This window comes from Miscanthus floridulus, chromosome 3 (assembly GCF_019320115.1).
Source record: "Miscanthus floridulus cultivar M001 chromosome 3, ASM1932011v1, whole genome shotgun sequence".
Classification (NCBI taxonomy): Eukaryota; Viridiplantae; Streptophyta; class Magnoliopsida; order Poales; family Poaceae; genus Miscanthus; species Miscanthus floridulus.
This window is the reverse complement of record NC_089582.1, coordinates 77,908,216-77,980,304: the sequence shown is the minus strand read 5'-3', so window position 1 is coordinate 77,980,304 and position 72,089 is coordinate 77,908,216. Positions and strand designations below refer to the sequence as shown.

Here is a 72,089-nt window from a genome sequence, read left to right as displayed (position 1 = left end):
CATACTTTTCTAAAAAAAAAACAAATTCCAGTTCGGACCATACGATACGCGTGTTCCCTTCAATCAAATACGTATTGGCCTCCACTCAAAGAAAAAAAAAACGTATTGGAGCGTCCTGCCCGCACCGCACGCGCCAGGCGCCCTGTGCGGCTGTGCAGGTGCAGCCAGCTGAGCCAGCCACCACGCTCAGCCTCGGCCGATTCCCTCCGTGCCGTACGGCCGTGAAAGCCGCCGCCAGCACTCGCACCACGGCACCACGTAGGCGCACACGGCCAACGACGACGAGGACAAAGGTGGCCTCATCCCTATCGCTCGCTGCTCCTCTTTCATGCGGTGACGACGGCTTCCTCTTCGATGTGCGCGGGGCCATGCGACTGGCTAGTGGTACGATGTTAATCTGGTCAGTTGCGGATGCAAGCTTATGCTCTTTTTTAGTGTTAATATCGTTGAATTTTTTTTCCTGCCATATTAACTGTTTTTTTGTTTGAAAGAGCTGGAGGGGCTGAGGCCCCTACATGAAGGCTTTATTAAAAAAGAAAGCAACACATAGATTGCAAAGTTTACAGCGAAATCAGAAAACTAATCACAGAAAACAAAGCTTGCAGAGCTCAGGGAAGAAGCTCAGGAGATAAAGAAGGAGAAAAACAAAATAAACAGAGATAGGACATCGGCTATCAGAGCAGAGTTGCAGTCCATTGTTCAAACAGAAGATTTAAACTGGGCTTTACTCTATGGCTAGCCATAAGCAGCTCTTTGTTGAGAAAAAATTCTGCAGTCTTGCATACTCCATTGCAGCCCTTCAAAAATCAGCTTATTCCTAGCTGTCCAGATAGTCCAGCTTAGAAGTATCATTGCTACCATGAACAACTCTGAATAATTGTTCTTTAAGAATAGACACCACTGATGGGAAGCTTGAATTATCAGGGATATCTAGTCCAATAATCCCCAGCACTGTCTGGCAAATGGGGAATCAAGAAATAAATGGTCTGAGCTTTCTTCAACTGCCAGGCTACAAAGTTCACAATTGTAAGATTCAAGTTCCATATTTCTTCTTTCCAGCAAATTCCTGGTGCTTAGTCTATCCTTGATTAGAAGCTAGAAAAACACTTTCTATTAACTTTTCCGAAGCCACAAGAAAGCAGGATCTATCTCAAAGTGGCCAGCCGAGAATTTGTAGACTTTAGATGAGGAGAAATGAGATCCCCACCTGTAATTCCAAATATTGTCCTCAGTGACAAGAGGGTTCTGCAAACATTTGTTCTAAGGTCTGCAATTGCTGGGAGGCTTGCTGAGAGAGTGGGAGACTGAAAAGTGGAGGTAGATCAATCTGAGTAAGCCTTCTCAACTGAAATTAGCTTGTTTGTAGCAAAAGAAACACAGTTCTGGCATATCTTGGCTTAGGGGCTGATCATGCCATTTGTCCAACCAGAGAAAACAGCTTTTCCCATTCCTGACTTGGACCCGTCCTATTTCCTTAAATATTGGCAAAAGCTTTAACAAGCCTCTCCACCAAAAGGACCCTTTCTTAGTAAGGCAAAGCAGCTTTCCATTCTTATAACGCTTCTCCCAAATCAATTGAACCCAAAGGATGTCCATTCTGTTTAAAAACTTGTGTAGCGTAGAGGCTTGCTTGTTAGTGGTTGTAGTTAGTTCAGTCTTGAAAAAAAATCATGAAATTGTTGTAGACCAAAGTCTAAAAAGAGGTATGATCCGACTTTGAAATGTTGGCCACAATCTATTGAGAGAAAGGAGAAAGTCAAGCATTTCACACACTGTAGCTAGGGTTTTTACCCAGCCTCCTTTGCTATATAGGAGGTCCTTTTCTCAACTATAACTCAATGAGATGAAAGTGAAATACAGAAAGTGGCTCCCTCTTCCTCCCAACTCTGTGTGTCTCTCCTGTGCTTGTGTGCAATCCAACGAACGTGATTTCTAACACGTTATCAACACGAGTTCTACCAAGCTAAGGGTAAGAAACGTTTACAAAAATCAGTTCAACTGATGCACACACACAAGAACATGAGCACACTTTTATTTGTTGTGTCGTTGGCACATCCTGCTGACATGAAGGCGGCTCAGCCGTCGTTGCCGTCCATCGCCGAAGACGAACATGTGTACCTCGCCGCCGTCCTGAAGACGTGCTGAAGACGGGTGAGGGCCTCAGATTGAGGCTGCCCCAGCAGGGACAGCCATTGCCCATTGGCACGCTGGCACGAGCACTGGCCACCATCGCATGGTGCGGGCTCGGCCACCGCCAGCCGCCCCCGGCTGCCGTGGGCGCAGACGAGCAGGCCTGACCTTCCTAGCAGCAGCAGTTGCCAGATCTGAGTTGCCGCATGGGCACCGGCTGCCAGAGCGAGTAGGCTGGCCGCCACCGCGTGGGACGGCCAGCCGGCCGCTACGAGCGAGGGTGCAGGCCTAGCAGGCCTCGGGCGCTGCAAGTGTGGGCGCAGGGCACGAGCACGGCGCCGTCGACCGCGAGCCAGACGCGGGCGCGACCTTGGCCGCGCAGCGAGCGCGTGAGGAGTGGCGCTGGGTGGGGGCGGGGGGCGTGGTTCGTGGAGGGACGAGAAAGAAGACGGGAAAGAAAAGATCGAACCGTTTTTCTCTATATAATCAGTGGCGCACGAAACTTGAGTGAGGTGCTCTACCAATTTGATAGATGTTGGGGGCAGATCTATGGTTTTGGTGTAGTAGATCGACGGCGGAGCTGCTAGAGCTAAAAATGTTCTCTGAAACGTGGAAAGGACAAAAGGGCCTTTTGCGTTTAATCCAAGAACGATAGACATTCTTAGGCCATGTTTAGATCGCAAAAAATATCAACATGATGAATAGTAGCACTTTCGTCTTATTTGGTAAATATTGTTCAATCGTGGATCAACTAAGCTTAAAAGATTCATCTCGTGATTTCCAACTAAACTGTGTAATTAGTTATTTTTTTTACCTACATTTAATACTCCATACAAGCGGCTAAACATTGATGTGATAAAGAGAGAGTGAAAAAACTTGGAATTTGTAGGTGATCTAAACAAGGCCTTAGGCCCTGACCGAGGACACACAGGGCCCAACAGCATGCTTTGTGAACACCAGCAGCTTCTTTCCGTGCTAAAAAAACCCAGCAGCTTCTTTTCAAAAAAAAGGGCCACGTTAACGCGCGACTGCCGCGCTTAGCGGGGAGAGCGCGAACCCCTCCGCTCCACTCCACTGGTCTGCCAGGCGCCCAGACCAATTCCATTGTCGGCAGGTGTGACGTCAGCTGACACAGACAAAAAAAAAAAAGCACACCATTTTCTTTGAACAGCTATAATTTTTGAAATCCCTTTTCAATTCCGTCTACACCGCTACGTTCTACGTAATGAGACGAACAAGACTCCACTTGCCTATATTTCAAAGAATTTTATTTCAGCAGCAATTTATGTGTAAAATATGTTAGGAGATTTATAAAAGAAGTTGCTACCATGAAATAGTAAATTTGCTACTCCAAAAATATACTAAATTTTTTACATGGTATGCACAAGCTTGGGGGGCAAAAAATCAAAAGAAGTTACTACCATGTAAAACTAAAGTTGTTGATCCAAAAATATACTAAATAAAGTTATTACATAGTATGCATAAGCTGGGGGGAGACAAAAAAATATCAAAAGGAGTTATTACCATATAATACCATAGTAGTACAACTTGGGGGGCAAATTATTGCAACAAACCTAAAAGTAAAAGCTGTTGCATAAGGTATTAAGGTGGGGGTAATTTTTTCTGTGGCAACTTATGTATGCAATGACTATCTTTTTGTGACAACTTATACATGGTAGGTGATGCAATTAATATGCAGAATTTAGAAAAGGCATTCAAACCTAAAAGGGTAACTAAAAATGAAACTAAAAAAATAAAAAAACTTGACTGAAAACCGAAACTAAAAAACACTAAAAAAAACTTGAAAATAGAAACTGAAAAAACGGCATTCAAAATAAAAAACTGAAATTGAGAAGAGAAAAAAAGGAGATTAAAGACTAAAATTATATAATGAACAACACGGAAACAGTGTTTAATGTGACGTCCATCAATTTCTGGAAATCTCGTGACATACATCTCAGCTTTATTGGACCGACACATGCAGGAAAGAAAAAAACTAGTGCTGGCGAGCTCCTGCTGCTCTACGTGACGAGCGGAAATTGGGTGCTGGGTCGCGCGTGGCTGCGTGAGCTGGCACGCGTCGCGCGCAACGCACAGCGAGCGACCGGCCGTGCGTTAGAATTTGAGAAAAAAAGAAGAAGAAGAGTACACCAGCAGCTCAGCCTGGGCGTTCGGGTTACCCGATTTTTTCGCGTCGGATAATTTGGATAATTCAAAATTCGGGTAATAAAAATTGCTACCCGATATTACTTCTAAAAAAACACTACCCGCAAATTCGGGTACCCGATAATTCGGGTTCGGGTTCGGGTATTACCCGATATACCCAAATTTACAGAAAACAACAAACTAGACTAAATTTCAGTAGCGATCTATACATAATTTCAGCAGCAATTTGTATAGAATTTCAATAGCAATTTGTAGAGAATAATATATTACAGTCACTCATTCAAATAGAGAGAATTATATTCTAATAAAGTGATAAGTTAAATGGTTCAGCTAACAACACATGATGAATACAAAGACAAAACAAATCTTTGGGTAGTTCGGGTAGTTTGGGTACCGGGGGATATTACCCGAATTATCCAAACTAATTTCGGGTAATGAAAATCGCTATCCGAATTTGGGATCGGGTACCTCGGGTTTGGATAATTCGGGTCTAGGTTCGAATAATTTAGGTACGGGTAATGGGTATCGGGTATTTTGCCCAGACTTACCAGCAGCTTCCTTCCCCGTCCGCCGTCCGGCCGGGTGGACGAGGAAAGCAGGAGGCGCTGCCGCGGGTCGCGAGTGGCCTGGGCTGGGGTAGGCTGAGCTGTGTCGGAGAGAGCGGCAGGGGCCCAACGGATCCTGAGGTCGGTTTGGAGTTTGGACTCCGTACCCGTAGACCGTAGCCGCCCTCCGCCCAAAGTCAAGTCATCTCCGTTCCGTTTGGGCGCCAAGAAAAGCTCGCCGCATCCGCCGCGCGCCTCGTCTCGTCCGCCTCGTCGGCGCCGCCAGCCCCGTCGGGATGGTAAGCGCCGCCCCGTAACCCTACCTCATCCACCCCAGCAGGCAGATCCACGGCTCCTGTGTCTTTTTTTTTAAAAGGCCTCTGTTTGGTTGTAGGGCTTATATTTGTTTTTTTTTCTGGCTTCGATTGATCTCGCCTCGAGGGGCACGTGTAGGGAATGGTGCATTTTTGGGTCGTTTAGGGTTGGGTTTGTGTTCTTTCCCACCGTTTGCTTGCAATAGACTTCCACTGAATCGCCAGTGAGAAACTGCCACCAGGTTAGTGATAATAGGTTAGAGGCATCGTGTCAACCTTGGGTCTCTAGTGTTACGGGTCTTTCAGCAATAATTCCTACGGGTATATAAGAAATTTCAGGTGTGGATCAGATGATTAGCAGTTAAGAGAGTCCGTGTCAACTTTGGCTGTCTGGTGTTACGGGTCTTTCAGCAATAATTCCTACGGGTATACAAAATTTCAGGTGTGGATCAGATGATTAGCAGTTAAGAGAGTCCGTGTCAACTTTGGGCCTCTGGTGGTACGGGTCTTTCAGCAATAATTCCTACAGGTATACGAAATTTCAGGTGTGGATCAGATGATTAGCAGTTAAGAGAGTCTGTATGGCGAGAACCGAGCGAGCGCTCGGGTGGCTTGTGGGGCCGGTGTGCACGCAGCAGGCATGAGTGCGATTCTCACCGGGGTTTGTCCCCAATAATTTCTTCTAGCCTCTCACGTGTGGTGCCACAAAAATAATGCGACACATCCATCGCCTGCGGAGCCATGGATGGTCCCAGTGATCTCTTCAAGGACGTGGTTTTCAGATCTAAGTGTAGTTGTACTCTTGTTTGTGTACATGTGGTGTGAGTGAGGTGTGCGCGTGTGTTGGGGACTAGATGAACATGCACAGATACTACAGCTGTACCTAGATGAGAGCCGTAAAAAAAAAGAGAGTCTGTATGACTAGATGAACTTGCTCAGTGACATACATGGCTGCAAGTGAGACCATGTATTAGTCGGGATCCGTTGCACTCCAGTCTAAGTTATTTGTTTTGGACTTTTGTTATGTATGTATATATGTATCTACTGTAAGTGTTGGAGTGATGATACTTGTTGTCGGTTGCTACCTTTACAAATAATCTGAAGATGTGCATTCACTCCGTTGCTGTATATATGTACATATAGTACCATAAAGTTGTTTTCAGATCCACTGTTTACAGCATCTCTTGTTTCATGTTTTAACAAGGACCTACGTATTGTGAAAAAAAATAGATAATGGATAGACTGATCCTCCTTTCCCATTGTGATGCTTAGTCTAAGAAGAGGGGGCTTTCGTTGGAGGAGAAACGGGAGCAAATGCTTCAAATATTTTATGAGAGCCAGGACTTCTTTCTGGTAAATTCTTCAGACAACAATTTGTTATGTTCATTTCAGTGTTACTGTATTAACTGTGTCCAAGGAACTTATGATTTCTGTTCCAAATGTGAAAATGTCTCTGTTTGTTACTGTGGCAGTAGTTGCATTTCTCCCTTTCTGCCTATTTGTTGTATTAAATATTTTGGAGGGTTGAAATAAAGAATACCAATTGGCTTGCCCTGTATCAATCAAATTACTGCAGTTTACTAATAGTTTCTATTTGATTCTAAGTTGACACGATCATGCTTCCTAATTTATTTCCTGGAAGGATCACTGATCTGTCTCATTTGATAATAGCAGTAGCTTCTCTTTTCAATCCACAACCATTTATATTAATGCAATCATTTTTCCATAGGATTGTTCAAATGCTGATGCCACTTTTTTTCTTAAAATTGGAAATTCATGTGCATATTAGTTAACTTTCCTGTGGATTTTGCTACTTGGCTTCTATTCTGTTAGGTTTTGTTGTGTACAATGTGTTTTTCCTATGCCATAAAATATAATTCTTCCCATATGCCATTATTAGCTTAAGGAGCTAGAGAAAATGGGTCCTAAAAAGGGAGTGATTAGTCAGTCTGTGAAGGATGTGGTGCAAAGCCTGGTGGATGATGATCTTGTCTTGAAAGACAAAATTGGGACTTCTGTAAGTTCTTTTTTTCAGTCTCTATTATTGTAGCATGGAGCAACAGTAGTTCGACTGCTAACACAATGGTGTAACCATTTGCATTAAGAGTTTGGCATTGAGTTAAGTTATCAGTGATTCAGAAATAGTTTCCTGTATTATCCAACTGCTTGCTCTTGCATATAACTGCAGCTTTACATATTGTGTGTGCTGCAAACAAATATATTTTGTTATTCATAAAACCTTCTTTCTCTAGCTCCCAGCCTAAAATAGTTTTCTTGCAGGTGTACTTTTGGAGTCTTCCAAGTTGTGCTGGGAACCAGGTCTTGTAGACTTATTCCTCTCAAATCTTCTTTCTCTGCATACTATGATGAATTGGTGGTACATAAGTTGCTGATCTTAATTAATAACTGACAATAAGATCCGGTATCAATATACAATATCTTTGTTCTATGATTTTCTGATGACGAGTAGTAAGACATGTCTAAAGTAAGCAGGCCAGAAGTCAGAAGAGGTTCTTGTTTTTGGATAATGTTTCTACATTTACTGTGTGCGTGATAAGGTGCGAAACCTCTTAACATATAGTCTGATGCTGTTAAAAATGTGATACAAGCTAACTTCATAGAAGCTTTGCAAGAAGAAAGCTGCATTTGCGATTGCCTACACCATTTGGTTGGAGGGCGACTGTACTTTTTCTAGGGTTACAAACAAAATCCAACAAATCATGATAAGAAGAATATAGGGGTCCTACGTTTTTCTCTATTGCGCATTGTTTTGCACTTTTTACTCCTCCCTTATTACCCTTGTTTTTCTCTATCACGATAAGAAGACTTATCTCCCTTATTCTCTAACTTCATAGCTGATGATGATTGAGCTAATGTATCCTTTGTAGCTGAGGAATACTTACAACAAGCTGGAATCTGATCTTTCAAACTCTAGAAAGCGTTACATGGAGCTTGTTGAACATAGAGACAACTTGAAAAGAGGCCGGGAAGACTCTGTATGTTATTATGCATATTGTCAAGATGTGCAGTAATCATTTCGACACAAGAACTAATTGTGTTGTTATAGGAAGAGAGGGAAGCTGCTTTGGAGGAGCTGAAGACTGTAGAGCTACACCATAAGAAACTCAAGGTGCCATTATATTCGTTGGTCTATCCTATGGTTGTTTTAGTCCTATCTACAGCTCAACAATGTTATAAAAATTTCAGGAGGAACTGGATGCATATGCAGATAGTGATCCAGCTTCAGTAGAAGCAATGAGTATGAGATGGCCTCTTTATACAACTCTTGTATTGATATATTGCTGTCTTTGATACATACATCTGTTTTAATTTTCTTCACATGGCATCTTTTCATCTTAGTTCTAGCAATATCATTACCTGATCTGAATCTGTGATGCACATCTTCCCCTCATTTTAACTATTACTATATGCTGGTAATTGCAGAGGATGCTATTGACGTTGCTTATTCAGCAGCTAACAGGTGGACAGGTCATATTTTTGCTAATGAACTCCCCTAGATATATGTCCAATTGCTGTCATTCTAAGGCTACACTAACATTTTCAATAATATTCCAGACAACATTTTCACTTTGCAACAATGGTGTTCAACCACATTCCCAGAAGCAAAAGAGCAACTTGAACATATGTACAGGGAGGTATGTTTCTGTCTTCTTGTTCTGTTTTGACCTTTTCGTGTTTGCAGTATGTTGCCTGACTTCCAGTTGATTAAATATGTTCCATTATGCAATGGGATTTACCCACAAGGCCACAAGTGTCAAGGACATTGGTGCCTCTGCGTCTTTAGTATCCAGACATTCAATAGTATTGTGATTTTGGGGGCCTGGACCTTATGGAATCATAGGAACAAGTGTGTTTTGATGGTGTCTTGCACATCAATTCTTCATGGAGTTGAGACTATGAGGTCTTGCTAGAGCCAAAATGCTCCAAGAACTGGGCCTAGGTCGTGATTAGGACTAGTTGTGTAGTCTTTATCTGGTTGTTTGTAAAGAGTCCATTAAGTGACCATTTTCTTCTGTCTTTAATATAAGATACATAGCTCTGTTGCGTGTTCGAAAAAAAAATAGATAGAGGCTTATTGAATTAGCAGAGTTCTCTGCCATGCCATCAGAGTACTGAGTACTTCTATGCCATCTGCTGCTGATGACACCAATAATGAAACTGTCCCACGCACACTGGTGCATTAAAAGAGGGGGTGGAGGATATAGAAGAGAGGGCACTTTGTATGACTTGTAGATGCACTGGTGCTTATGTCACTAAAACTGATCAATAAGCATGTACTGATGCCTGAGTGAATCAAATGTTATAAGTTCAGCTGAGCATGCTACACAAGCATATCCCTTTTTTTGGTCTGGCCCACATAAACTGCTTTATTTGAAATCCTTTTGTTCTGTAGAGACCTATAACCTAAGTGCATGTTTGGCTTGAGCATGATGGATATGTTGCAGATGGCGCCCAACCTAAGCACTTCCTTTTCATAGTTCAGAAGCATTGGTTAATCACTATTTAGTAGTTTGTAATTGGGAGATAATTTTTTTAATTGTTTGCTGGCAGTGAGGTTTGCCTCCATCTACATTGCAAAGAACAACTAAAATTAGGGACAGTTCTTTTCAACACTGCTTAATGTTTCTATATTCCAAGTATTAAGTTAAACTGTAAAGTATCCTCGTGTCCTTTTGCAAGAGATTTTTCCTTGTGTGCACTCTATCCTGGTTCTGACTAAGTTCTTGTAAAAATTCAGGTTGGGATCACTGAAGATTTTGAGTACCTGCAGTGATGTCCAACAGCCTATTACATCATTGAATGTGCCACGGAATGTTGGATCTACCACAGATACAAGTTTATCATGTTGCTGTAATGTGAGCAGTTGTCTGCAGTAACTGGTTTTAGTATCATTCAGATGTTTGGCAACGATGACCCAACAATATGGCCACATTCATGTTAGGGACTATACTATTTCTAGATGGTACCAAGTAGTCTTTCTCCTGCAATGCTTCAAAACTTATCGAAGCCTCGATTTTATTGAATGTATATTTCTTTGCTGAGGATGGGAAGGACAACAACTTGCCAGCTGGAAATAAAAATACTGCCCTAAAAATAGCTGGAAATAATAATACTAGAACCAATAGAAACTAAGGATTTTGAAGACCATGTCAGAAGGGCATATCTGAAAATTTAGTGACGTGAATTTTTTCATCAGGAACATTCTTTGTTCAGACTGAATCACTGAAAATAATACCTGGATTGCTAAAGCATTAGACCTTTTCAGTGGAGGGAACTTTATTCTTGGGGGTACTTGAAGCTACTAAAAGGGTCCTTGGTCAACTAGTAAAGGTATCAAAATTTAGTGGACGGATTTGACCAGTCGGTACTACTTCCTCTATTTTAAATTGTAAATTATTCTGAATTTTTTTGGTACATAGGTTTTTGTTACACATCTAAATACATATTGTCTAATTATATAGTAAAAGCTATGTATTTTTTTTTAAAAAAACAGAACGGCTTATGATTTGGAACGGAGGCAAGTTGCTAATTTGCTATTCTATGGTTACCATACCTCTTGATCTATTGCTTTAGTTTCCACGGAGGGTCCACTCACAACCGAGAACGGGCCATTATGTTTAATTAAAATTACTCGTTCCAATGTCTGCCAGTCATGGTGGAGTGGGGAAGCACTAGCAGTATCATATTGTAGTAGTAGTAGTAGAAACTAAACAACCAACAGGAGCTGTTTGGACAATATCGACACCAAACCTTACACTTACAGTAATTCACAACACCGCACCATAATTTGGCTTAGCTGGATTTGTTGATGTAGGGAATTCATTGAATGACTTGGCTTTGCTGACCATGCTAGGCTCATATGAGTATGACCACTCCTAGTGCATGTGCCCATGCCATCAGATCCACTAGTCACACTATACTAGCCCCACTAGGACAGTCAATCATTTGTGTAAGCTCTTCTAGATATTTCCATCGTAAGTGGAAGTCATCTACTCATCTGCTACAGTGTTGGGGCCTTACATTCCGTTTTTCTTTTCTTTTCTTTTCTTTTTGGCTAAGTTTTGTCCTTGCTCCGACTTACCCAAAACTACTGTAGGCATGCTCTCTGATTGTCTATCACCATCACAGTGACACATTTATTTTGGTGCTTTTATATTGTACTCTCTCTATCCCTCAGTAAATAGATTCTTAAGTCAAAATTTTTAAACTTTGACTGAATTTCTTGAAAAAATTCATCAAGCTTTATGACATTAATTAGTATCTTTAGATATACCATAGAATATATTTTCATAATGTGCTCATTTTATGTCATAGATGTTGTTACTCTTTCCTATAAAGTTAGTCAAACTTAAGATAATTTGACTTGTACAAATTCTAGGAATTGATTTATTTGGGAGACTGAGAGAGTATTGTGGTGTATACTAGCAGTCTGTGGTCATTCCATTTTCCTTTCTATCAATATAATGGGAATAATATTATCATTGAATAACTCCAGTTTCGGCTGCACGGTTCATTTCAAAAGATGTGTACAACAGGGTTTACTATCAGAAAGATACAGCACATAGGACAATTGCCTTTCAATCAATCCAAAGAAAATATTATCTTTCGATCAACACATTCTTCCAGATTTGTTCATACTCTACCTTCTAACAATAAATCTCCTTTGTAACCTTGCACCAGAAATAACCATAAAGTATGCATGGCAGGTGCAGAGACAAAATTGTTTTTTGAGAAAATGTGTAGTGCCATTAACAGGAACCGGAATTTCCCTGACAGACCAGCAAACACGTTAGAGGTAAAGGAAAAACCTATCAGCCAAATTACATTAGGACTAGCATGTTAGGAAATATAATTTTCAATGAATGATCAACGCGAAGCCAGGGAAAAACATCAAACATGCTCGTGGGTTGAGGCAAGGAGACCCACTCTCGCCGCTCTATTCATTCTAGCAATCGATCCTCTCCAACGCATCATTGACATGGCTGCTGATAAAGGCTTTCTCCAGCCGGTTCTACCAAAAACAGCAAAACTGAGATGTTCCCTGTACGCTGATGATGCGGCGATATTTACTGCACCAACAGCTGATGATCTATCAAGATTGAGTAGAATCTTCCATACCTTTGGAGAATGCTCGGGTTTGTCGATAAACATGGCCAAAACGGAAATTTTCCCAATTAGAATGGACCCCTCCACAGTGCAAAATCTTTCAAAATTTTCCGGGAAAGATCTGCAACTTCCCGGGGAACTAGGGCTACCACTTCACGCCAGAAAACTAAGAAAAGTTGAGATCCAGCCTCTCATTGACAAGATCGGCTCAAGATTACCCGGATGGCAAGGAAAATTGCTATCAATGGCCGGACGAGAAACACTGGTAAAAACCGTGTTATCCTCACAGCCTATCTATCACCTTACGGCCTTCCTGGCGCAAAAATGGTTGATTAAGAGAATAGATAAAATCAGAAGGAGTTTCTTATGGCGTGGAGAATCACCAGAAATGTCAAGGGTGGACATTCCCTAATCAACTGGCCAACCACATGCCGTCCAAAAGAAAAGGGGGGCCTAGGAATTTTGGACCTTGAGAGATTTGCAAGGGCATTAAGGTTGAGATGGCTTTGGTTCAGATGGAAACAAAAAGATCGAGCATGGAACAATCTTGACACACCGTGTGACAAAACAGATGTCGAACTTTTTAATGCATTCACTGTGGTACAAGTCGGCAATGGAAAATCGGCATTCTTCTGGACATCAAGCTGGATCAGTGGTAAAGCAGCAAAAAGTATATCGCCAAGACTATTTGCAAAGTGCAAAATAAAAAAAGATCAAAGTGGACAAGGCGTTGAATAACAACAAATGGATAGAACACTTGCTCCCGATTAATGACGCTGATGAACTCAGAGAATATGTTGAACTATGGGAGGCGATACAACAAATACCAAGAAATAGTGAGGTTGAAGATGGTATTCGGTGGCGGTGGACAGCAAGTGAAGAGTACACGACTAGCAGTGCCTATAATATGCAGTTCACGGGATCCTTCAGCAAACTCAGATTTACTCCAATTTGGAAAGCACCAACAGAACCTAAGTGTAGGTTCTTCGCTTGGACATTGCTACATCGGAAAATCCTAACTGCGAATAATTTAATCAAGAGGAACTGGCCAAATGATCCGTTATGTAAGCTGTGTGGAACGGAGCCTGAAACGCCTCAGCACCTGTGCAAGGATTGCAGTTTCACAAAGGAGACTTGGACAATTCTTCAAAGTTGGTGCGACATGACACACCTCAGGAATATAAACCAAGCTGGCTCTCTCTACAATTACTAGAGAAAGTGTGGAGCCACCTTTGACAAAACAAAAAAGAAAGTGTTTGATGGAACCATTATATATTTTTGGTGGCATATTTGGAAGGAGCGTAATAGAAGAACATTCCAACAGAAGACAAGGAAGAGAAGTAGCTAACCAATACAACATGGCAATACTTCCTAGAACGGCCACGAGTTAGTCGTTTTGGTTTTCAGTTTCGGCTGCTCCCTTGGTGGTTTTTGTCCTTCATAAGCGTTATAGTGGGTTGCGCTTCAGTTGGTTTTTATTTCTGTTGGGAGTGGTTGCAGGCTTTTTATCATGTTTTGGTGTTTCCTTTGATCCCGGCTGAAGCGCTTAGTCGAGTAGCCGTGTTGTACTAAAACCTCTTTTTTTCCCGTCTAACAAAAATCACGGCAAAATTTTTGCTGTCATTTAAAAAAAATGAAGGGTACATGTCAGAAAATATAATTTCTGCAGTATGGAGAACACAACACAACACGTGAGGCATCCAATAATCTCGCTGAGTCGATGAATCTCAACCGCTACTATTTTGCCATAAAGCAATAGAGTGACCATTGACTTCTAATCATTTCGTTCTTCTTCAGGTAGTAATTAACTTTTAGATTTCAGTGTAAACATCACGGTTAACCTGATCATTTCACTCATCTAAAAAAATATACGATGGATGTGTTTTTTGTTCAAACACCATGCCTGTCCATAGAGATGAGGTAGATAAATTCTGATGAAGACTCCAAGGAAAAATGACAAATGAAACTGTGTCACCATCAATGAAGAATTGTATGACATAATTTTTTCCATACTGAATCTTCTAGTTTCTTGTGATGGGAAAGAAACGGAGTGTAGGGTCGGAGAGCGACAGAAGTAGCTAATTAAAAAGGATGAAGAGGAAACTAAGGCCAGTCTCAGTGGGGGTTTCATCTCCCAATTTCCAACACACCCATATTTTGGAAACAGTACAGAAGAGTTTCATCCCCATGAAACTCTCTCTACTCCCATGAAACTTTTATCTTTTCTCTCTTCATCAAGACAGTGCCATGTCAGCATATTTAATGCTCATGAAACTCTATGAAATCTCCATTGAGACTGGCCTAAGGAGCCCAGAACGCCGCCATAGCATATTTGGGAAAATTAAATTGGAGGGGACCTGGAGGAGGGAGTATATATATAGGGACCTATGGGAAGGGAGAGAGAAGCTTGTACCCGAAAATATATATTTGAGATGAGGGAAAACAAGGAAGCTTAAACATGGAGTGCCTAATATTTACCCGGTGCGAGAACATCGATCCAACTATTTGACCTTCTCAGGTGCTTGGCTCATAGTGTCAAAAAAAGGTGCTTGGCTTGGCTCACAGTTCCATGCATGTAAGTTGTATGACTACTGGCACTAGGTGGTCGTATGCATATAGGGCGTATTTGTTTTGCCGTCCTAAGGATCTGCCAGACACAGACAAACAACCCTAGGGGCACGATTTCGTCAGCTTAGGATCATGATCGTTGCTTGGACGAGAAGCTGCACTACCGGAGGCAGCTTCTTTGCCGAATGCCTAAGGCACTCGGCAAAGGCCGATATATAATCGGGAAAGCCTTTGCTGAGTGTTACACTCGGCAAAGGGCGTTCGGTAAATAGTTTATCGGCAAAGACCTCTTTGCCGAGTGCCAATCTGACACTCGACAAAGAAAAGTGGCCGTGACGGCGAGCGCCACCGTGACGGTGGCTTTGCCGAGTGTCAAGGTCAAGCACTCGGCAAAGGTACCCGCTTTGCCGAGCGCCGTTGACTTAGACACTCGGCAAAGGTGGCCACTGTGCCGAATGCCTCCGACAAGACACTCGACAAACAGGCGACCTTTGCCGAGTGCCTGGCCCGTGGCACTCGGCAAATCTGTGATGTTTGCCTCCCAGGTAGTTCCTAGGTAGTCACTTTGTCGAGTGTCATGGCCATTGCACTCGCAAAGTGACTGAAAATAGCCTTTTTTATTTGTTTTTTACATCCCATCCAAACAAACAGAAGATATATATAACAAACATCACCAACATCATATATATATCATCAACAACACATATATATCACAAACGTCACATATATATCACAAACGTCACATGTCTCACAATATATCACAAATAAGTTCACAAGTAATCCAAGTGCTCCATCATCTTCAACCACAATTGCAAATAGAAGTACCATTAACAACCACAAGTATCATCACTGATTTGATGAAGGATTCGCTGAAGCATGAGGATCGTTCGATGCCGCCGATTGATTCTACACAAAGAAGAAGAGATTGCATGTGTGAGACAAGATAAATATATACCATACATGAATAAAACTTTCATACTCCACTAGGTTTGACCGTAAGCATGAACATACAAACTAAAACATTTATACTCACAGGAGTAGAATATTGAGGAGGTGGAGCGAATAGCGAAGGTGACGGAACTACACCCGTAGCGGCGCCAAGGCTTTGCATGTACTGAAGAATCTCCGCCATCCTCCGCTGCTCGGCCTCCTGCTCAGCCTCCACCCTCTCCATCTTTGCCTGCATCTGCTCCCGTATCCTCCTCTCTTGTTCCAACTAGGCCTACAATATATTCACCCCAATGTTACAATAATGCAAAGGAAAGATATGAAAAAACCAATGAACGACGAATAAATCAGGAATAACCTCGGGTGCCTCGACCCGGTGGTGTGAAGTGTCCTGCCGAGGTCGTATGGCTGGGCTCCTGCTCGTGCTGCTTGCTCGAATCTGGGAGAGACTGGGAGTAGTGGCCGAGTCGATTGCGCCATCGTCAATCCAGTACCTCCCATGCTTCTTGCCTCCTCCCACCCTCATGACGACTTCTCCATCAAGGTCCTCGGTGGTCGGATCGTACTGTGGCCCATGGACCTCCCTTGCCATCGATGTGTACTCACTGAGGCGGTTGTGGACGGACGCATTGCTGTACGCCTCGGGCCCGTCCTCCGGGTTGTAGTCGACGTCGGACGTCGCCTTGCCCTTGTGGGCCATAGCAAATGCCTTGAAGATGGAGCAAGGCTGGCCACCATGTGACGCCGACTGCGAGAAAAACAGCAAGATAATTAGAAATCATGCAGAATTGAGTGTTAGAATAAATAAATAAATTCGCGTACCATGTTTCTGCGTATCCGCTAAGGCTGCGGCTGCCTTGATGGTGTGCTACACCTGGCATCATCAAACGCCACTCTCGGCACAAGTTGTGCGTCTCCTCCCACTAGCGTGAGCACCACTTGTCCACCATATGTTCCCAGCACTAGGGATGCGCGGCACACCAATAAGGAATCATCTAGAGGCCATCAAGTACATGATATATCAGAAGATGAAATTAAGCCTACTTAATCTCAAAAGGAATCAATATTAATGTTCTGTATTTACCTGTTGGTACTGGTCCTGGGTCAGCGTCATGCTTCTTGCGTCCCTTTTGGTGACCTTCGTTCCAAGGACGGTCTCGTGGTAAGTTACGACGGCCTGGATGCGCGCCTCGTAATGCATGTCCACGATGAGTTTTTTGTAGCATTTGGTAGCCACCGCATCCGCCCTGGCCTTATGTCCGTCCTAGCATCTAAAGAAATCATGCATACAAAAACGATGTATCCATTCATTATTTCAAGAATATCCAATGAATGCGATGTATTGAGCAATGTAGTGCGAGGAAGACTTACCCACAACTCTTGCTTTACTCGCTCCGCCTTGTTGTTGAATACCCTGCGGGTCCGATCTGCAGCATCGGGGGCAGTGGCGTAATGGTCAAACGAGTAGGCCGGCCCCGTCACTCCGGCGTACTCAACCAGGCCAGGGAAGTGCCCCTTGCACAGAAGACCGAGGATGCCATTGACTTGGCGTGTGTGACCACCTCCACTCGCCATAATCGTCCAGTTCCTGCCCAAGTGATTAAGAAAAATTATTAGTTTTTATTTTGATTTTTAACATATCATATATTAGTTTCTAAAGTTACATACTTTTCCTCCTCGGGTCGAATCAGCGGGCATCTCTCACGAGGTATCGGTCGCTAAGGGAGGCTCGCGGGACCTCGCAAGTAGACGCTCGACGAACTAGAGGAAGCGGAACCCCTGCTGTCGCCTCCTCCTCGTCGTCCTCCTGCGCCTCCTCGGCGTCCTCCTGGGGCACCTGCTCCTCCTCCTCCTCATGCGACGGGGCGGCAGGCGATGGCTCCCTCCTGCGGCTGCTCCTCCTCCTACTCTCACCGCCCACCATCTTGTAGTGTGCAAATGCTGAGATTCATGGGAATAATTCCTGAGTTGATCCACAGTATTTCTATAGATAGCAGTTTTGACTAGAACTTATATATGTAGCATTCGTATCACTCCATAGATCGAAATCTAACTACTTGGTACACACATACACAAGATCAAAGACCAGCAAGCTGCATTAATCTTGGATTCTTGGTATAACTCTGTCATTTGCCATTCAGCATACACACATACATGCATGATTTTTTAAAAAATTGTATTCCTCCTTCAATTGCATTAAACGTAAGGCTTTCTTTGACAAACCGCAAACATATTGAGAACAAGGGTACTGTGGTGTATTGCCTCTGATTGTAGATGAGGATTTGGCCTCCACCACTAGCATTCTAACAATGTTAGGCAGGGGTGGGCGAGGAAAAACATAACATTCTGGAATTTCTGATGACAGATTTGTGCTCAGATTACATACAAATTTGAATATAGGGAAATGAATGGGATCTCATATTTATGTAAATGTACTGGCAACTGTACTCGAATTTGTTTGCATATCAGTATATCACAAAGATACTATTAAAACATTTTATGCTGATTGGCGAACATTTTAGCTTTAAGATGTAATTTTTTCCTCTATCTCTTGTGTCAGCCTGTACACTGTACCTCATTTTATCATTTTTCTGGTATCTGATCTATATATTCTGCAAGTATACACCATTTTCCTATTTAATTTTTAATTGCACATGCTGTTCTCTTATTATAGGTAAAGCAGATGAACTGTCTTTGCACAGAAAGCTTGGCTGCTCTGATTTTACATTGGCTTGTTTATTTGATTTTCCAAAATCTCCTGAAGGGGACGTTATGTCACCTTGTTTTCCCAGTCCAGCAGAAGTGATCAATCTAGTAAGGAGGTTTAGTAGTTTGATTATGTGTGGAAGAAATTTTGAGTGTGGACAGACTTTCTTGGGATACACAATTAATCAATCAGCTGTTCTCATCCGACATGGTCAGTATGAAGCTGCTAAGGTACTATTTTATTTTTGGTTTAAAATTCATTAGAAACATACTTTGTTTTATTTGATGTTGCTTTATCTATATAGTATCAGCTATCAGATAAGCTCTCCTTATCCTCATTTTTATCTCTAACAGAATCTGCTGGGAATTCTGGAAACATACTTGGACAATGGAAAAGTATCCCATACTGGTCAAGATGCAGATACTGCATGTTCAGCATACCTTCATCTCAATGGATTTTGCCTTCTGATGCTTGCACATGACGAAGCAAATATTATTTTGAGAGAATCCAAGGTTCATGATGCTATCCGATGCTTTTTCAGGTACTACCTTTTCACTATGTGAACTTGTGGATTGAGCCTTTTTTATTATCATCAAACGACACATTTCTGGAAACCGTCTTTAGTGGCTGGGGACAGCAATGATTTATTTTCCTATTGTGATACTGGAGAAGAAATATATAACATAAACATATTTGTTACTGAGCTATTGAAAATAATAGGACTGCATCAGTCTAACTGGTTATTTAAAAGCCTAACTGACAGACCGGGCGCTTGATCTACTTCTGCTGTTAAAGTTAAGTGGTAGCTGATACATATGGTTCTCCGCCCTTAATCCCACATCTATGTATGAAAATCTTCTTTAATTAGACATAATTACTAGGCGCTTGATCTTTGTGCTAGCACCTTGCAATAAGTCTGATACTTGGTTTTTTGCATACTCAATTTTTTATAGAATTGTAAACACAAATGTAGTTGCACATTCCTTTATTAGAAATTAGAAATGACAAGTAACTAAGCAAGATTGCTATCAGCATATCATCAACACATTCCTTTATCAGTTACTACATGCATACCTCAATGCAACGTCGATGGCGGCGTACCAGTGGAAGGGCACCTCACTGACTCGATCCGCACGACGTCCACGACGAGCTACTGGTAGTGGCCGGGGCGCCTCCTCCTCCTCCTTCTTCTTCCTTCCTCCTTCCTCCTCCTCTTCCTCCTTCCCCCTTCTTCCTCCTCTCCTCTTCCTCCTCTCTTTCTCCTCCTCCTCCGGCGGCGCGGCGCGGGGGACGGCGCGGGCGGCGGCGGCGGCGCTGGCGCGGTCTGCCTGCGTGCGTGTGTGCGGTGTGTGTGGGCCGGCTAGGCCGAAGTGGTTAAATCCCGCCTTTGCCGAGTGCCCCCGATCTAGCACTCGGCAAACTATTTTTTTAATTTTTTTTAAATTATTTGCCGAGTGCCACATGGCCTGGCACTCGGCAAAGAGGGGTTTTTAATTTTTTTAAACTTCTTTGCCGAGTGCCATAGGTTCTGGCACTCAGCAAAGAGGCTCTTTTGCCGAGTGTCATTTTTGACACTCGACAAACTATTTTTTTCTTCACTTTTGACCTCCAAACTTTTTCTGCAGTCCTCATACAATACCTGGTACTCCATGTTCCAATGTGGCACATTTCTCGGGCTTTTTCTATATTTCTTTAATTTATTTCATTTAATTGGATTTTCTTGGATAATTCAAATTATAACTGCTAGTCATTCGAATAATGAAAAAAAAGAATGAAAAAAATGATATTCATGTTATTTAGTATAATGTGAGGCCGTATCTTAGAACAGACCACCAATTTTGAACATCTTGTTCATGAAACATGACCACGAACTTGCGGTTGAGTTGTTTTCAAATTCTATAAAAAGCAAACGAAGTCCGAAAATCATAAAACTTGTCAAGATGTCATGATATCATATGTGGAGGCTGTGATAAAAATTTGAGGAGGTTTCGCGCAAGTTGTCACGTACGATGTTTACCACCTCGTCGGCCTCTTCACGAAATCATGAAACTTCTTCGGAGATTCTTCGGTTTGCAAGCATCGTACGTCACAACTTGCGCAAAAACTTCTCAATTTTTTATCACAGCCTCCATATATGATATCATGACATCTTGACAAGTTTCATGATTTTCGGACTTCGTTTGCTTTTATAGAATTTAAAAACAACTCGACCACAAGTTTATGGTCATGTTTCGTGAACAAGATGTTCGAAATTGATGGTCCGTTCCTGAATACGGCCTCACATTATACTAAATAACATTAATATCATTTTTTCATTCATTTTTTTCATTATTCGAATGACTAGCAGTTATAATTTGAATTATCCAAGAAAATTCAATTAAATGAAATAAATTAAAGAAATATAAAAAAAATCCGAGAAATGTGCCACATTGGAACATGGAGTACCAGGTATTGTATGAGGACTGCAGAAAAAGTTTGGAGGTCAAAAGTAAAAAAATATGATTTGTCGAGTGTCAAAAAATGACACTCAGCAAAGGAGCCTCTTTGCCAAGTGTCAGGATAAGACACTCAGCAAAGGTTTAACGGCGCCTGCCCGCCGTTAACGGAGGCAGCCCTTTGCCGAGTGTTCAGGTTTGCCGAGTGCCGAGCCATCCTGACACTCGGTAAACCACCGCTTTGCCGAGTGTTATTGTTTGCCGAGTGCTTTCTCTCTGGCACTCGGCAAACAGCCTTTTTGCCGAGTGTCCGATAAAAAGCACTCGGTAAAGTTTGGAACACTCGACAAAGAAGCCGTCTCCAGTAGTGCTGGCAGGCACAATCCAAACATACCCATAGATTCGGCATCGTGTGGCTAATATTTACTACTATTTTTTATGTCGTTTGACTTATTTTACACAATGTGTGGAAAATAATTAATGTCATGATATAGTACACCCTTTATCTGCAAATTCATTTCATAATTTCGTGGCAACTTTAGCCAAACTTATCTTATTAATTTTACCACTTATATATACAAATTGAACAATTAAGATTTGTCAGTTTGCTTTCTTGGCGAAACTTTAAAAAATGACGATATGTTTTCAATGATTTTTGAATTACATATGCTTAGGAAATAAGCAAAGGTCAAAGGTGTTGATATCCGAAACGAAATGTACTTTGGTACATTCTAAAAATTCATTTCAAATTCATGTCGAGTCCCTCTTCACTACAACAGCACAGGGATACAGTAACACCAACTTATGTTACTGTAGGTTGAAAAAAGTATAACTAGCTCTCTTAGTAACACATTTTTTTGTGTTCCAATTGGCCATGTTACTATAGACTGGTTTATTGTAACACATTTACTTGTTTATAGGAACATTTGTCTAGTGTTACAATGATTTTTGTTGTAACACTTTTTTTTTCTAGTAACACTTCATATTATGGTGTAATACATAGTTTGTAACACATTTATTTATCTATGGGAACATTTGCCTAGTGTTATAGTGATTGTCTGCTGTAACACTTTTTTTTAGTTCTAGTAACACTTCTACATTATGGTAGAGCATAGTATGGAACAAAGGAACACATGGTTTGTAACACTTGTTTATATCTATTGTAACATATTCAGATTAGGAAACAAATATTTGTTTCGCCTATATATGTGGCACACGGATTATTGTAGAATCACACAAACACGACACATTGCAAAATCACATAAACCACAAATTTCAATAATCATAACAAGATCCACATATAGTAGGATGATTTCAAACATAGTGTTTGTTTAGATTAAATCATAATATTTGTACATAACGATATGGCTCTAGATAGCAAACACACATAGTCCATACTAGAAAGAAAAATTCAAGAACTAACTAGAATTCATAAAGTCCATTGCTTCTTTCATTATTCTTTGTACACATCGATGTAGGAATTCAACCATTAATCATTTGAACCTACAAAGAAAATATAAATTGTAAGATTACAAATTAGGCCACATATGTACAATGATGTAAGTTAAGAAAGCTAGTTTGAACATACAAACATCGAAGGCCAAGCAATTGAGACTCCTTTGGCTTGAGCATCACCAATATTGTTGCACCTAGGCCTAGGCCTCACTAATGGCTCATCTTTGGCTATAGCATGATCGATACGCACTTTGTAGAATTGACTTCCTGTCTTAACTCCACCAACAATGGCTTCTAGATCAGTGTTCAACACAGTTGCATAGGCTACATTAGCCTTAGGCCAGTCTCAGTGGGGGTTTCATCTCCTAGTTTCCAACACACCCATATTTTGGAAACAGTACAGAAGAGTTTCATCCCCATGAAACTCTCTCTACTCCCATGAAACTTTTATCTTCTCTCTCTTTATTAAGACAGTGCCCATGAAACTCTATGAAATCCCCATTGAGACTGGCCTAATTAGGATATTTTGAAGTCATTAGTAGCACCATGGACCCAACCTACATTAATTTGGCATAATCTCTTAGTGACCAACAACCCTTAGTTGTACATCAAGATCATGCAATTAGAACAAGTGTATTATGTTCATCTACCTTCATTACAGGAAATTGTTTAGGTGCTTGACGCTTGTTGCATGTAACCTTGTCATGAGCCACCTCCTGGTGTGCAATGGTCGTAGTCTCTCTAGGCCCTCCATGATGACCCTTACACATATAAAATGAAGTATGTAAGACAAAAATTCCTCTATAAATATAGCAAAGTGTGGTTCATAGATACCTTTTGTTTCTTTGTTGTTTTACTTGTGGTGGATAAAAGTAGACTGTCATCATCACTATATTCAGACTCACATGTTTCTTTATTCTAGTAAAGAGAAAAAAGACAGTAGCATGAGTTAATATAAAAAAATCCTTTGTGAATAAAATAGTATTAAATTCACAAGAAAGTGACTACCAATTCATCCCTGTGTTCAAGGAATCCATCATTCTGGTTGGGTGCAACACAGTGAACTCTCTAAAAATTTGAAACAATATTAAAGCCAAAAGACTAAATTAGGTGAAAACATGGAAAGTAGAGCAAATACCTTTCTTTTAGAAAGCACCGCTTGATTCTGAGAATTGTTATGATCACTCCTAGCACAATTTCCCTAGAAAAGAAATAAAGTTTGAGTAACACATTTCAATACGAAGTTACAAATTAAAATGTATATTGTTACCATAGTTGCTTCTTGGTTCTTATGGTGCCTTTGATTGTTTTTTAGTTCTTCAATAACTTTGTCTTGCATTCTAGAATGCTCTTTGAGTTGCCTTATTTCCTCCAACATGAGTCTCTACATTAGATGATGAGCCATCTAGTGAAACTATATTAATGTCCTTAAAATGGTGTGTCCTTCGACCATAAACTTATTTAGGAACTGGAAGCAATCCCATGCTGTGCACTTGTCTAGCTTTCTCTTCTCCCAAGATCTGATGTAATGCATCACCTTCCCATGCAACTCCTCCCTCACTATTTTATGCTAACTCTGGTTGTGTGTCTAGGAGATTTTCCAGTTCAACCTACAAGCAAGAAATCCGCACATTAGAAAACAGAAATAATTTTATATTTGCAAAAATTCTCATGTGCATGTAGTATACCACTGGTTCATTTATCCCTTTTCCCCTTTTCCTGTGAGTTGCGAGGTAAACCTTTGCTCTATGTGGCTGTTTTTTTAGGATCAGTTTGCCTCTAAAAAATAGGAGTAAAGGAAAAGTAATAAGAATCATATATAATTTTTTTCAATAGAAGATGACTCACCATGTCCTTAGACCAACGAGCATAACTCTTTGTACCGGCTGTATGTGTTGTCTTCTTCATTTGACAACTTATTTTATTCTTCTCACTTAGGGTCTACAAGAAAAGTAAATTGATAGATAAAAATCAATAGTGGTATAGATAGTGATAGTAAAAAAGCCAAATAGCGTCAATAATGGTGCCTTACTTGTCCTTCGTTGGACTTCCAATATTTTACTAGGGCCTTCCATTGATCTTCATCGATATCATCTGGACAACGCTTGTTCAAAACAAACTTTTTCTTCTTTGGATTAAATAGTGACTTTTTTAATGTTGCCTTGTATTTTCTCCAATCTCTTCCAATTGATTTCAATATCCATTTCTCACATGAATGAGGATATAAGAACTTTGTCTAAAATAAGAAAGTCACTAATGAATGAATTTGATTTCATGACATGATAACAAGCATATATATACTTAATCTTATAAAAACATTATGTCTTGTAAAATTTAGCTAACCTGGATGAATTGAATTATGGTTTTTGCATTGTTTTTCTTAACTTCTCTCCAATCTTTGGCACCAATAGGACAGTAACCACCATTTCTTGCTATGGTGCTCAAAAATTGCCCTAAAAGGCCACCTTCTTTTCCAATGGGTTGTCCAAGCATATTACATCTTACTACTATCCGATCTCCTTCAAGTAGATTCCAAACATGTGTTAAAACGGTCCCCTTTCGTTTAAAAGGTACTTCATCGCCATCACCTATTAAAAACAGAATGATAGTGATAGTAATTGGTTAAGATGCAGTCCATATGAATGAGATTGATCTAACTACATTTGTACCTGATGTGTTTTGGTTCTCATCATCATGCTGCTCAACCTCGTTAGCATATAGTGCTTCAGTATGCATTACATTTAATCCTTTCTTTTTCTTTGTACCTCCTCTTCCTGCTAAACAAATGTTGAGGACATGAACACGTGTTTATAGTAAATATAATAAACAATATGTAATCTTTTTATTAAACAACTAGATATTTGTATTAGACTATCAAGATTGTATTTATTAAGTCACATACCACGATGGGGTTGGATATGCTAATCTTGGATGAAAATAAATCATTGATAACTAACATGACTTGGAATAGTTGTCCTTGAATAATCAAATATACATAGAAAAGTAAATTATATGCTCATTCTAATACCTTTATTTTTTTTTGTTTAGATTTGGATGGTTCTTTGTTGGACTTGGTAGGCGCTAAAGTCTCTGCCTCGTCATAAAGAAATTAACCATCTTTTTGCTCTCATACTCGTTGAGCATTTCCATCACAACAGAATCTTGTTGTATTATAACCAAGCTATATTTTCTCTTGTAGTATAGATAGTCGACTGATGTGTACCCAGAACCCTCGATCAGATCAATCAAATCGAAAAAGCATATCTCATCTCTATCCATTTCCCTTTGCACATGTTTATGTCCTTCAGCTTTTCCATCGCATTTCAGATTTATGGTCCAATTATCCACCGCCATGGTAGCACAATCTAAATAAAATATAGCACCAATAGGAAAATAAGAATAAAGCATAGGATAATTCACAAATAAGAATCAAGTGTAACCGAATAGTAACAATTTGACTAAAGTGTATATTTGTAATGTTATTTGAACTTGGAGCTTGAGAACAAGTAAAGTGCTATGGTTCAGATAGGATGATAGGATGATCTAGAGCATGACACATATATACGAACAAAAATAGTCCAAAAGGTTCTTTACATTGAATAAGATATAAAATTAACATGTATGATAATTTATTTTTCCTAACATTTAGGAGGGAAAAATCACCGTTGTTGTTTTGCTTGATTGAAAATTAACTTTATATATAGTAGTGTCCAGTTAGCTTGAATTAAATAAACGGGCTGACATACCATGACACTAGTGAAACAATCAAGCACTAAGTCGTATACACAGACTGAGTAGAACTAAAATAGAGGTCATAAATAAAATGTGAAAAGTCTGCCCTTTGTTTTGTCCCATTTCAACCATGCACAAAAAGCTAACCTAAGAAGCTAGCAAATATTGAATAAATAATTACTAAAAGCATGAAAGCAGAAATTATTAAAAGATGGATCTACTGCATCATGATAGGACATTTCACAAAAGCATACTAAACTGCTGCTCGGAGTATTCTGTAACATGAACGACAAAATGCTAGCACTTTGCCATTGCTTGTGCGAGTAAATGAAAGCTGCAACTCCATGAGCAGATAAGCTACCGATACACTGCTACCAACTTACCTAATTGTCGAAGTGCAACAGCTCAGCTCCTCCGACGACCTGAAATTACAATGTTTTTAATCCTCTTTCTCCTCTTCTGAATTCTAAATCCCCCTCCACAAAAGTGTTTTCATGAGAAAAAAATGTAAATAAATCACCTAGACAGTTATATGCAGCAGCACTATACAACCGAGATGAGCTGTCCATGTCCTGCTCCTTGGAATGTTGGAGTCTCCGCTGCTAGGATGGAGCACATCTGTAGGGAACTAAGATCAGATGGAAATAGCATGGCGAGCAATGAAAGCAAGAGCAGGCAAACTATTTCATCTTCTAGAGAAGACGTTTTCAAAAATGGCACAGGATGCAACTGAAGCAGAGCTGCTTCAAGCCTCATCAAACAAACCAAAAGACCGATGGAAAAGAAATCCAAACCACGGCACCACCATCTCATATGTCATGGGTGTTCTACTCTAACCATTAACACTAACAAAGATTGATAATTCATCTACAGTTCTGGGAACCGCAGAAAAGGGGAAACCTTCACCAAAATCTAAAATTGAAGGTTGCTGTTAGGGGATCAAATCGATTGATGACAAAGATATCTTCTCACATATCCTACCATCAGAACTCCTAGATTCGCCCTAAATCGCACACAAAAAGGAGGAATGAAAATTCCACAAAAATTAGCTCTGAAAATTAGAGATTCTTGTAGACAGATCTATCGGTAGAAAACCCACATTCGACAGGATGGCAGGATTCGCAGGAACTCAAAGTCGCATGCAGAAAAGGAGAGGGTGGAAAGAGCTCGGCGTTACCTGCAAGAACTTGATCTCATGGAACTTGGTACGAATGGTGTGCAGGCTCCTGCCCTTGGCCACGGCAAGCACAACACTGTGAGGGGAGAGGAGATTTGAGTCCTGACAGAGGGAGAGAACCAGAGGAGAGGCAATGCGGATCGTGGGAATGATAGAAGCGGGAGGGAAGACAATTTTGGGGTCGGCAAGACCGGTGGAGGTTACCTGTGTTCCAAGCGCTGAGGCGAGGGCAGATGAGGAAGCAGCTCCCGCGGCCCAAGATGAGCGCGACGTGCGGCGGCGTCGGGCGAGAGAGAAGAACAAACGCGCACTTGGCGTTGAAAATTGGATCTCTCGTTCTATTCGCGGTGATGCGAAGACACTTTTTGTTTTTTTATCTAAAAAAAGAATTTCTTGATTTTTTTTCCCGCGTTCAGTTTCTTTCCGTTTCTTTTTTTTTTGCCTTTTCATACGTCAATGGTCTGCGTGGTCTGCCCCTGCTATAATTTTTTTTGTTTTTTCTTTTGTGGAGTGTATCTCTCCGTTCCATGACCTTTTATTTATTTTTTTCTTGTTTGGAGTATCCCATTTTTCTCTATAAACATAAAAATAAATAATAAATATAGTATTACGGCCTTTGAAACTTTGACCCTTCCTTAACAAATAAATCGTGGTTATCAAAATAAATAAATAAATAAACCGTGAACTGAAATATTCATTACTAATAATAATTATCTTTATGTACATGTGTTAAATACTTATGTCATAATTCCTATTTGTATAATGACAATGCTCTACTAAAACCAAAAAAATATTCTATTTCGATTTCATGCTATCCGGATTTGAAGTGAGTATTTGGGACACAAAACAAATTCAAATGAAAACGGTGTCAACTACAAAGTTTTAAAACTTTTCAAGATCTACAACTTTGGTTTTGGTCATTTATCCATCCGAGGCCGTTTATAAATTTTGAATTTTGAAATGAGGAAATTTGGCCATAATTTTCCTTGGATAAGTAATTTCAAATGAAAAGTTGTCAACTACAAAGTTGCATAAGTTTTCAAGATCTACGACTTTAGTTTTGGTGGTTTCTTCATATGATATCGTTTGAAAAATTCGAATTTCAAATGTGAAAATTCAAATATAATTTTCATTAGATAGACGATTTCATACGAAATAGTTGTCAACTACAATATTGCATAACTTTTTTATATCTATAACTTTTGTTTTAGTCGTTTCTCCATATGAGATCCTTAACCGTAACTATACACTCATTTATGACTATAGAGTACATGGATTCCTTTGGTATTAACTTCTTTGACATCTCGTGAAACAAATATTTCATCATCAAAACAACGTTCAATAAAAAACTTATGAACTCCAAAGTTGCATAACGTTTTAAGATCTACAACTTTTATTTTGGTTGTTTCTCCATCCAAGATTCTTTTCTACCACTGCACACTTACTTGTGACTTTAGAGCGTATGGAGTTATGGACTCCTTTGGTATTAACTCTAAAAAATCTTATGATATGTAGTTGGACATATTTTATTCGTGTATAGGGCCATATTTTCATTGGTGTGTATAGGGCCCACAATCGATGTCCATGGTGAGGCTCTCCAACTATGCTTTTATTCGTGTATATCCGTTTTTAAGGGACTTGCCCCTACATCATCAGGCTGCTCAATGAATTCAGAGATGGACATCGTCTTTGGTGCACGACAGGCACATGTGGCCTGTGCATGTTGGGTTTGGGTCACGATGGGTTAGCTTACTATAGCTTTGTTGGTTGGAGTTTTGTGGTCAGGTCTCACCCTTATCTCAGTTTTTTATAGTTTAAATTCTTCCATGTAAAGAAAACAATCCCTCACAGCCCGACCCAGAGTGAGGTGATGGCATTTGTAAGGGGCGATCCTTTTCTCTCGAAGATCTCCTGCATATTTAAAAAAAAGTCTACTTAAACATAAATTACATTACATAATTTAAATTTTGTTTTGTTTTTGTGACAAACTAACCGTAATGGAATAGTGTTTTCACATTATTAAATTTTTTCATCATGTTTGATGTATTCATGTGTCACATCTCTTCAACTTTTATGTGGACAGAAGACATAAGTGTGTCATTACACTTTTTCTCAATAATTTAAAATTTTGATCAATATTTCGTGAATACAACAATATTTTTATTAAATAAGAACTTATTTTATTCTAACATTAATTAATTGCCTTTTTTGTTTAAAGAAGAATACGAGTTATCTTGGTCTTACAATTTTTTTTAGATTTATAACACGTCTATGTCTTTAGCTCCATATGTGCGACTTTATAATAACTTTTTAGAATCTTTTAACAACAATTCTTTCCACTATGCTATTATAAAACGGAGTTACTTTTGGTCTAAAAATATTGGCGCACAAGTTCCCGCAAACAGCCAGCTGCGAAATTGAAAACACCCTTATCTCTTATAACTGTCGTCTTCCAATCTCATCTACAGATCATCTCAACCCAATCCTGCAAGGGGAGGACATCCATGATGGTACCCTTCTCCTAGCAATCCATCTACTCCAGGCCAGACCCTTCCCTCAAGTTCGGCGCCCCTCTCCTCTAGGCTGCCCGCCGACCCTCTTGTCCGTACGGTGACGCCGCCGGCCGGCACTTCCACGCCGCCTTCGCTCCAGGCCAGGGTGGCTGCGGGCTGGCCCTGCTACAGGATCCAGTGGGATATGTACTTCTCCCGTGCGGTCCTGCTCGTGCAGCAGCCAAGAGTCAGGGTGGTGGCGCTCTAGCTCATTGCCGCGTGGGCGGGCCGACGGGGCTTGGCCTGCCCGTTCAAGTTGTTCGCGTTTCACAACCTCACGTGGCGTTGGCACTCCGACTGGTGACACCAACTCTCCAAGCGGGAGCAACAGAGCAAGACAGCCGAGCAGGTAGGTAAGTAGTCCGTTGCTGGATAATGGGTCTATTTAGCTTAGGTTGTTCCGTTTGTTTTATCTAATTGGTTGGTTAATTTAGGAATTATTGGGATTGACAATTGGCTATTTTTTGGTTAATTTAAGAATTAGGAATGAAATATAAAAGAAGTTAAGTAAAGACGGATCCATAGAAGTTACTGACTTGTTTGAAGTGTCATTATATCAGTAACTCAGTTGTCATGCTCATGCCAATGTTTAGATGAGAATAACAGGACATTGCAAACCAATGAATAAATGGAGTAGTCTTGTGCTTTTGTTTAGAAACTAAAAGTATGGAAGACAAGAACTAAATCATGTACGCCTATAGCCCTATACCTGTGCTGCTCCCTATACCTGTGCTGGTGGTGGTGGTGGTCTGCTGTGGCCTGTGTGCCTGATGGCTGATGCCTTTGTATATCTATGAACTATTGCATAATGCATTATTGCCTTTGGTCTATTGCACTCTTGTGATAATGCTGATATGTTCCATTGATAAGTGATAACCTGCTGTGATCATGTAATTCCTGGGAAAAGCTTTTGCTTATGAACTAATTTGTCTCTGGCCTTGCTGTGACTGATATTGTACCTGTGAACTTAGAACTAGACATCATTTCTTAATTTTTATGTACATGTACAGTTATAAGAAATTAAGAACTAGGCACTTGATGTAGTATTTCATTTTTTTATGGGCATAAATATGTATTAATTGCTAGGATGTCACCGCTACCGCCTTTGCTAGCTACTCCATGTTTGCCGTTTGGCTTACTCTGTTCCACCATCATTGCATTTCTCTTCTCATCAACTAATTTTGGGCATGTTGTGCACCGGTACCTGCAGGAGAGGCACCCATTAGTCAGTTAGGCAACTGTAGTTGTCCTACAAGTGAGCATTACTAGAGTCCATCTATTAATCAGATAATCAGTAATCGCCACCAGTCATTAGTGCAGCCTTGCTTGCCATTAGTCAGTTAAGCAACTGAATGCATATAATGATGCTTGCTGCAACTCTGAGCCATATATTTTCATACTGAAGTCTGAAGTAGGAATTGTCGAAGTATTTTTCATACAAATATTTTTCTAAGAACATTGCCCAATTAGTTAAGTTTGAAGTAGGAATTGTCGAAATATCTCATATTCATTTGTAGTTATTAGAATATTAAATTGTTTCCTCATAGTTGAGATGAAACAAGATGTTTGAGTCCACTTTATATAATCCATAGCTTTTTATGTATTTCCAACATTTTGTCTCAGCTATTGAAGTACCACATAACTGATGCACTGATAGTATCTCTTGATTTCAGTGAATTAATGGACTTAAGTGCTATTAAGAGGTTGTTGCAATCCAGAAGACCAAGTGATGAGTACATAGCTGGGGTACAGGGTTTTCTTAAGTTTGCCTACAGTGGGAAAAAGTCCGATGCAAAGATTCAATGCCCCTATGTCAAATGTGTCAATAGGCAGTTACAAATGCAAGAAACAGTGTATGAGCACTTAGTGTGTGATGGAATGCTGCGTGGATACATTATATGGGGCTGTCATGGGGAAACATCATCTTATATCTCTGCTAACAAAGATTCAGAGTCACCGCGTCCAAGTTTAAACACTAATATGTGCCAAGTAGTCCAAGAAGCCTTTGGATATATAGACGATGGACATCACACAAATGGACCTCACGCATCAGGTTTATCTGAAGATGGACCAAATGCGGAAACACAAGATTTCTTTGATTTGCTTAGGGCTGCTGATGAACCTTTATGGGAAGGATGTGAGCTATCAAAACTTTCTTTCCTAGTCCTATTGTTTCATGTGAAGTCGACCAACAAGTGGAGTAATAAATCAATTAATGATCTACTTCAAATTTTACAGCTAGCTCTCCCAAATGGTTCAAATATACCTAGAACATTTGTGGAGGCTCAGAAGACCATTGCGAAGCTTGGTCTTAGATATGAGAAGATTCATGTGTGCCCAAATAATTGTCAGCTCTATCGGAAAGACAAGAAATATGATGACTTCTGTTCAAAATGTGGAGCTTCAAGATGGAAAAATAAGCCAGATAAAACATTATTAACAAAAAAGGAAAGAAGAAAGGCAACCCCAAATAAGGTATTGTGTTATTTTCCAATCAAACCTAGACTTAAAAGGCTTTTTATGAACAAGGAAACAACCAAGTTAACTAGATGGCATGATGAGGAGCGTACAAAGGATGGTGCTTTGCGCCATCCTGCTAATTCAGAGGTTTGGAAAATCACTGATTCCCAGCACCCTCATATTGCATCAGATTCTCGAAACATGAGGTTTGGAATAGCAACAGATGGTTTTAACCCATATGGGAAGTGTAATTCTACCCATAGTTGTTGGCTAGTTGTATTAGTACCATACAACCTTCCACCATGGTTATGCATGAAAGCTTCTTCTCTTATGCTGACTCTAATAATTCTTGGTTACCCTGGAAAGGACTTCCATACATTTATGCAGCCGATTTATGATGAGCTAAATGAGTTGTTTGACACTGGTATGTCTATATATGATGCATCTCGAGATGAGAGATTTTAACTTTATGCTACAATATTGCATACTGTGAGTGACTACCCTGGGACAGGCATACTGGCACAGTACAGTGTTATGGGATAGTTGGGTTGTGTGTCCTGTGAAGATGAAACAAGTTCAATACGCTTGAAGCATGGCCTCAAGCAATGTTTCATGGGACACCGACGATTTCTACCCATTGGCCATGAGTTTCGTTATGATGCCAATTCATTTGACGGAACCGAAGAGCATCAGTTGAGACCTATTTCTTATTCTAGAGTATCTCTTTTGGAAAGGATAAAATCAATTAAAGACTATGAGAAGTCCAAAACATAGAAGGGTGTTAGTGGCCCGTTTTGTTTGTCTTACTGGAAGTATAATTTGCTACGATACAATCTTGACTTTATGCATATAGAGAAGAATGTGTGTGAAAATATATTTGGGACACTTTTAGAAATGGATGCCAAATCAAAGGACAATCTACAGGCAAGGAAAGACTTGCAAGAAACGACGTTATGTCGGATGGAGATGATATTCCCTCCTAGGTTTTTCACTATCATGGTGCATCTAGTTCTCCACTTAGCAACAGAGGCAAAAATAGGTGGTCTTGTATGTTATCGATCAATGTATTTTGTGGAAAGGTATGTTTTTCTTATAAAAAATTAAGAGCCATGTTTGGTACCATCGCTTTACAGGCTAAATTATAGTTTTTATTAATTTATACTAGTTTGTGTAGGTACCTTCGTGATTTGAAGTCAAACGTGAGAAATAAAGCTCGTCCAGAGGGCTGCATTGCAGAATCAGTTCTAGCAAAAGAGGCTATGCACTTTTGTTCAACATTTCTTGATGGTTTTTAGACATTGTCTAATAGGCTTTTGTGGAATGATGATAATGAGGAGTCACTTGGATGCTCTACTAGACATGCATCAACTCTTTTTCCTCAATCTGGGAAACCACTTGGGAAGCCAACTAGTTATGTCCTGAGAGGTTTGGCTAAAGTACAAGCACATAGATATGTGCTATTCAATTGTTCCGATGTCGATCCATACCTTAGGTAATATCTCAAAATTGTAAACATAAATTTATTTTTTTGCCTCCCATAAATTTTCTTACATGTAAATTGTAGAGCTCATGCTGAAGAGATCATTGAAAAAGGTATTGGACGTAGAGCCAGTCATAGAGATGTTGAGAAAATCCAAAATGAGAAGTTCCATCAATGGTTTAGAGGTCATGTAAGTACCTTAACTCAAAATGCTTATGTAGCACTAACGTGCAGGATTAAACGTGTATAATTGTACAGATAATACAGTTAGAGAGGGAAAATGACATTCATGGTGTTAAAGATGACATTAGATGGCTAGCTCGTGGCCCAGTTGATGCTACAAAAAGGTACCGTGCTTTCAACAGTCAAGGTTTCTGTTTTAGGCCCAAACGGTTGGATAGGGTGACACAAAATAGTGGTGTAGTGCTAACTACAAAAACATCAAGTTATGCCGGTGCAAGTGATGGTAGGCCAGTTTTAGGTGATGTGACTTACTATGGGAGGATAATTGATATTATTGAGCTAAACTACTCTGGGAATTTTTCTGTGGTACTTTTCAAATGTGAATGGGTTGATGTTCTTTCTAATAGAGGAATAAAGAAGGACAAGTATGGCTACACACTTGTTAATTTCTCACACCTGATACATACAGGAGAAAAGATTATTCATGAACCATATATTTTTCCTAACCAAGCTGACCAAGTGTTTTATGCCGAAGACAAAGAAAACCCTAGGTGGTCTGTAGTCATGAAGATGAAACCAAGAGATATATATGACACAGGTTGTGATGAATGGGAAGATGATGTAGAAAATGAGCCATTCCATGTCACACACCTTGGAGATATGTTCAATAATGCAAGTGTAAGACATTAATGGGCTAGAACAGACATTGAGGGAACCATGGTGGTTGCTAGTGATGTTGTGGATGCTAGTGGCAATGGATTGAATGACCAATCATAGTTCATGAGGTGCAGTACCTGACTCTTTATTGTGCAAGCTCATTTCTTCAATGGTTTGTGTTTCTCCTTTTTCTTTATTGTGTAATTGTACAAGTTCTTCTCATATTTATTGAATTTTTACTATAATGATAATTTATATATGTGAACTTTATTGGGGTGGTCAATGGTATGATTGTAACAATATATGTTATACCTGTATGATACGATAACGAAAATGTATAAAGAAACCACAAGTTAATTGTTACTTGGCCGTGCTAGTTCTCTACACATTCTTAAGTTGATTTATTACTAAGTTCAGTTTTCTTTACGTAGTCCAGCAGCACAAGTTAATTGTTTTTGTACTAATCTGTAACTCTCTCTTCATGGGGAAAAGAAATGCTACTTTGGTATGTGTACTAAGAACTACTGAGTACCTGCTGTATTTTCTATTGCTATGGCACTCATGCCTACTTTGTTAGTTCATTAATGGTTGACTTGTGCTTCAAGAGTGTGGCACTGTTTTGCATAAATAGAGACTGGTTGACAACATGATAGACTGCTGCACAAGCACATGGATTAATGCTGCATGTTTTCACTAATTCAATCTTTCTATTGAACTTGTGATCCCAAAAAACATTGGTTTAACGCAACATATTTTTACTAATTCAGTCTTTGACCCTAAAATTTTATGGGGTTAACTTTTAATGAAGTTTCTGATTCATGGCTTGATACTGCTACGGGAGGTGAATGAGATGTTGGGCAGGTCTTGGCTACTACCATATGGGTTGATTTCTGTTGGAGGTGAGTTGTGCTCGTAATGGATTGAGGATGAATGACTAGGCGTTCTATTGGAATGTTGATGCTTGCTTAGCAACTTTAGCAGCTGTGCTTGTTTACAGTTTTGCAACTAGTCAAATTACTGTGTGCATTTTCTTCTTTTTTTAAATGGTTCTGTTCTTACATGTCTCAGTTGTTGATGGATGACTTATGCAACATGATACTCGTAACATGAGTTAAGATATAATTGAAAAATGTTAACTACCATATTTCTGACACAAGAGCTATAGACTCTCTAGAGTAATTGTTCAGTTCCATTGCTACCAAATGTTAAAGGGAGTGTTCACTAAAGCTTCCTGCACCTGCTGTTGTGCAGTTGCTGTAGTAACTGCAGAGAGCAAAGTGCAGCCGTGGTTTGCCACTGCTGTTAAGTTTTATCTTGCATTTGTCAATTAGTAACTGCAGAAAACTGCTGGCTTGTTATGCAGGACTTTAGGTGGCAATCAACATGGGAGTGCAGGAGATCATTGTGGAGACCGACACCTTGCTTGTCAAAGATGCTCTCTCAGGCGACAACTATAGGCTGTCCACAGTTGGGGGTCTAGTCACGGAGATGAAATTTTTTTATTAGCGCAGAGCTTAGATCATGTAATCTTAGTGTGTGCAAACGTGACTATAATAGGGTGGCTCATGCTTTAACAGCTGCCGGGTGTAAGTTTTCCAGTGGCATTAGTAACACTTGGGATGGTGTACCTCAGGAGTTTGAGTGTGTGGTAACCAGTGATTTGGCCGGAGTCGATGAGTAATAAAATGCTCAGTTAAAAAGAAGATTATACTCATAGGATGCTCGTCATGGTTGCGACGTGATAAATTATCTCATTATGTGTTCGTAACTTGAGTGGTTATGTGCCTGTAAACTTGAATTATATGTACAGATTTTTATTGGATTGTTCCAGTTTATTATGACATGGACTAATAAAAAAATAAAAGCTGAAATCTAGACTAATAAGAACGCAACACGTGGAAGAACTAGGTGGTCTATTAAAAAACTGATGAAATACTTGGAAGAATTGGGTTAGCCCACAATATGGAACTGGACTATAATGTTGCTAATTTGTAGCTGGGCCAAAAAAAATAATTTGGGCCAATTGGGCAGATTGTAAATGAAAATAATAATAAAAAAACCCATGCTATATGGGCTAAATGTTAAATGCCATGTCACCCACCATGTCCTCTGCCATGTCATATGTGCCATGTCACCATACACGTGGCAGTATTCTATTCAATATGTTGTAACGAGTTTTGTCTTGTCACGAATTATTGACAGGAGAACTATTGTCACTGTATTAATGAAAATGTCCTCTGGTGGTCATAGAAGCTCCTCCAAAATGGCTCCGACTCCTCCGAAGAAGCCCCTCAGGAGGAGCCCTGCCAAACACCCCCTTACTCATTGTTACTTGGTTCACATGTGATGGCCACGACGTGATTGCCTAACAACCTTGATGACAGCTAGGTGCGATGTTCGTGTCGCCTATGAATAGGAATGTCCACATGTATATGTTTGTTTGTAACACTTGGACTGTAACATTATTTTGTGTTACTACAAGGTATATATTTGTAACACATTTTTATGTTCCATTTATGTGTTACAACATAGTACACTTTTGTAATATTTTGCTTGTAACATTAATTTTGTGTTACTATAATTATTGCCAGTAACACATTTTTATAAAAAAAAGTGTTTTGTGTTACAACCGAAGTCTGTAACACACTATTTTGTGTTACTATGAAATTTCACTGGAACACATTGATGAATATGTTACAAGAAAGTGATACAATATTCTTGTTTTGTAGTAGTGCTTGTTTAGTCTTATATACAATTAGCATCATCCTTAAAGAGGCTGGTTTCCAGCTGATTTGTTGATGAAGCAATAGAGGCTAGCTAGAAACCTTTTCCATTGCTGTAAAAAAGCATGGAGTGGATCGTGGTTATTGTCGAAAGCTGATGAAAACCTTAAAGGGAGCTCTATCTTCATCCAGACCTTATACGTAGTTTTTGGGCTACCCCAAAAGTATGGAGTGGGCTGCGGTTATAGGCCCCGTTTGGTTCTATTTATCTGAGTCTTGTTTATAAGTTGAGCAAGATTATATGATAAGCCACGATCTGAAAAATCTACTGTCTGAATAAGCTAGCGTTGTTTGGCTGTCCGGATTATTCTTGGTAGTTTATCTGTGTACATTTTGCACTAGGAACCCTGAACTTTTCTCAAACTGTGTAGCATTGTTTACTACTATTCCTGTGACTGGACCCACATAAAAGTTTCTATTTCCATCCCGGTCCTTCTTCTCCAAAATTGACGCAGTAACGGCGGGGTTGAGCCGATTCCGGCCATGGTAAGGCTTGCCGGCGGCCGGTGGCTCCTGGTGGCCTGGCCTCTGCGGCAGGCGGCTCGGCCACGCGAGACTGGCGGCGGCCAGATGCCAAAGCTGCAGTGCACGGTGGCCACTGCCGGCTTTGGATCTAGTGAGCGCGCACGAAGGATGCGGCGGGGCTGACGGTGGGGAGAACAAAGGATGCAGCGGGAGCGAGCATGGAGGATTTGGCTTCGCGCTCGCACGAGGAGGGAGCCGGCGGTGGGGGCGAATCGGTTGGCGACGGCAGGGAGGGGCGAGTGCTCTAGGGGACAGGGGCAGGAAGGAAACATGACCAATAATCCCAAATCGCAGCCTGACCTCCGCGTTTCGAACTGCCATTTTGGGAGACAATTGTCGAATGTGGACGCGCGATGGGGATGAGCGGGCGGTCGCGGGGCCTTGGCGGGTTTATCCGGCTTATTCTGCTCAATCGCACCGCGACCGCGGAACCAAATAGGGCCATAGTGAAAGTCGATGAAAACCACTATTCACTGATGTCCACCTAGAACATAGGTAGAAGTTGCAAACAGAAAATATCATAGTTACCAAAAGTTAGCCTATTTTATTGAAAAAGTTCTATGCTGCTCCAAAACCACTATTCGATCACCCATGTCCATCTGGAACATAGGTCTAGAAATTGTATACAAGAAAAATAACAGGTAGGCACCCAAAATTAGTCTATTTTGTTGAAAAAACATGTTGTGGAAATCGAGGTACTGAACATTTTTCCAAATTGAACGGATTATAGGTATACCCACCTAACTTTGTTTTCCTTCAAAATAGAATAGAGGCACCCAAAAAAAATCTATTTTGTTGAAAAAAAGTATTGCCATTCAGAAGGTTACTGATTAAAGCAACATATCATGGAATAGAGTAAAAACCTACCGGCTAATTCATTCAGAGGAGAGCTACCCCAAAATCCCAAATACATGATGTTCAACCGTTGGTGCATAATAAGTTAGGAACAAATTAAAGGGAAGAGCCCAACAAGCAGGTCTCCACTATTCTTAGTTCCTAAATATCTTCTCTGCCCCTAACACTGTATGTACACCTTAAAAAAAACGTTGCAAGTCGTCACACATCTGAAGAACAATCCTTTCTTCAGTGTGCATCACCAGAAGAACAAACTAATTAAGCCACCTTACACTGCTTCTCAATAAACTAGATCAGTTAATTCGATCTTGCATGCATTGCTTTCTTCTTCTCCGGGACACACGACGACTAACAATCTAGCCTGTATGCATGCAAGAAGAAGAAGAACAATTAAACTTGCACATGCATGTATTATTGTACTTCTTCTTCGTCATTTTATTGTACTGTGAGCTTTCATCATACATCTACTACTGCAGCCCCGGGCCGTCGTCTTGCCTGGGCCTTGCAACCCAGAGCGTGCTGAGCGCGCGGAGGCGGTGGAAGTAGTCGGCAATGGCGAGCAGACAACGAGCAGCCTGTCTGGTGGTCAGGATGTGTTGGAGCTTGTGGAGGGTCTGCTGTCTTAGCCCATCTGCCTGCACACACAGTACGTAGGAGAGATCAGAAGTAGAGAAGGATTAATTAATACTCAATCTGTTACAAATTGTAAGTCGTTCTGGTTTTTCTGAATATATAATGTATGTTTATTAAGTGCGTAATAAAAATTATGTATCTAAAAAAGTCAGAATCACTTATAATTTAGAACGGAGGGAATAATTACTAGCAATAACTATTAGCACCAAGGTGAAATACATGCATTTGATAATCCTTTTTTTTTTCATTTCATATAGACCAGGCTCATATACATAGTCTGATGCATGCCTATTGCCTATTTGCGTCGTAAGTCCTTACGTGTGGTACGTGCTACGGTCAGCTGGAGTTAGTAGCTTAGCTACTATCCACAGTGTATTATATTGTTGAAGCAGGTAAGTTAATCTTGAGGCCAACAACCAATTATGTTTATCAAATACCGAAAAGAAAATGAAATGGGTCACGTACTACCCAACTTATTAGTTATTAATTAGATTAGTGTTCCATATATATTGTTATATATGTATTTGCTGCAAACCTAGCTAGCTATTTAATATGACGGCGCCGTGTGGGGCAAAAAGATCGCGTGCAGAGTACTCAATGCAAGGTTGGTACTATCAACTGCCGGCTCTTTTTTCTCCGCACAATTATCATGATCTTGACATCCCAACTTCTACATCTTGTCGATCATCTTGGGATGCAATGCAAAGGTTGTTGCCTGCCTTCATCTTGCTGAATGTACTACGTATATAGATCGATCTTCCGTCTGCAGTGTGCTAGCTTGTGTGTGCAAGGGATTCTTCCTTTTAATTAATCTGTGTTTAGGTATATATAGTAGATAGATACTGTTCAGACTTTTTCTGGACATGGCGTGTTCTCGCTCAACAACAATGATGATGATGAAGTGATGACCCTTGGATATATGATGCTGACAATGGCATGCAGTTTTTTTTTTCATGCTGGGTCCTCTACACTACACATGAGACCTACCTTAGCTTTTTATGGAACTTTACTTATATTAATCATATATGTTGCATGCAGTGATTTTAATTAGTACGTATCTTCGATCTATAATATAGTTTCCTCCAGTCACAAGATAAGTACGTATAGTATTAGTAGTCTAGTACCTGCATGACGAAGCTCTCCATAGCGGCGACCTTGTTCATGGCGAGGGACATGTGGCCCATGAAGGTGGCGGGGGCGACATCAGGAGCAGCGACGATGTCCGAGATGTGCTGCTGGGTAGCTTCCATGCTGTGGCTCAGAGCCTCCTCCCTCTCCTGCACTAACTGCTGGAGTTGGTAGATGCCAAGGATCTGGCCCTCTGACAGCGGCTCCACATGCTTTAGCATCACCTATTACATACATAAATACATGAATACAGTAAATCAATTAAAGATTTATTTTTCAAAAATATGAGACAGCGTGATTTAGTTTTACCTTTTTATGTTTATTCTAAATATAGCAGTCATATATTAAGAGAGCACTTGTATCCATGTATGTAAGTAATTATTGCTTCTGTATATATCATGAGAAGAAAACATTCTATCTCATACACATGGAAAAAACCCTTCAAATTCTAATTAAATTATATACTAAACTTTATTTCCTGCATCTTCTGTATTTCTTAATTAGAGACTATTTTGGTTGCTGAATTTTTGCTTGAATGGTGAGTAGATCGATAAGGAAGATATGTATATATAAAAGTGAACATGCAATATTGTTTTGACCAATAATGTGTATATTAGCTTCATATTCTTCCATATATATAGTATGTTCATAATAAATGGTCCATATATCATATGAGTAAGACATAAGTAGTGTGCAAAGAATAGTGTGAAAATTTATAGTCTATCTGAAATTGTGCTCGGTAAGCTGAAATTTTAAATGTGCATAAAAGTCCACAAGAGAAGACATATATGTATATGCACGTGATGTTTACAGCTGATAATCATATTATATATAAGCACTTTTCGGATGTGTGTTTTATTAAGTAATTCTGTTTTCTAGGGCACTAAACAACTCTGTATTGACTTTTTTTTTTTTTGAAAAGTTACATATTTTCATCACAAGAGAAATAAATGGAGAGGGACCATGAATTGGGGGGTGGGGGGGGGGGGGGGGGGGGGGGGTAATTATTCACAAATGCCTGGTTATATATATTAAAGTCACAGGTCCATTATATTTTCAATTTGTGTATTTTCTGGGGCAATACATTTTCCAATTCTAATTTGCAAATACATTTATAGACATACTCATATATTTACCTTCTAGAAGGCCAATGCAAAGAGATGAAATCTAGGCACAAATATATATGAAAGGGGAAGGGAGAAAAACACGAATAAGCCCACACGCATGGATATGGTCCATTGTTCCAGAAGAAAGAACCATCCCCATCACGCATATAACATCTTGCATACCTGTTCCTGTCCGGTTACCTACTCCCCTGATCGATATATATTTCCTCATGTCTCAACAATGCATGAATCCAAAATCCCTCTTGTTGTCTTGCCCCTCAACTTTGAACTATTCCCATCATGAAAGGTACGTATGTACTTGCATTGTTGGGCCTCTCCTACCGCTTATCTTAGATATATATATATATATTTTTCTCAGACCCTTCTCAGTTATATAATCCATCAATAAGGGACATGAAATGTTGGTCAAGTAAGACAGTCGAAAAAAAGTTGCTCTGGAGCATTCAACCTTTTCAAAGATCTTGGGTTAGGTACAGATAACTACAGCATGCATAAAAATAATACAAGGCGGCATAGTGTTATAATCAAAGTTAAAAGCACTTCGTATAACATGAACGTCTTGAAATCAATCATTGACTAGACCAAGTATAGTAGATACATGGAACATAATGGAAGGGTCAACCCAGAAGGCTGGACGATATATGTAGAGAAGTAGACAGGTTTAGCTGGTTTGGACGAGTAAACTCTATGGCAAATGGGGACTAGCAGGCCGGGTCAAATGGACTAATAAACGGCCTCACAACACAAGCTAGCTAGCCAAAATATAATCATCAGGTAAACAGCCTAGTTAGCATTACTTGGTCTATTCAATGAGTTAATGCTAAACAGCAATACTGTATTAGGTTGTGCACTGGGTTAAGCTTCCATAAACAATGACTAACGTAGTACAACAAGATGATACGTGCGCTCTATAATGCAAACGGGATCGGACATGAGAACCAATCAAATTAACCTGCAATCATGCATGATCTATTTATATTATTCTGGGCATCCTCATTTCCAGGCACCAACTAGATAACAGGTGCATTAATCAACTATATATATGATTGTTAGAATTTCTACACCATGCATAGTAAATAATTAGTAATAGTAATACCTTTATAACCTCCGAGGGGCGAAAACCTCCGAACCAAAGGAAGCAACGCTCAGCAGGGGATACCCACACCCCAGACAGGAGGTGGAAGACATCGGCCCTGGCCATGGCGCCTTTCAGGTGCAGCAGCTCCTCGTGCTGCGCCATGCCACCATTGACGAAGCTCTGCAGCTGCTCGTCCGCCACGTGCTCGCTCAGTGCCGCCCTCAGCTGGAACATCAGCTTGCTGTGCTCTTCAACCCACCTTCCATACTCCACGTCAAATACTGCAGCTGCTCATCATGCATGCATGTTACATTACATACATAGAATCAAGTAAATTATGGAATTAATTTATATGGATTATATACAGTATGTAGAGATGAAATGGAGTGTCGCATTATTATTACTACCTGGTGAAGGGGCAGAAGGAAAACCTGGCTGCTCACCAGTGCCTAAGAAGACACCCTGAACATAGTAGTAGTCACTGGTTAATTAGCCATGTACATGATTAATATAAGTACTACTGTGTAGCAGAGAAACAATATGTAACTGGCTCCTCCAAGATACTGCAGGTAGAAGAATTAATACCTGTACTCTTGCCACTTGAACTTGTTGTTCCAGCTGGCTGAGCCTGATCCTACTTGTCTCTAACTGTTGAATATAAGCCTGAAGAGTAAAACAAGAGTGGATGCATCAATCCATAAGGTACGTTTGTGGGTGTACTCTAAACATTCCTTGAAATGTTTGCTAGATAGATTAAATGCATTTTCAGCATACTTATTGAGGGCTAAGGAGATATTTTACAAGGACAAAAGCTTTTGAACTAACTCATAAAGTTAATCCAATTTTTGAATAAATGTTTTCAATCTCCAACTATATAGTTGATAGCCTGCTATAGCCTCATTTAGCTCCACCATTAGTTGTTGGAGAGGTCCTCTGCTAAATGCCATACCTTGACATGTAAAAAACTGTCTTTTATATGATAATATCCCAGATTGAGAAATGAAACAATTATTGAAAGGTATATCAAATAATTAGATGGGTCACTGAAATTTAAGTTCTATACATATAAAAAAATGAAATCATGAGGAACAGAAAAATACATGAGGTTTTTTGGAAAGTGATATTATTCTTTAGGTGCATTGTCAAATTCAAGAGAAAGGAAAATTAAGTACACATATCCTAAAGCACATGTAAGGCCAAAAGGACAGAACCAAAAAACTGTTACATCACTAATCAACCTGCTGACACTTGAGACTTCAATTAGGAAAACAGCAATCGGTTTAAAATGGGTGTACTGCACGAACAAAAAAAAAATACATTAACATGTTTAAGGGATATATATTTGTACATATGGCTGGGAGGATGCCATATAAATATTTTGTTTGTTCTTTGAACTCTACATAATTGTACAGTATGGTTTCTCTATGTAGTGCATGTAGGCTCTTAGTTGACTAACTCACCTTCTTCCTAAGCCTGCTCTTCCTTGCTGCTTCTCTATTCTGTGCAAGCCTCCTCAATGTCTGCAGGATATACATAAATATATAACTGATGCACTGCAGTATGTACGAAGTGACTTTTCATCCTCCGAGATTACTTTGAACTGTGGCAAGAATCTTAATTAAGAATCACTGACTCTCTCACCTTAGGGTCTTTCACTCTCTCCTGAACAGAACCTGCAGATGCTGCACCCTTCCCACCGCTAGTATCTTCCTTCTGCAAATTAATTAGGCACCTTGTTTTGTTCAGGAGAGAGAGAGAGAGAGAAAGAGAAAGAGAGAAAGAGAGAAAGAGTGAGATGCATGCATACGTTAGTAAGGCTATTCCTGTTATCCTTGCCTAAGTTGTTATTAGGCAACGGCACAGCAGGGCCTGCAGGAGCAGCGACGCTCCTCTGCTGGCCACCTTGCTCTTGTCTCTTGGGTGAAGAAGACTTGCCATTGGGCAGCATGCTGGCTGCCACCATGCCCATGCTAACATCCTACACAGGTAATTTAAGGTCAGCAAAACAGAGTTAACGTTATAAATTCAGCACATATTCCACATATGCATGAATCAGGCATGCATGTCCGAGGAAGGAATAGATGAAGTGCACCATGGAGTACTCAGTACTAGCTGTTTGTGTACTGATAGCTGTATGTGTGGTGCATACCTCATATATAAGGGATTAATATAAGGAGGACGTACTATACCTTAGCAGGAATTGGCTCGGCCACATGCATTGGCTGCGATGGAAAGATGTTCAGAGTCTCTGCAAAACATGCAATTAATTAACAATGTCGTCGTAAACGCAGATACTACTACATCAATAAAAAAACTACAAATATATATGTGCAATGAGAAAGAGAGAGGGATGATGGGCAATAAGGGATTATATATATGTATATTTTCATGAACTATAGTGCTTGAATAATGGAGTCCTTGTATATATTACATGTCTCTCTCTACACCCCCTCTCTCTCCTAGTCCTAGATAACACATGGATGCGCAGATGGACACGCGCGGTGGGAGAGAAGCTAAATATGAGAGAGAGAGAGAGAGAGAGAGAGAGAGAGAGAGAGAGAGAGAGAGAGAGAGAGAGAGAGAGAGAGAGCAGGCAGTACATATACAACAACGTCCGGGAGGGAGGGGACATGCTTCTGGGGCTATAATTCAACAGAGTGCATGAGAAGATGCAAATGGAAAGGAATGGGTGAGAAATAGAAAGGGGAGAATATTTATAGCTTCTTTTAGATCAAGTTCTTGTTGCAAAGGAGAAGGCCGTCATCATCACAGAGTCTGTTACATGTCACACTCTTCACCACAGGAAACAAATACCAAACACGCACAAGAAGAAATGAATGAAAGCATCAGCAGCAAAAGAAAAAGGGGATTAGCTATAGCTTAGCTGTTAACAAGACCAGACACAAGGACCTGCAGCTGCATGCAAGGCACATATAGATATATATATATGTGGCAAAGCAAAGACGACAAACATAATCCATGGAAAAGGGTGCTGCTAGTAGGGGGTTACTAGCTTTTTGAGTGTGTACTCAGTGAAAACAATTAGCATTTTCGGAGTTGGGGAAACAAAAACAGAAGAGAGAATTTCTTCCATAACATACGTCGTTGTTGTTCTTGATCGTGGCCATCCTCAAGGTAAAGAAAGATTGCTGACTGGTCGAATTCCGCCATGTCGTAGCTTGCTGCTGATTCCTTGCTCCTAAATTAACAAAGGGAAAATATATATATTAGAGGATGAAACAGCAAGATTCAAGGGAAAATATATTAGAGGATGGAACAAGCAAGATTCAATTAATCGATCATTTTCATAAGCACTAGAAAGCAAGTAGCAGTGGGATAGTAGCTTTGTTTGTTTAATTAATATATAATGGAGCAGATAGGAGAGTCGGTGTGACAAATCCTTAAAAAGCCTCTCATCTAGCCACTTGTTGAAAGATACAAGGAAAACAACCATATCCATGTATTCGGTAATTTGGTGTCCTCCTTCCTTACCTCAGCACCTCAACTATTCCATAATCCCTAACTAACCAAAAAACTATCTGATATGTGTCTTTCCCAAATCTCACCCGGCCCCTTCTTCTTCTTCTTCACCATGTGTTTGAATTATACATAGAAATATAAGAAACCAAGAAAAACTTGAATCAACAAAGATGGATATGCAAGACATCGATGGCGGGCACGGTCTTCTGATTGCCATCACACCTCTATTACACAAACAAACACCAGAAGCAGATAGAGCAGAATATCTTAATCCCTTGTACCAGAAGCAACCATATGCGAGAGAGAGCGAGCGAGTTGTCAATCAAATCCCTAATCCGGCCAGCTCGAGAAATAAAAAAGGCAAGCACAACAAAACACCTCTCGATCTCTGTGGAAAGGAAACACAGATAGATAGGGCTCCAGCTCCCCAAAGGCACGAAATAAAAGGGAAGGGGAACTTGACAGCAACTTGTGCGACTTACATGGTGGAAGAGGCTGCCATCATCGTCGTCGGTGGGGAGCTAGAGGCGCTCCGGAGACCTTGGGGGGAGCTCAGATGCCCGGTGATGGTGGTGGCGGCGGTCGTCGTCTCCAGCAGAGCCCCACCTGAAGCCCTTATGAAGGCTCTGACCATCCTCCACCCTGGCTCTCTCCTCACACTATGCACATCTACAGCAAAAGCTTCCAAAATCAGTCATTAATTGCAAAACCGTCTTCTGTTTGCACCCTCGCTTTATATAGTTGGCACCAAAGCTTTAAAGGAAGTCTGCAAATCTTCCTTGCTTCTCCTCTCACGTTTTGACCAAGAACTGAGAGAAGACTTTTAAGAGAGAGAGAGATGAGACGAGAGACGAAGAGAGACGATAGACATGAACAGCGGTGATAAAGCATACTAATCTTTATGTGTTAATTGGAAGGCTGTGAGGTGGCCTTAGGAATCAAGGTAAATGAGGTGGGCCCATAAATTTCAGTGGCTCCATCTCAGGTAAATTACAGCTGTAGGCTGTTTAGTTGCACGTGTGCATCCAACATGCGGCACATCTTTGTCAAAAAAAAAAAGAGTTGCTAAAATTCAGGTGCCTGAATTTTAACTTTCTTTTAGACAACAATTATTATGCATGTTTTATGTCATTGCAATTTTTGTAGCTATAATCTGCAATTTTCATAGAAATCCAATTAAAAAAACGTTTCTATGGAGTCAAGCAGTCTTAAATTTAACTAACTATATACAAAAAGTACTAATATTTATTATGCCTAATAATATCACTAGATTGATCAATGAATATATTTCTATAATAAATATGTTTATTTTGAAGATACAAATTTTGATACTATTTTTTATAAATCTAGTTAAATTTATGACTATTTGACTTCTCGGGAATGAATTTTTCATTCTTTTTTTGGGCAGAAGGAGTAGGTTATTACCCGTGGTCTGAAAAGTACATCAATATCAATGACTATAGTTTTAGAGATAAATATGAGATCAGTGTATCGTGCATTTTAGTTAGGTGCATGTTTATACTTCCTCTGATTTAAAATACATGTTGTTTTAGCCATCACAGCTTCTTTCTAACACATACATGTCATCATCGAACTTCTGGCCACTTCTCATTTTGTTCCTCTCTTCCTCTTCATCAACAAGTATAAGTACGACCACTCTCATAAATAAGGATGTATTGTTTTGCAATATATTACTCCCTCCATTTTAAACTGGAAGTTGTTTTACCTTTTCTACGTACATAGCTTTTATAATGTATCTAGACATAGCGTATATCTAAGTGCATAAGGTTAAATGCATTTTGGATTCTTAAACTTTTTGTGGATTCTCAGTTGGGTCCTCGAACTGACCATTTGGGTCCTTAATCTACTGTTAATTCTCACTTGGGTCCTCAATCTAAAAAAGTGATCATCTGGATCCTTAATCTATTGCTGCACTCACCTAAAGGTCCAGAACCCACCATGCCATCACCAACCGCCTATGCGGCTATGTCGGTTAAAGTTAAAAAAACGCCCTCTCTAATCCATCTCTCTCTCTCTCTCTCTCTCTCCTTGCAGTCCACCTCTTTTTCAGTCCACCTCTCTTTCTCTGTTCCATGGTCACTGAATATGTGCCTCTATAGCGGCCGGTGCGTAGGCTAGCATGCAGGCGCAGTCGCGAGGCGGGCGCGAGCTCTATAGGAGGCGCAGAGGAGGAAGTGTACGGGGAGGATGGGTGAGAGGTTTTCCTTTTTGTAAGCAGTTCCACTTGGCCTCATTCACGTTGGCACACATGGGCATACAGAGGCCATGTGATGGGATTTGAACCTCTACTCGGGTGCAGTATTAGTTGAAGGACCTAAATGGTCACTTTTTTAGTTGGAGGATCCAGGTGAGAATCCACAATAGATTGAGGACCCATATGATCATTTTTTAGTTCGAGGACCTAAGTGAGAACCCATAAAAAGTTTAAGGACCCATGGTGTATTTTATTCTAAAAGTTATATATCTAGAAATGACAATGACTTAAAATTTAGAATAGACAAAGCACTAATGAAGGGCAATAAAATTTATTTGATCTACTTTCTTAGGCATCTCCAAGGGAACCGCTCAAACACTCTCCCATCTGTTTTCTCCCTTCATTGAGGCCAGTCTCATTAGGGTTCCATTTGGGTTTCATTCGCATTTAATACTATAACACATTAGCATATTTGAGTAATGAAATTAAATGTCTATACGAAACTCTCTTGTCACGATAACCAACTCCATATGAGTAATGAAATTAAATGTCTATATGAAACCATAGAATCAAACTTTGCATTGAGAGTAGGTGTTTAATCTATGTTTCATTTCATTCAATACGATACGATAGTCTTGAAAACAACACCACATAAAACTCTCCAATGAGACTAGCCTTATACAAAATAACAATTTAGTGACAACCCCATCTTCTCATCCATCCTCCAGCCTCCCTCTCAAAATTGGGGGAGGTCCATATGAGGCCTCCCATTTAATAAAACAGGACAAAGTGAAGAACTGATGCTATGCAGGAAACAGGCCTGTGGACAGATGACCACCCCTGCACACCATTGGCATAGACTAGAATCAGATGTTTAGATGATATTGCCTTTATCCTTATTGGAAAGTAATCTAATAGAGCTCTTTTTTTTAGAATTGCACAGTACAATATAGACACTCACAACGCACGCATACTCATCCTTATGAACACACGTACGTAAATCATACCTCTATAAGCACCACCGAAGGACTGAGCCGGCAGATCACGAGATTCACGAAGTTTCCAGGAAAATGCGAAGGACTGAGCCAACAGATCACGAGATTCACGAAGTCACCACAGACGCCTCGCTGTCGACGGGGACATCGCCTACCACTAAAAGCATAACGCCGTTAAATTCTAGAATAAATCCAGAAAAATGCGAGCACTCGTGTGAAGTCGAGGACTTGAACCTGGGTGGGTAGGTTCCACCACAAGAAAAACCAACCAGTTGATCTATGATCAATTCGCATAGAGCTCTTTTACAATAGTTGAAAAAGTACTATGGTACCTCAGGTATTTCTATTTTTTAGTTTCTAGCTAATTAATTGAGAAAATAATTTTATAAAATATAATTTTTATTATTGAGGGTATATCGGTAATCGATCTTGTGCCCTTTCTCGTACTCCTGCTAGCCTCTCACCGTCTCACGTGAGCAGGAGCAGCGTAGGAGAGCACCGACGGTGGCAGGAGACGGACGCATGGGCTGCTACCTGCGTTCGGGCGGGTGGAGGTGCGGTGCTTTGGCGAGCGGCGAGCGGCGAGCGGCGAGAGTAGCGGAGCCGAGCGGGCAGCACCTAGCGCTAGCGGCAGCGGGACGCGCAAACCGGTCGTGGGCGGTGCGTCGCCATCGCGCCGCGTCAAATCACCACAGCTCTAGCCTGCCTTGCGTCCGGGGGGTCGTGGGCGTGGACGCCAGCGTCAGGGAGGAGGAGGCCGACGACCGCCGGCTGTTCTGCGGCGCGGCGCTAGATTGTCCGGCGAACGCCAGTGATTTCCGGCCCGCCTTCCCTGCCGCGCGTCTGCTCCTGCCGCCAACGCCCTGGATCCAGCGCTGTTTCGTGCCCGCCAAACCCTCATCGCCGCGCTCTTCTTGCCGCTGTCCCCCCGCGCCGCCAGCATCCGAGCGGTCCTCAGCGATGGTGAGAAGAAAAGAGAGAGCAGAGGGCTTCAGATTCATCAGAGAGATGAAGGACGGGAAATACCGTCGTCCTTCAATGAATATATGAAAATTAACGATGTCCTTAACCGAAAAAGATAAATAGAAAAAAAAAATCCGAAACTAATTTAACTTTTTTTTATACTGGCCCCACTTATTTTGGTACCATGGTCATACCTATTTTGGTACCATCCCCACCATTTTGATACTTGTGAATACTTTTACATTGGTATCTCCTATTTTTACACCGTCTGATCTCGGCCTATGACCTATATTTTTTCTAACCATTGTAAAATTTCTCAATCTAATAATAAAATAGGCAGCACTTTCTAGACATTGGTTTCAATTTATGAAATCCAAATAGGCTCTTAGTGTAAACTAAACTTCTATTTTCAGGGGTGTCAAGCTATCCAGTCATCAGGTACATGGAAGCCATATAGCATCCGCGTGCAGCTCGCACGATTTGTAAATCCTCCTCCACTTATAAATATAAGCCAGCAACGGATGTTTCGGGGGAAGGAGAACATACGGGGCAAACAGAGTTATCCTCAGTCCTGCAAACTCTAAACCGACGTGTATTTTGAACAGGATGGTATAACATTCATTTAACTTGAATGGACATAGATAAAGCCCCGTTCGCTTGAAGTAATTTGGAGGAATCTAGAAAAATCTGGATGAATTTGAAGGAATTTGTGAGAGGAAAACACCGTTCCGAATGAAAAAAAAAGCGAATTAAGCTGGATTTAAAGACACACGAACGGGGCCAAATAGACACTCATATGCCTTCTTTCTTGGTAGTGCGATATACTCACTTTGCTCTTGTCCTAGCAGCTTTCATTATTTAGGTCTCATTTGGATCCACCAGCAGTTTAGCTACTACGCATCCAAATAGGGCAGCTAAAACTTAACTAAACTTTATCAGAAGATCAAAATATACATAATCTCTTTAGCTGTTCCAACCTAGGTATATCTAGCTAAACCATGAGTAAAGACGAAGTTGCCCCTCTTTTTTTGTGCCCATATTGGGCTCAACAAAAGTGAGGGCAGCATGGTAAATAAGTCTAGCTGGCTAAACCGTAGCCAGCTAAACTTTAGCTGGCCAAATTAGCTGTCTAAACTTTAGCTGGCCAAATTAACTGGCTAAAGTTCAGTTAAGGCGGATCCAAAGAGGGCCTTAATTATATATGTCTTACAAATATGTTTAATAGTATCAATCTCAACCATGATTTAGCTAATTATCAAGCTAAATAGTCATTCTAATTAAACAGTTGTTGACGGTCTTTAACTCCTAAACAACCACCAACACTCTAAAAACCACTCAAATGAACACCATACTTAGTGATAGGGATTATAACTAATAAATCCCATAAGTTTTTTGTGATTTACCATTGATAGGAGGGTAATTGTGGAAATACACATAAAGGGCAAAAGACGTGCAAGAGAACAAAGCATAAATACCATCTTATGCAAGCCCAAAAGAAAGAGGCCCAATCACCGGGCAAAACAGGGCCCAATCCAGATGAAAACAAGCACAAACCCAAACAAAATGTGCTTCAAATGGCACCAAACTTTACAGGTATGGCCCATACAACCTCAGAGGGCCACCAGACGAATACTAGGTTGGAACGACTTCTCTAGGGCAGCAGCCCCCTATGGGCACGCCTGAGGCCCAAGTTTGGTGAGGCGGTGCATTAAATGCCCTGGAGGGCGGTGCGGTGGGGATCCTTAGAATATTCCATCTCAAACCGTCATTTGGAAGCTATAAAAGGAGGAGGAGACCCCGCAAATGCAACAACACACAAGAGCAAGAGCAAGAGCAACACCATTCCAAGGGGCTTAGGCCCTAGTTAGATAGAAAAGTAGTAGGGAGAGATGTGAGGGAGAGATCGGGGAAGCGCCGGGCTTGTCGGTGTCTCCCAAACTTGTACCTCGACCAACACGAGCTTTGTACCTCAATGGGTATCTTAGTAAATATTCATGATTCTTATGGTCACAAGTCTTTTGATTAGTTAAGCTATACTCTTATTTGCTTGCAGGTTCATCGTCCGTTCTTATAGTGGATACTCTAGTAGAGGGTCCTGATAAAGACGGATAACCCTGATCAACGCTAGAGTAGTAGTCGATAGCGTAGATGTGGTGTCTAGGCTAGAGGCTAGCTTCGTTTGTCTCGTACTCCACGGTTGAGGGATAGGCAGTAGGTGGTGACAGCCCTATTCATCCCTTGTAATCCCCCATGTCCAGGTACAACGTAGAGCTACAGGCCGGGATTGCCTGGCAGACCAAGTGTGCTCCGGTACCCAAAGTGAGCAAGTAGGAGTAAAGTTTATCTGTCCTTCGGCCCTAAAGCCAAAGGAATCCATCTATATCCTTATGAGCTGTCCTTGTGTTGTCCTTAGACGAATTAGCTAGAAGAAATACCTCCGTTCCCTGTAGAAAATACGATACCCTGAATACTTCTGGGTGAAAGCTACAATAGTATTTTCGTACGCTTGCGGATTTATTCTATAGACGTTAAGAAATACCAACAAGCTTTCTGGCATCATTACCGGGGAACTGTTGCTGTTTTTTCTTTAAACCTAGTTCATCCTCATATTTATATCTTTTCTTTTTATAAAAACAAAAATATCTTCTTTTATCTTTTCCACCATGAAGCCTACACCAATTCAAAATCCTTTTGCATCAAAGGGCGAGTTCCTTAAGCCATCTTCAAAACCAAACCTTGCATCCAGCTATGAACTCCACCCTGGCTTTGTAGTCATGGTTCGGGCACAACCCTTGTCTGGGCGTGATAACGAAAACCCTTGCCATCACCTACACGAGTTTGAGGAGATGTGTTCGTGCCAGAGCATCTTAGGCATGACACAGGAAACACTAAGGTGAAAATTGTTTCCCTTCTCTCTCATGGGGAAGGCGAAGCAATGGTACACACATGATGTAGAAAGTACGAATGAGGATTGGGATGAACTTAAAGATAAGTTTTATCTTGTATTCTTCCCTATGTCTCGTATCGCTCTCCCAAGAGCAATCCTCGACCTCGACTTTGAGTAGTACGAGAAGGAGTCTATAGGTGCAACCTATGCTAGGTTTTAAACATTAATACATGCTGGCCAAGACTTGTCTTTACCCGACGACATTTTGCTGCATCTCTTATATTTGGGTCTTGACATAGATGCTGACCTATGCCTAGATATGACTACTGGAGGTAGATTTACACACAAAACTATGATGGAACAAGTAGAATTTCTTGAGCACTTCATAGACAAACACACTTCTTCCATCATAAGAACCAAATCCCTCTAGACAAAAGTCATGTCTAGCATTGAGGAGTCCCCATCAGTTGAATCCAAATCTATATGATCCTTAGATTCGACTCATGAGCCCTCACCCGAACCATGAACACCGAAGGAAAGATTAATTCACCCTTCGGAGTTCCCTATCGAATTCAGGGATTATGACAATACCTTGAGACACTTTGGGCACGAAAAGCTTACACTTCCTTCTGAGGAAGTTTCCCCTAAAATAGAACCATCAAAGGAATGGTTGATGGAAGTGAAACGCTCTTTCGAAGCAATTCAGATTCTTTCATCTTCCATGACCATGCCTTGTTCATTAAGGGGAACAAACATAAGAGCCCTGCACAACCCCATAGTCGGGACTAGTATCATGTCAGAATTCCTAATGAAAAACCTCTTGGGTAACATGCCGCTAGTCCCAACCAATAAACTCTTCAAAAGTCCATCAGGACTCATCTTCGAGTGTTGTGGGATTGCTATGGCCATGCCAGTCAGAATAGACAAAGCCGAGGTCCACATGGATTTCCATATCTATGCTATCCTTGAATTCAATCTTCTTATAGGCTACCCCTTTGAAAAACTTCTTCAAGAAAAACTTACCTATGGGAGACTTAAGAAAGAAATTGCTCTTGCCACTCACCTAGAAAATCCAAAGGCGAAGCACCATGACTCATTCGAGGAGGTGAAGTTCATATCTTTGTTTGTTCCACCTGAACTTTCTTGTGAAATGGAACATTCATCACCACCCTGACTCGAACCCAAGCCCTATCCCTCTGGCTATCCAAACATTGTTTTTAGTAGTGGTCGTGACTCCACTGATGCATCTCTTGAGCACAAAAACTTTTGCGCCATGGATAGTCCTATAGTGTCAGGGTTATGATACCCCATGTATCTTAAGACACCGATTAGTTAGCCGCTTGGGTGGCCCACAACAAACAAGCTAGTACAAGCCTAAGCAACCGTGGCCCAACTAAGCTACGCAGACCTGGGCCAAGCGATAAGACGGGGATTCGGCCATGACCTCCTCTCTCTCTCTCTCCCTTCACCACAAGCCACACGACCTCTCCTTCGTCCCGACCCTTAGCAGGAATGGGGAGGGGTCGAGCTCCAACACCAAGTATGCCAATTCTGACAAGGATAGGTACGCCTGCTCAGTCCGCCAGGACCTAGGGGATAGCCGTCTTAGAGCAGGCACCATCCCTACACCACGCCGTAGCCAAGCCTAGATGACCAGGCGGTACGGTGACTCACCATCCAAATACAGCTGGATAGGATGGATGTACGACCCCACCCACTATGAGATGGGGCTCATGACTACGGCCTTGACATCCAAGGCCAACCAAGCCAACAAAAACCATGACCCTGAAGCTCAGGATCATGGTCACCGGCTCCACGACTAGCAAGACTATCGATGACCTAGGGGCGGCCACCTGCTCCTAGATTGACACCTCCAAAAGGACGAAGATGATGATGAAGGCCACAACAAGACCATGTCACACAGGAGACAGCTGGTGAACTAACATCGCACCAATAGTGCCGTCACGACTGACACTGTAGCATCACGTCACACCATACCACAACGTGGGCACAAGACCATGACGAAAGCCATGCCAAGACATGCTCTGGCGCCAGGACAAGACGTCCTTCCTTGCAAGCCAAGTTTACTAGTTTTCTCCATCCCTTAGGCTCACGAACGCACGGTCAAGAGAACCTATCTCTTTGTATGTGGCCTGGCCCTAGACTTTATATAAGGGCAGCTAGGGCACCATTCTAAAGGGACAGACTCTCGAGACTCCATTTAGGCTGTCCCTCTCCACTCTTCTACCTCTTTCACTCTTCTTGCATACCCCATTGTAAGAACTTTAGAGCATTCAACCGAGGAACACGCACTCAAACTATCTCTGGGACTAGACATAGGGCTTTAGCCTGAACTAGTATGACTCCTTATGTCTTTGGATGCTATCATCGTCTTCCTAGAGTAGCACGACATACATATAAATTCACTCATCGGGTGACAAAACACTGGCAGTTGGTGTGCCAGGTAGGGGACAGTCGCACACTCTCTTTGTTGAGAAGGAAGCGATGGCAACTCACCCCATTGGCGGACTCACCCACAGAACGGCCCCTAGTGGCCGCATCCGCCATGGGAACCCCGAGTTCACCAACATTGATGGGCTAGCGCCCATGTTCGCCTTTAGCCCCAGCCAGGTCCTCCACCCTAGAGTCCTGGACCCAGTGGCCTAGGGCGGACACGCTCTCGGAACGGCCCCCAATAGTCGCATCCTAGAGTTCACCTACATAGTTGGTGTGGGCATTTCTTAGCATCACTTGTTACTAGGTTGTCATCCCTAGCATAATGCTAGAAATGTGTGGTTCGTAATTATTAATGACACTTGTAAACTTCAGAGAAAAATGTATATATATTAAAGTATCCGCAAATGCACATATAATATATCATTGTAGCATTTCACATGGGAGTATACTAGGTATCATTATTTATATTTTTACCATAGGGAGGAGCTTATGGAGTGGTGTTGGCATAGAGATATTGACAAATATGTATACTTATGATAATAATCATTCTCATGCTATTGTCGGTGTAAGTCAAAGGGTAAATAAATGATAAGTGTAAGGTAATAGTGGTATTCCAGAGATAGAATTAGAGACTTATAAATGTAGTATAGCTAAGCAGGAGATTTGTTAAGAGCAAACGATTCCTAAGTCATTACTTATCTACTAAGTCTTTTGTACACCCTAATATATACACTCTCATCTATAGTATAACTAACTTTGGATCTACGCATAAGGAACATTACTAAGGAAGATCAAGAATAGAGCTTGTCTACCTTGGCAATCATGTTCTACGTGCTCTATAAATGGGGAGTGGACTACAACGGACTCAATGAGAGTGTCACATCCACGATCTACCACATGACCCAGAGTGTAGAGGGCATCTGTAGGCAAACAATATCTAAGCACCATGCTTACATAGTGTTGACCACTTAACTCACGTACATATTGAGCTAAGCGCTTTGCGAACATATGCATAAACTCATCATTAATCATAACTATATCAAGCATACAACTGGAGCAAACTAGGAACATAATAAATAGCAACATAATAATATTAAAGTAGCACAAAGTCATAAATATAGAGATACAATGTCTACACCAGTCTCTAGACGGCAGATCGAGAATCCTGAGCAATAGCTCACACTCTTTTTGAACCTTGCTAGCTAATCTAAACTAGAAAGTTGAAGAACTTGAGCTCTAATCTCTAATATCTAGAAACCCTAGTTTTCTATCTAGCCCTGACTTATGACCTAATGATCTGGAGGGGGGTGGGGCTGGTATATATAGCCCAAAGGATACAACGTGAGCCCTTAGATCAAATCGACTTAAGCAACAACTTAGATGCATCCTAGGAGGCAGTGGGAAACCAACATAGCAACAAGGCTGATAGGTGGGCCCCTGTGGGGTCGGGTGGCCTATAGGTGGGGCCAGGCGTCCCCACCTATCACCGTCTCATCCTTCGCTTTGGTGACATGGCTTCTAGAATCCTCTGGAACCTTCTAGAGTTGGTTTCGTGGTGGAATTCTGATTTTTCCTTTGACGTTTAGATCCCTCTTGACTGTTTTCTAGATAAACCCCACTAAAAACACAGATTCACCAAAACTCATGAAAATTGTCAGATTAAACCCCTAAGTCTATGTTGGTGATCATTTTCATGCATTATTTCGGGTTATATTAATGTTTATAATGGTCGGTAACTACCATCAACAATTCCCCCAAGCTTAACCTTTGCTAGTCCCTTAGCAAAGACAAACTTAGCAGTGGATCTGAATTTTAGGGTTGTAACAACTCCTCAAAAGTACACATGCATTCAAACAAAAATTCTCCTCTAGATTAGAACAAACTGATATGTCTTTCAAACTTACTCATATTACCTTTAACTATGGGGCTTGTAGCCTTCACTTGGGTCTTGAGTAATTGAAAGACAGACGATCAAGTCAAGCACTATGTCTTATGTTCTTTGTTCAACCATAATTCTGGAGTTTTTATAAGTTTTCAAAATAAAACTCAGAGATTCCATTGTATGACACTCTCAAGTCTCTCAAAATATGTGGTATTTGTGGATCCTCACCAAGGCAATAATGATATTATGCCTTTCTCTTCCTACAACTAAGGCTTATGTGGAGCTCATAGGAAGGGTGATAACATGAAAGAGCATACTTGCAATACATATATTGTAAAGTCAAACAATGGATCCAAAGAGAGTTGAGTCATACAATCAAATCAAGATGTGCATGTGTGTGGAATATATGGTGGATATAAATGGTAGCTAGCCAAATTCTACTATGCTCCTTGAAAACATATCTCTCTTTTGAAACTTAGAAACATTTGCAAGAAAACATGGGCTATCTTATTCATCTCACTTTCTCTTTTTTCATGCGGGCATCTGAGTACCCATTGTTTTGATAATTCAAACACTTGTCCATTTTTCTTCTTATTTTCTTTATGAATAACTTATACATAGCCACATGCACTTTAAACTAATGAGTTCCATGAGTTTTGATGATTTCATGACTGTAGGAGGATTTAATCAAAAAATCATTAAGGAGCACCTATTCGTCAAAGCAAATCATGTTATTCCACAATGAAACCGACTTAGGAAGACTCCAGAACACTCTAGAAGGCAAACCACCACAACAGAGACCGAGTCTCTGACATGTTGGGCTAGCTAGCCCCACCTGTAGGCCACCCACCCTGTGGGCACCACATGTCAGCCCCTCCTTCAAATGTCGGTTCTGCACCACCTTAAAGATCAAATCTACGCCGTTGTTCAAGATTAGTTTGATTCGAGGGTCTAGAATTGACATAGCCCCCTATATATACGCCCCTGTACCTCCTCTTGTGGGGCATCCTGAATCAAGAAACCCTAAGACACAATTCATATCCTCCTCATCAGTATTAGAGCTAGCAATCAAGAGAAGATTAGTCCTCTAAGTTAGGATCTAGTCTTTGTAATTAGAAATAGTGAGATAGAGAGTGAGGGAAGAGTTTTGGAGGAAGTGTCGGCCTGTCGGTGCTCTCTCTATGGCTTGTACCCTAGCAGAATCAAGTTCTACTTAAGCTTGCTTCTAAGATTTCTCTAGCAATCAACTTGTAATTCAAGTAAGTATCTTGTTTATATTGTTCATTAGGTTTGTGACTCTTTTTGAGTACTTTAATCCTTGTCGCTCTTAGGTTAGAGTAGTATTCATAGTGTAAGCATGGTGCTTAGACTCGGTTACTTGTGGATGTACCCTGCATTCCGGATCGGTGGTACATGGCAAGGGTGACTACATAGCCTTGTTGAGTCCTTTGTAGACCACCTCCTATTTGTAGGCCGAGCAGGACCTGGTTACTAGGAAAACATACTCTGCTTGTGTTTTTCCTTAGTAATATCCCTAGTTGAACAGTAGAAGACATAACTTACCGAAGTTAGAACTAGAAAACCCTAGTGATCCCCTCTACGTTCCTATTTATCTTAAGTCTTGTTGCTACTTCGGGTTAAGTTAGACTTAGTTATTTTCACACACATTTCCTTAAGTTTGATATTCTAGACTACTTTTCAGTATCCATGCGCTTGCGGATTTATCTGTGTGCTTTAAATATACCCACACTCATCATGTGAGCCATGCTTTTTGGTTGGATTGTTTGGTCATCTCTTTCCTTTTGCAGGGGCTGATGAGGACTTCAACGGAGAAGTCCTAGTTCCTATGCTTGGCCTACCGGATGTAGGCGAGAGGTGCCGCAGACCACAACTGCCTGGTCGAGGTGGATGCGGAGGTGCGATGTTTGCGTGAGGAGCTAGAGGCTTCCCAAAAGGCGCAGGCAGAGCTATGCCAAGGTCTGATCAATGCCATCGAGGTAGTTGATTCGACCCAGGGGTAGCTCGTGGAGCAAGAGGCATGGGCTCAGTCTCAGATCATTATGCTGATGTCCCAAGTGGCCAGTTTTAAGGCGTCGAAGGTAGTTTAGGAGACAGAGCACACTGTGGCGGACGCTGCATGGTAAGACATCGGGGGGCAGGTCTTAGATCCATTGCGATGCGAGAAGAAAGTGAGTCGATGACAAGAGTTTTGTTTCTCCTCGTTCCCTTTGCCTTGAATGAAGCGACACCCCATTCCCCTTCGAACTCAAGCATGGGTGCTTGACCTCACCTTGGAGCTGGTCCATGAGGCTTGGTCTAAGAGACCTCTTGGTGCAAACAAGAGGTCAAAAAATAGGCCACCGGTTAGTCATGGTGCGGCATGTGAACTAAAAGAGTTTGAAATAGGTCTCTTAGATGATGACAAATAGTGCTGCACTTTAAAGCGTTTGTACATGTGCCTATATGTGTAGCCCCCACGAGTGAGTCATGTTCGGCTACTGGCGCAAGTTAGGATGGGTCACTCAGAAGGTAGATGGTACTAAAATAGACTATACGTATCTCATATTCTTAGGTTTACTCCACAGTTTGAATCAAGTTTTTGAAACTATTGGTGAGCATACACGTGTATGTGAACGTGCTTAGGTAGAGAGGTTAGGGATAGAGTTGATGTAATTGATCGGTGTGTGGGGAGCCGTCATGGATTATGTTGTCATTGCTCGGGACATGACGAGCCCCTAAGCACATGTCCATGATGGAGTTGTTGCGGTTCCTAAGCCGCAAGCTGGTGAGGGCGCTTCTGTATTGCTCAGAGCAGTCGCAGTCAGCATAGGTCATCCTTTTAGGTTCCCTCGGATCCACCCTTGCCGCCTCGATGTCCACGGTAGGCTCATGAGCCCCTGAGGACAGCTTCTTCATGTTTGGCCTAGGGATGTCCTTGGCTGTGAGGGCTCAAGTGCCCTGATGCCTGAACTCTCATGCCACGACAACGTCATAGTTGTCATTGTCCATGATGGAGAGCTAGCGAGGCCTATTGTTGTGGATGCAGAATCTGAACGTGATGTAGCATGGTCTGCTTGGCGCAGCATGGTGCGCGTTTAGGGGATCTGCATCCCTAGAGGCACATGCTCCTTGGTAGTGCTAACAAGTCATGTTGACATGATGGATGGCCTATCTAGTGTGAGAGGTTTGGCCCTAGCTAAAGGCTTGACCTCGTGAGGCGGGGTGCCGGACGGTCGTGTGATTGCTTATGATGACACCGTGTGGCAATGGAAGGTTTCGTCGCTCATGTGCACCCTAATCTATCATGTCCCACCGGTGGCAAACATGCCACTCAGGGCATGATTCTACCATGGGTTCTGAGCTCCTAGTGCAGAGGGACTGGTCAGGGTAGAAGCTAGCAATGGACGTTAACCCATCAACATGGGTGAACTCATGGTTCCCCAAGAGGATGTGTCCACAGAGGGCCATTCTGTGGGCGAGTTCACCATGAGCCATGGGCTTTAGGTTTCCTGGGTGGAAGACCTAGCCATGGCTAGAGATGAGAGAAGGTACTAGACCCCTATTGACCATAGTTACCAACCATTATAAACATCAATATAACCCAAAATAATGCATGAAAATGATCACCAACATAGACTTAGGGGTTTAATCTAACAATTTCCATGAGTTTTGGTGAATCTGTGTTTTCAATAGGGTTTATCTAGAAAACCGTCAAGGGTGATCTAGACATTAAAGGAAAAAATCAAAATTCCGCTATGAAACCAACTCCAGAAGGTTCCAGAGGACTCCAGAAGCCACGTCATTGAAGCGGAGGATGAGATGGTGATAGGTTGAAAGGTCCTAATGGCTAGAGGAGGGGGGGTGAATAGCCTATTAAAAATTTCTACAACTACACTTAACAAACTGGTTAGACAATTATGAGGCGAAGCAAGTGTTGCGCTAGCCTACTTAAAAGCAAGCCACCTACCACAATTCTAGTTTATATAGTTTCTATCCACACAATAGCTATGACACTACACTAAGTTAGTGTGCTTTCAAAAGCTAACTAAAGAGTCTCACTAACCAAACTAACAAGCTCTCACAACTAGCTACACTAAAGAGCTTGACAACTAGATTATGGTAATGTAAAGAGAGTGAGCAATTTGTTTATACCGCTGTGTCGAAGAAGGAGCCAATCAATCACAAGAATGAATACCAATGAAGACCAATCACCTCGAAATCAAATTAACACAATGATTTTTTTACCGAGGTTCACTTGCTTGCCGGCAAGCTACTCCTCGTTGTGGCAATTCACTCACTTGGAGGTTCACGCGCTAATTGGCATCACACGCCAAACCCTCGATAGGGTGCCGCACAACCAACACAAGATGAGGATCACACAAGCCACGAGCAATCCACTAGAGTACCTTTTGGCTCTCTGCCGAGGAAAGATCAAGAACCCCTCACAATCAACACGATCAGAGCCGGAGACAATCACCAACCTCCACTCAGTGATCCTCGCTGCTCCAAGCCATCTAGGTGGTGGCAACCACCAAGAGTAACAAGTGAATCCCACAGCAAAACATGAACACTAAGTGCCTCTAGATGCAAACACTTAAGCAATGCATTTGGATTCTCTCCCAATCTCACAAAGATGATGAATCAATGATGGAGATGAGTGGGAGGGCTTTGGCTAAGCTCACAAGGTTGCTATGTCAATACAAATGGCCAAGGGAGTGAGTTTGAGCCAGCCATGGGGCTTAAATAGGAGCCCCCATGAAATAGAGCCATTGTACCCCTTCACTGGGCACAACACGGGGTGATCGGACGCTCTGATCATATTGATCGGACGCTGGACCTCAGCGTCCGGTCATGTGATGCGTGCCATGTGTCCCCTCTCTTCAAATGTTGATCACCCGATCTCAATGGTCAAGTGATGAACGGACGTTGTAGCTCAAAGTGACCGGACACTGAACCCCAGCGTCCGATCATTTCTAGTAAGCATCCGGAGATGACTTTTGATGACCAGACGCATCCGGTCATGCTCGACCAGACACACCCAGCGTCCGGTCACTCGGTGACTCCTCTATGCGCGACCATGTCAGTGTGACCGAAAGTAGCCAGCCAGTGTTTGGTCATTTCAATGCCAGCGTCCGGTTGATGACCGACGCTGTGTTTTTTCTGCTGCTACTGACTGGATGCGTCGGTCCTTTAGAGATCAGCGTCCGGTCACTTACCGTGACCTCCATCTTTTCTGTCTAGGGTGTCGGTGGCACCATCAGACTATCCGCACTCTACGGGCGGACACTCCACCGGTGAAGTTCCTAACCCTTGCTCAAATGTGCCAATCACCAAGTGTATCACCTTGTGCACATGTGTTAGCATATTTTCACAAACATTTTCAAGGGTGTTAGCACTCCACTAGATCCTAAATGCATATGCAATGAGTTAGAGCATCTAGTGGCACTTTGATAACCGCATTTCGATATGAGTTTCACCCCTCTTAATAGTATGGCTATCAATCCTAAATGTGATCACACTCACTAAGTGTCTCGATCACCAAAACAAAATGGCTCCTATCATTTATACCTTTGCCTTGAGCCTTTTGTTTTTCTCTTTCTTCTTTTCATGTCCAAGCACTTGATCATCACCATGGCATCACCATCATCATGTCATGATCTTCATTTGCTTCACCACTTGGAATGTGCTACCTATCTCATGATCACTTGATAAACTAGGTTAGCACTTTGGGTTTCATCAATTCACCAAAACCAAACTAGAGCTTTCAATCTCCCCCTTTTTGGTAATTGATGACAACCCTTATACAAAGATATGAATTAAAATTCAATTGAATCCATGTTGCTTCTCCTTCTTTTCTTCCTTCTCATCATCATCTCTATATGTATCATCGGTCATTATATCTCCCAACACTTGGTTTGGTGTCATGGTGTCCAAACCACTCCTCACTAGAATAGTAACCAATGTGCTAAATCTTGAAGGCAAGCATCTTAAGAACTTGTGGGAGAAGTCCTTATCCTTCACCTCTTCTCCAAGTGCTTTGAGATCATTGACAAGCACTTGAAGCCTATGAAACATCTTTGGCACACTCTCATCCTCCTTCATTTTGAAGCTTGCAAACTTCTCTTTGAGAATATATGCCTTTGCACCCTTCATGGCTTGAGTGCCTTCAAATGATTCTTCCAACTTCTTCCAAGACTCATGAGCCATCTCAATATTCTTGATTTGCTCAAATGTTCTCTCATCAATTGCATCATGAATGACACTTAGAGCAATGTCATTGTTTTGGAGAAGCACTTCTTCGGCCATAGTGGGATTCTCTGGATCACCAATCTCAATTTTGGTTTCTACCACATTCCACACTTTTCTATTGATTGACTTGATATGTGTGGTCATCTTTGATTTCCAATACGGATAATTTGTGCCATCAAATTGGGGTGGCTTCTTGATGTTGTTGATTTGAGCCATTTTTACACTAAAGGTTGTTAAGCCTCAAATCATGGTGACCTCTGCTCTAATACCACTTGAAAGGTCCTAATAGCTAGAGGGGGGGGGGGGTGAATAGCCTATTAAAAATTTCTACAACAATACTTAACAAACCGATTAGACAATTATGAGGTGAAGTAAGTGTTGCGCTAGCCTACTAAAAAGCAAGCCACCTACCACAATTCTAGTTTATATAGTTTCTATCCATACAATAGCTATGACACTACACTAAGTTAGTGTGCTCTCAAAAGCTAACTAAAGAGCCACACTAACCAAACTAACAAGCTCTCACAACTAGCTACACTAAAGAGCTTGACAACTAGATTACGGTAATGTAAAGAGAGTGAGCAATTTGTTTATACCGCCGTGTCGAAGAAGGAGCCAATCAATCACAAGAATGAATACCAATGAAGACCAATCACCTTGGAATCAAATGATAAACACAATGATTTTTTACCGAGGTTCACTTGCTTGCTGGTAAGCTACTCCTCGTTGTGGTGATTCACTCACTTGGAGGTTCACATGCTAATTGGCATCACACGCCAAACCCTCAATAGGGTGCCACACAACCAACACAAGATGAGGATCACACAAGCCATGAGCAATCCACTAGAGCACCTTTTGGCTCTCCATTGGGGAAAGGTCATGAACCCCTCACAATCACCACGATCGGAGCCAGAGACAATCACCAACCTCTGCTTGATGATCCTCGCTGCTCCAAACTGTCTAGGTGGTGGCAACCACTAAGAGTAACAAGTAAATCTCATAGTGAAACACGAACACCAAGTGCCTCTAGATGCAAACACTCAAGCAATGCAATTGGATTCTCTCCCAATCTCACAAAGATGATGAATCAATGATGGAGATGAGTGGGAGGGCTTTGGCTAAGCTCACAAGGTTGCTATGTCAATACAAATGGCCAAGAGAGTGAGCTTGAGCTAGCCATGGGGCTTAAATAGAAGCCCCCATGAAATAGAGCCATTGTACCCCTTCACTAGGCACAACACGGGATGACCAGACACTTCGGTCATATTGACTAGACGCTAGACCTCAGTGTCTGGTCACGCGATGCGTGCCATGTGTCCCTCTCTTCAAATGTTGATCGCTCAATCTCAACGGTCAAGTGATGACCAGACGCTGTAGCTCAAAGTGACCGGACGCTGAACCCCAGCGTCCGGTCATTTCCAGTAAGCATCCAAAGATGACTTTTCACGACCGGATGCACCCAGCATCCGGTTACTCAGTGACTCCTTTGTGCACGACCATGTTAGTGTGACCAGACATAGCCAGCCAGCATCCGGTCATGTCAGCGCCAGCGTCTGATTGATGACTGACGCTGCACTTTTTCTGCTGCTACTGACTAGATGCGCCGGTCCTTTAGAGACCAGCATCCGGTCACTTACTGTGACCTCCATCTTTTTTGTCTAGTGCGCCGGTGGCACCGTCGGACTATCCGCACTCTATGGGTGGACACTCCGCCGGTGAAGTTCCTAACCCTTGCTCAAATGTGCCAACCACCAAGTGTATCACCTTATGCACATGTGTTAGCATATTTTCACAAACATTTTCAAGGGTGTTAGCACTCCACTAGATCCTAAATGCATATGCAATGAGTTAGAGCATCTAGTGGCACTTTGATAACTGGATTTTGATACGAGTTTCACCCCTCTTAATAGTACAGCTATCGAACCTAAATGTGATCACACTCTCTAAGTGTCTTGATCACCAAAATAAAATGGCTCCTATCATTTATACCTTTGCCTTGAGCCTTTTGTTTTTCTCTTTCTTCTTTTCGTGTCCAAGCACTTGATCATCACCATGGCATCACCATCATTATGTCATGATCTTCATTTGCTTCACCACTTGGAATGTGCTACCTATCTCATGATCACTTGATAAACTAGGTTAGCACTCAGGGTTTCATCAATTCACCAAAACCAAACTAGAGCTTTCATAGGTGGGGCTGCCCGGCCCCACCTATAGGCCGCCTAGCCCCATAGGGGCCCACCTATCATCCTCGTCGCTATGTCGGTTTCCCACCACCTCCTAGGATGCATCTAAGCCATTGCTTAAGTCAGTTTGATCTAAGGGCTCACGTTGTATCCTCTGGGCTATAAATACCAGCCCTACACCCCCTCTAGATAGAAAACAAGGATTTCTAGAGATTAGAGATTAGAGCTCTAGTTCTTCAAGTTTCTAGTATAGATTAGCTAGCAAGGTTCAAGAAGAGTGTGGGCTATTGCTCAGGATTCTGGATCTATTGTCTAGAGACTGGTATAACCATTGTATCTATATATTTATGACTTTGTGCTACTTTAATATTATTATGTTGCTATTTATTATGTTCCTAGTTTGCTCTAGTTGTATTCTTGATATAGTTATGATTAATGATGAGTTTATGCATATGTTCGCAAAGCGCTTAGCTTAATACGTATGTGAGTTAAATGGTCAACACTATGTAAGCATGGTGCTTAGATATTGTTTGCCTGCGGATGCCCTCTGCACTCTAGGTCATGTGGTAGATCAGGGATGTAACACTCCCATCGAGTCCTTTGTAGTCCACTCCCCATTTGTAGAGCACGTAGAACATGATTGCCAAGGTAGACAAGCTTTGTTCTTGATCTTCCTTAGTAATGTTCCTTATGCGTAGATCCAAAGTTAGTTATACTATAGATGAGAGTGTATAAATTAGGGTGTACAGAAGACTTAGTAGATAAGTAATAACTTAGGAATCTTTTGCTCTTAACAAATCTCCTACTTAGCTATACTACATTTATGAGTCTCTAATTCTATCTCTGGAATACCACTATTACCTTACACTTATCATTTATTTACCCTTTGACTTACCCCTGCAATAGCATGAGAGTGATTATTATCATAAGTATACATATTTGTCAATATCTCTATGCCAAACCACTCCATAAGCTCCTCCCTATGGTAAAAATATAAATAACGATACTTGGTATACTCCCGGGTGAAAAGCTACAATGGTATATTATCTGTGCGCTTGTGGATACTTTAATATGTATACATTTTTCTTTGAAGTTTACAAGTGTCATTAATAATTACGAACCACGCATTTATGGCATTATGCTAGGGATGACAACCTAGTAACAAGTGATGCTAAGAAATGCCAACATGCATTTCTGGTGCCGTTGCTGGGGAGGGGCACATGGCTAAGAGAATTGACCAAATAGATACTGATGTGCACATGTCTATGGATCACGTGTGATGAGTAGATGTGTCTCGATCTTCTCGAAGAATCCGCGAACTTGATAACTTGTCATTGCATGACCTAGTGAAGAGGCAATGCACTGTGAGGCTATCCACGCGATGAACTACCAAGACAATCACCCTTCCATGTACCGACAAAACAGCCCATGTAGTCACGCCGTATAGATGTGAAGGCACAAACTGGGTGAACTGCAGTTCGGCATTCTACAACTCCCTTAGGAATCGAAAGAACAAGTTTGCAGGCCTCTCAAGACTCACGCTGGAACAAGAACTCAAAGAGTTTGTATTTCTAAATTTGCAATCTAGAAGTTACTATTCATGTCACCCATTACAGGGATATATAATACTAGTTGAGTTTCAGTTTGGAAGAAATAAATGAGAACTTGTAGTGGAAAGTTGTAACACTACTTTTATTAATTGCTAGGCCTAGTGGGATGCATGGTTGGTTGGCATTCTTCTGCATGCATGCTGGAACATGTGTGGATAGCAACCCAGTTGCTGGCTGCATGCATTCCTAACTTCCAAAATATTTGCTTGCACTCGAACGACTGTTATTCATGGTAGCTGAATGTTCTTTTCTCTCTCTCTCTTGCATGTCCAGGTTCCTTGCTTATATTTGGCGGGCAGAATCCATCATCATCCCATGCTTGTTTGTGCACTCCATCATTCCTAAGAACATTGAAACAAGTACTCAAAAGCATAGGCCCATTCAACATAATCTAATTATTAAGCATAAGGTTAGCGTTCACCTAAGAATGAATTTCCTTCTCCAATTGTTTTGCTCTACTCCTTGTAATCGGACCAGCTATATCAAATGTAGTTTCATTTGGAGATGAGTGAATGCTAGGAATGTCTTCATTAGACACTTATTGATAAAATCATAACCTCTGCTTCAGTAGGTTTACCCATGTTTGTCTTTGTTCATATCTTATACAAGGTATTGTAGACTTGGTTGTGATTCACCAACAATTTCCAATCAGAATCAACTGAATCAAGAGGAAGCTTAACACCAGTTCCTAAAGTCATGGCTGAGAAAACTCTGCATGAGTTTTCTGCTCCAAGCACTGAGAACATCCGCACTGGACCAACACTCAAAACCAACAACCTCGAGTTTGAGCTCAAGCCAAGCCTCATCAACATGGTGCAAGCTACCCCATTTAGTGGAAAGGCGCATGAAGATGCTAGTGCTCACCTTCAGAATTTCCTAGAGATTAGCAGCATAATCGTCATCAAGGACATTGCTCAAGACATTATACTACTCCATCTATTTCCATTCTCACTAGTGGGAAGAGCGAAGCAGTGGTTCTACACCAACAAAGATCACATCAACACTTGGGCAAGACGTTCAAAGGCCTTTATAGAAAAGTTCTTCCCTATGGGCAAGACCAATACCTTAAGAGGAAAGATTTCAAACTTCCACTAGCAGAAAGGAGAAACCATTCCAGAAGCATGGGAAAGTTTTCAAGAATACATTTTAGATTGTCCTCATCATGGGATGGAAGAATGGTTGCTCATGCAAAGTTTCTACCATGGATTAACTTAGAAGGCTCATGAACAACTCGATGCCACTGCTAGAGGATCATTTATGTCACTCACCCTAGGAAAAGCTAAAATTCTTATGGAAACGATATGCTCTAATCAAGGCTGGTCATCATACAGCATTCAATTATGCAATAAGAGTGAAGAGGTACCAGAAGAGGTGTGTGCAATGTCAACCAAGATGGATGTACTGTTGAATTGGGTTGAACAGCGAGCCAATTACAAGAAAGATCGTTAGGCTATTCAAGATGTATTCAATGCTCAGAATGTATGTGGAGAGTATTTGGGGGTAGAATTCGCTGAATATTAGGAGGATGCAAACATTGCCATCAACAACTCTGCTCCACAACAACAGAGACAAGGGTGGATCAACAACAATGGTCGACTTACCAAGGTAAGTACCTAGGTAATTACTCTAATACTCCTAAGTAACCATCCTTGAGAGACCTGATCTTAGCTAGGATTAATGAGAATATTTCTAAGAAGCTTGCTTTTAATGATAAGGTCCTAGAAAGTATAAATACTAAAATGGATAGTTTTTCTTCTGCTATAAAAGACCACCTTAGCAATAATAAAAAGATAGAAACTCAATTAGCCTAGTTGGTTGCTGGTCTGCCTGTTGCTACTAACCTTGTGAAGGTAAACACCGTAACTATGAGAGGTGGCAAGTCTACTCGTGATCCACCATATCCAACAAGGATAGATAAGACACTAGTGGCAGTGCAGGAAGAGGAGAAAACAACCGATGAAGTCAAAGAATTTGGGCCACAAGAGCAAGAGTGTTGGCATTTCTTAGCATCACTGGTTACTAGGTTGTCATCCCTAGCATAATGCCAGAAATGCATGGTTGATAATTATTAATGACACTTGTAAACTTTAGAGAAAATTATATATATGAAGTATCCGCAAGTGCACAAATAATATACCATTGTAGCATTTCACCCGGGTGTGGCAAAACCTCCTAAGAAATCAGGGCCACGTGCACCTATTGTTGTCTTAACAGACCTCGGATAGTGTACACGAGTTCCCAACAACTCAACAGGTCTGTCGGGTGTCCTCAGGAAACCCGAATCATCCACGATTCTCTTTTCAAACAGGATCCCAATCATAGACATTGCAGATTATAACAGTTTATTCAAATATATACATCAGAGTAAAAGATAGCGGAAGTCTTAAGATAACATAGTTTACAAACCAGTTGTTTTCAAACTTACAATACTATAAGTGTCATACAACCATAGTAGCGGGATAATATTACATTAACTTTATTTATCATACAAACTAGTGCCTTGTCCAAAGGCCATTCATCACTCCTCATCATCATTGACTTCAAACACAGACATGCAGTAGGGACCAAAACAAGCCTATGCATGCGACTCACCTGCAACAAGGGTTAACAAACCCTGAGTACAAAAGTACTCAACAAGACTAACCTGACGTAACAGGGGGTGAAAGACTTTAAAGATGCAGGTGTTGGGGCAAGGTAAGCATGTAGCAAGATTCAAAAGTTCTTTGCCAAAAGCTTACTATTCTTCATCCTATTTTCACGTTTTACCCCTAAGTCCTTTTAGTTCATTATCTCAACTAAATGTACATTTCCCATATTCCAATCCTTTTCATTCCATTCCTTTTCTCAAATTTTAGTAATTCACTAGTCCTACATTGCTTCTGTAATGAATCGAGTCTCCATATCCGTGGAGCACCAGCAATTCGAATTGATTCAAGTCCTAGCTAGGGATTCCTTATCACACGACATATGTAGAACTTAATCTTGCATACATCAACCTCGCTACCGGATCCTCCTATACTAAGCCGTCTCCACGCCACCCGAGAGCACAGCACACCTCAAATCCGGCCACATTCCAGCCACGAGGGTACATGCTACTCCTGCCATCTCTCCACTCCCAGTGCGTGGGCATTCGTCTTAGTATCGGATTAGCCAAAGTAAGCTTACCAGAGTATGTGACCAGTACTACAAAGTGTCTCGTTTAGAAGATCCACAATGAGTGGCCTTTAAGCGACATAGTCGGCAACATTACCCAACATTCAAGATAAGTCACCCGACTAGTCTCTAGTTTATTCTATCTTCTTTCTTTCTTTGGCCAGTATGCCATCTTTGATTGTATCAAAAATTTTACTTTGAAAGCCTACCATAAAGCATACTAAGCATTCTACACCTTTGTAAATGAAATCATCTTCAAGGATGGTAAACAATTAACAAGGTAGGCAATGCATCAAGTAGGTAACATTTGAATTAATCAACTTAATGCAATAGGTAACATAGGTGATAAACTTTTGAAAGTAAACAAGGTACTGGTTTAATGTATAAACCGGGGCTTGCCTTCATTGACGACCTCGGGTTCCGGATCAGTACCACAAATATCAAATCCCGTGACAACCGGGGACTCTTCCAGAACTTACTCAACTAGAATCATTTCACTCTCAGGTTCTATACGAAATGATAACATATGCTTTAACATGATGATAACATAAACATGATGCTTTCATGGTACATGAAATGTAAAAACACCCCGAATACGATTTTCCTTCATGGTACAGTTGCAAGCCAACAAAACCAACTTGCAATCCTACCATCAAGAACCACACATGTGACTTGACCAATTAGATCTTGAAACCCTACTAGTCACAAAACATGACCAAAACAACATCAAACACTAATCTAACACTTAGGGTTTGCTTTTATTTATTTTTGAATTAATTTGGAAATAAGCTAAAAAATGAACTTGTTCCAAATGACCTCAAAATTTTATGTAAGCTTCCTCATGACAAATTAGTGTACCAGAACAAATTTCATAATTTTTGGAATTATACAATGGCCTACAAAAATCATGGAATTTGCATTTATTAATTAATGGACTGAATATTTGAACATTAAAAATTTATTCAAATTTCAAGTTTCAAATTTTTGAACCATAATAGAACTTGTACAGAAGCTACACACAAATTTTAAGAATTTTTGGAGCTATGATTATTTTCCTACAAATTTCCAAAGATTCAACACTATTTAAAATCAGAAAATAACAAAATACACTATTCTCTCTCTCTCTCTCTCTCTCACTAACAGCCGGCCCCCACATGTCATCCCCAACCTCGGGCATTGACCGTGGCTTCGACGGCGCTGACCGGCGCTAACTCGCCTACGGTGAGCCCAACAGCGACGGCCAAGG

The 72,089-nt window shown here is 41.1% G+C and overlaps 3 protein-coding genes, 1 long non-coding RNA gene, 1 other non-coding gene and 1 pseudogene across 7 annotated transcripts; 2 read left to right on the top strand and 4 right to left on the bottom strand.

Annotated features, from left to right (window-relative positions):
• Nucleotides 1–4,842: 4,842 nt before the first annotated feature.
• Nucleotides 4,843–10,218, top strand: LOC136545973 (meiotic nuclear division protein 1 homolog). The gene is made up of 10 exons (XM_066537950.1): nt 4,843–5,140; nt 6,428–6,508; nt 7,056–7,172; nt 7,436–7,474; nt 8,044–8,151; nt 8,223–8,285; nt 8,363–8,414; nt 8,600–8,644; nt 8,732–8,811; nt 9,915–10,218. The coding sequence occupies exons 1-10, from the start codon at nt 5,138–5,140 to the stop codon at nt 9,948–9,950; spliced, it is 624 nt and encodes a 207-aa protein (XP_066394047.1). The 5' UTR covers nt 4,843–5,137; the 3' UTR covers nt 9,951–10,218.
• A 12,652-nt stretch (nt 10,219–22,870) lies between these two features.
• On the bottom strand, nt 22,871–25,166 carry LOC136545972 (uncharacterized; annotated as a pseudogene).
• A 270-nt stretch (nt 25,167–25,436) lies between these two features.
• Nucleotides 25,437–27,640, bottom strand: LOC136545970 (uncharacterized). The gene is made up of 5 exons (XR_010781193.1): nt 27,510–27,640; nt 27,306–27,381; nt 26,649–26,746; nt 26,512–26,550; nt 25,437–25,761 (listed from the first exon to the last, which is right to left on the bottom strand). It is a non-coding gene; the product is annotated as an uncharacterized lncRNA (long non-coding RNA).
• A 2,174-nt stretch (nt 27,641–29,814) lies between these two features.
• On the top strand, nt 29,815–32,963 carry LOC136545969 (uncharacterized). Its single transcript, XM_066537948.1, has 2 exons — nt 29,815–30,206; nt 31,531–32,963. Exon 2 carries the CDS (start codon nt 31,538–31,540, stop codon nt 32,780–32,782), a length of 1,245 nt encoding a protein of 414 aa, XP_066394045.1. The 5' UTR covers nt 29,815–30,206; nt 31,531–31,537; the 3' UTR covers nt 32,783–32,963.
• A 5,833-nt stretch (nt 32,964–38,796) lies between these two features.
• Nucleotides 38,797–47,126, bottom strand: LOC136541807 (transcription factor TGAL7-like). Of its 3 annotated transcripts, XM_066533907.1 has the most exons (12): nt 46,729–47,126; nt 45,868–45,965; nt 44,956–45,014; nt 44,574–44,744; nt 44,408–44,479; nt 44,227–44,286; nt 43,352–43,429; nt 43,174–43,228; nt 42,785–43,053; nt 40,558–40,785; nt 39,263–39,435; nt 38,797–39,161 (listed from the first exon to the last, which is right to left on the bottom strand). In XM_066533907.1, the coding sequence occupies exons 1-11, from the start codon at nt 46,878–46,880 to the stop codon at nt 39,268–39,270; spliced, it is 1,410 nt and encodes a 469-aa protein (XP_066390004.1). In that variant the 5' UTR covers nt 46,881–47,126; the 3' UTR covers nt 38,797–39,161; nt 39,263–39,267. The 3 variants fall into 3 exon arrangements, with proteins under 3 accessions (XP_066390004.1, XP_066390003.1, XP_066390007.1); XM_066533906.1 differs by having other exon boundaries at nt 38,797–39,435; nt 46,729–47,125; XM_066533910.1 differs by lacking the exons at nt 45,868–45,965; nt 46,729–47,126 and adding an exon at nt 45,198–45,283 and having other exon boundaries at nt 38,797–39,435.
• Nucleotides 47,127–68,752: 21,626 nt separating this feature from the next.
• On the bottom strand, nt 68,753–68,859 carry LOC136547812 (small nucleolar RNA R71). The gene has a single exon (XR_010781762.1). It is a non-coding gene; the product is annotated as a small nucleolar RNA R71 (small nucleolar RNA).
• Nucleotides 68,860–72,089: the final 3,230 nt, after the last annotated feature.

Bases quoted from the DNA above. Each gene is read 5' to 3' on its own strand.
- LOC136545973 (XM_066537950.1), top strand. The intron at 7,475-8,043 runs GTCTTGTAGACT...TATCCTTTGTAG, and splicing joins CAAGTTGTGCTGGGAACCAG to CTGAGGAATACTTACAACAA. The intron at 8,645-8,731 runs GTCATATTTTTG...ATAATATTCCAG, and splicing joins AGCAGCTAACAGGTGGACAG to ACAACATTTTCACTTTGCAA.
- LOC136545969 (XM_066537948.1), top strand. From the start codon at position 31,538: ATGGACTTAAGTGCTATTAAGAGGTTGTTGCAATCCAGAAGACCAAGT.
- LOC136541807 (XM_066533907.1), bottom strand. From the start codon at position 46,880: ATGGTCAGAGCCTTCATAAGGGCTTCAGGTGGGGCTCTGCTGGAGACG. The intron at 45,015-45,867 runs GTATGTTATGGA...CATGTTTTGCAG, and splicing joins CGATCAAGAACAACAACGAC to AGACTCTGAACATCTTTCCA. The intron at 43,229-43,351 runs GTATTAATTCTT...TACTATGTTCAG, and splicing joins TTCAAGTGGCAAGAGTACAG to GGTGTCTTCTTAGGCACTGG.